A 60,948-nucleotide genomic window follows, 5' to 3' on the forward strand; every position below is an offset into this window, starting at 1 on the left:
ATCTTGTCTGGTGGGCATATGCTGTATATAGATTTTTCCACAATAGCGATCACTCAAGACCATTAGGCCTAAAAGCATGCAGACTGTGGTGGGATACATGGCACATGATCATCCAGATGCCAACTCTAAAAGAGATAACTTGCAGAGAGGACTTGAAAGAGAGGGCTTAGGAAAAACTCTGGATGATCTCATGAAAGCTTTGCCTATGCAAAAGCAAAAAAATATATTGTATACTAATGACTGCTTGCAAATCACAGAATCGGACAAAAATGCCCCCACACGTTTGTGTGGAATATTGAAGATAGACACATAGATGGACAACCATTTACTCTGGCTAAAGAAACAATATATCCAAATTGATTAAATCTTCAGAGGCCTATAAAATGCATTTTAAATGACGGTCAAAACATCCTTCACAAAAGACAAACAAGCTTATCAAAAGTTGAAGTGAACAGTGAAGAATACCTTGATGTATCTGTCGTGAGGGACGTACTGTAGTACGATAGGCTCCATGGTGAGAACGTTGGCAAACTGCACCTCGGGAATATAGAGTGCACAAACCACATGGGCCCAGCCTGGAGCGAGAACAGCTCACATTAGTACAGACACACACACACACACACATACACACACAAGCACGCCCTGACGTGCATACACACACATTAACACAAACACATCATATATTTGTAAGACAAGGGAAACGTGGAAGATGGCGGGATTGATGGAAAGTGGAGGATGAAGAATAAAGGAAAGAAAATCTGTGTCCAGTAGATTACCTCCACTGTCTGTCCTCTTGAGGGCGCCATCTTTGTGAGGGCACAGCTCACATCTCTGATGAGAAATGAGAGTACACCTCACAATAACCAACTACGCACAGTAGCTTCGATAGCATGCTGTACTACCAGTGTTATTACTGCAACAGGCAGGGATATCCTGTACATTGATAGACATGCAGTACATGAGTATACGGATAATATATTGATATACTGGACATATATACTCACCACTCTGGCAGCTCTCTCCTGAGACTCACATTTTCGACAGAACCATGGTCCAGTGGGCACCTGGACGATGCCATAGCACGCTGTGACACACACACACACACACACACACACATAAATAGAGACACAAATACAGACATCTTTAGTCTACCACTCAAATGAATGAAACACAAACAAAGGGACACAAAACAGTTACCTAACTTATTAGTTATGTAACTAAATAACTTCTTGGTATACCTTCAACTTTTAATTTGTATTTATTTATTTTTTACTGTTGAGAGCAAGCATAGAGTAAGTAAGTAGCCTTGGCTTGTGCGAGACCCGGAACGACACATAGGAGAAAGAGCCCATCTCCTGTTTCTGTAGCGTGAAGCAGCTTGATGTACAAGTTCACTCCCTGGACAGGATGCTAGTCTATCACAGGGCTTTACCCCCAATCTATCTCCTTAATGCTGAGTGCCAAGCAGAGATGCAGCAGGTCCCATTTTTACAGTCTTTGGTATGACTCGGCTGGGAATCAAATTCCCAACCTTTTCGGGACAAACATTCTTACCACAAGGCCACTGAATTGAGAGAAGGCATATAGTCAGGGCATGAAGTTAAGTGTGACAATGATTTATAGATTTGTTGTCATAAATATTCTGAGATTATACAAATATTGATAGGCTATTGATGTACGTCACCTTTTTCAAAGAGTGGTGGTGTTTTGAACGCAGCCATATTGGTTTTACTTGGCAAGACAGGCTGATTTATAATAATCTGACATTAATAACGGTTTATAAACTCAGATCGTATTGTGTGTCAGCTACATACGATATTGTTATTGATGTTTCCTACAAAACACAATAAATAAAAGCCACGGGGGGATATACTGTGAAGGTGTGTACAACTGTTATAGCCTTACAACTGTAAATATATACACATTAAATCATAATTAGTGGCTCTTATTCAAATCAAAACTCATGGACATATTGAGTGGATACGTTGTTGCATTGCTGAGATACAAAGATGTCAACAAAGAAGATTAATATATCGTTGTGGAAACAATTCATCCGCAAGGCCCGATAGGCCAGCTCGTCTGCTGCTCCAGTAGTAACAAATGCTTCCTAACGGTGCGTAACTTTGGATCGAATAAAAGCCATTCTACAAAAACCGCATTAGTCGACGCCATAAGGGCTTGATGTCATTTTATATGTCTCCTCTCGCGGTCGCACCACGTCAACGCGTGCAGAAGGAAAACACCCCCTCCCACATAAATACAGACAGACCCACACGCACGTAGGCACGCACCACCCCATCCTTCCCCCAATAGCGTAATTACATTGTAAAATAGCAAGCTAGTTACCCTGGTGAACAGCGACGCTGCATCCGTGCCCATCACAGTATACAAGAGGATTTTCAGCCCAGCCTCGCTCATCGGAACACACGCAGCAACCTCCAACCATTTCCCGCATACTGTTCCCATACGGTATTGTATACGGTTTTGCGGCGACTTAAATCGCCAGGGTGTCAAGTAGTCCCTGACTTCAACGGTGTCTCAAACATGGTAGTCGGTAGTCGTGCTACACTGCAATCAAGAATGAATTTCAGCGTGGGGTTCGGGTACAGAGAGTTTTTCCGTGATGTCTTCCCGTCCCCCGTAGAACCGATGCAGTGCGCATGCCCACATCTGCAGAATAGTCTCACTGTGTGAAGAGGACAATATTTCCATCCCTTGAAGTTGTATGTCCTCAGTTGTCCATGCTCAATGGCAATATATATGCTCCATTTCCACATTAATAATGACAAAACGGCCCCGATCTCCTGCTGTCGAAAAGCAATAATGACAAGTGTAGACTAAAGCGTGCCTCTTCTCTTTGAACGGTAGATAAAAAGCACTTTAAATGCATAGCGCCATCTTTAGGGATCAGAGAAAACACAAATGTCTAGGCCTACTGACCGAAATTGAATATCCAGACATAGTTTGAGGAAACTGTTAATATCATTCAGCAATATGTAGTCCAGGTCAACTACTTTGCCGATTTATTTAGAAACTTTCTAACAACTATATCCAATATGTAGGCATATTAAAAAGTATTATCATAATAATAGTCCATAAACAGAATCAGATAACTATGTTGTACTAGAGGCATTATAAAGTCTCATAATGATGGGTGCTTAATCAGAGGTCAATAAAATACAATTGTAGGTTTATAATGCGTTTTATTAGGCACTTGTGTGATGTGTAATGTAAAGCATTGTTGTAAAACCTTAGACTGCAAAGCCTTACATTACTTATTACATGATGATGATCTTTATCAGAAAGTGAAGTTAACTATAATGTTAGAAATGAATGCATGAACATGTGCAAAAAACAATACAATATAATAATGTCTGTAATATCCTACAGATTACAACTATTGTTTATGAACATAAAATTCAATTGTAATCCAAAGATTTAATAGGAGTTTATGGCAGAACTCAAAAACAGAAGATGTGATTCTATTTCCTTGGAATGACAGACTGCCAGTCAGCCTGTGAGACTTTAATAGCCATGCTTTTTGAAATATTAAGCTCTGGCCACAACATAATTGGAATAGTCAAGCCTTTTTCAAGGACAGCTTTTTTCCCATCTATGTAACATTGCAAAAATCTGAAACTTTCTGTCCAAAAATTATGCAGAAAAATGAATCCATGCTTTTGTCACTTCTAGGTTAGACTACTGCAATGCTCTACTTTCCGGCCACCCGGATAAAGCACTAAATTAACTTCAGTTAGTGCTAAACACGGCTGCTAGAATCTTGACTAGAACCAAAAAATGTGATCATATTACTCCAGTGCTAGCCTCTCTACACTGGCTTCCTGTTAAGACTAGGGCTGATTTCAAGGTTTTACTGCTAACCTACAAAGCATTAGAAGGGCTTGCTCCTACCTATCTCTCTGATTTGGTCCTGCCGTACAATACTACACGTACGCTACGGTCACAAGACCCAGGCCTCCTTATTGTCCCAAGAATGTCTAAGCAAACAGCTGGAGGCAGGGCTTTCTCCTATAGAGAACCATTTTTATGGAATGGTCTGCCTACCCATGTGAGAGACGCAGACTCGGTCTCAACCTTTAAGTCTTTATTGAAGACTCATCTCTTCAGTTGGTCCTATGATTGAGTGTATTCTGGCCCAGGAGTGTGAAAGTGAACGGAAAGGCACTGGAGCAACGAACCGCCCTTGCTGTCTCTGCCTGTCTGGTTCCCCTCTTTCCACTGGGATTCTCTGCCTCTAACCCTATTACAGTCACTGGCTTACTGGTGCTCTTCCATGCCGTCCCTAGGAGGGGTGCGTCACTTGATGGGTTGAGTCACTAACGTGATCTTCCTGTCTGGGTTGGCACCCCCCCTTGGGGGTTGTGCCGTGGCGTAGATCTTTGTGGGCTATACTCGGCCTTGTCTCAAGTTGGTGGTTGAAGGTATCCCTCTAGTGGTGTGGAGGCTGTGCTTTGGCAAAGTGGGTGAGGTTATATCCTGCCTGTTTGGCCCTGTCCGGGGGTATCGTTGGATGGGGCCACAGTGTCTCCTGACCCCTCCTGTCTCAGCCTCCAGTATTTATGCTGCTATAGTTTATGTGTCAGGGGGCTAGGGTCAGTCTGTTATATCTGGTGTACTGTGTGAATTTAAGTATCTCTCTCTCTCTCTCTCTCTCTCTCTCTCTCTCTCTCTCTCTCTCTCTCTCTCTCTCTCTCGTCTAGAGACAGCAGGAGCCAACTGACATTTACTCCTGAGGTGCTGACCTAGGTTTCTTCTTAGGTTCTGGCCTTTCTAGGGAGTTTTTCCTAGCCACCGTGCTTCTACACCTGCATTGCTTGCTGTTTGGGATTTTAGGCTGGGTTTCTGTACAGCACTTTGAGATATCAGCTGATGCAAAAGGGCTCTATACATTAATTTGATTTGAATAGTCCCCTCCAGTGGTTTTAGCGTCCACCTCCTCATATGAGGAGATGCTGCCAGGCCCCATATTGTAGTCTGCCAACGCCCCTGAAAAACATAAACACAATAGGTTAGTAGTTGCATACAGTACTACAACATGTATGATTCATCAACTCAATCCAGAAGTGGGTCAGTAAATACCTTTCAGCTTCTGCTCTTTGGTCCAGTGAGGATATTTTTTCTCAACATCTGAATAGGAGCCACAATTTGTGCGTCTTGTTCGATATGCTCCTGACTGTCCCATGCCCCCTGTGGACGGTGGCAGTGCTTGTCAACCTAGAAAAACCTAGACATGACCTCTTGGGAAGCAGTTGCACAGTGGGTAAAAAAAAAGAAACGTTTGAAATTCAACAGCCAGATTACAATAATGGGTGTACAAATGACGTCTCTACAACCTGCATACAATCGTGATTGTAATGATGTTATTTCAACCCCTGATCCAGAGTCTCACATTCATTCTCACGCAAATGTTTATATTACCTGCATTAGCCCATGGACATTTCCATTGTCCCCTGAGCCATTGACCAGTCCTGTCCCACCCCTGGACTCTAGAGATGATACCACCGAGGACAGCTGGGTCCACTCCATACCTTTGCCCTGCGTTGGTGATGCGGCCCTTGTACTTGTCCACGTAGGGGCGATTATTCCCGAACACGTGGGGGTTTGCTCTTAGTGGGACTATCATTTGTTTTTCAACAGGACAATAACCCAAAACACACCTCCAGGCTGTGTAAGGGCTATTTGACCAAGGAGAGTGCTGCCTCAGATTATTATATATACTTTTTAAATTCAACCTTTATTTAACTAGGCAAGTTAGTTAAGAACAAATTTCTTATTTACAATGATGGCCTACAACCCAGACGACACTGGGATAAGTGTGTCACAGCCAGTTGTGATACAATCACAGCCAGTTGTGATACAGCCTGGATTCGAACCAGGGTGTCTGTACTGACGCCTCTAGCACTGAGATGCAGTGCCTTAGACCACTGCACAACTCAGGAGATTACCTTGCCTCCACAATCACACGACCTCAATCCAATTGAAATGGTTTGGGATGAGTTGGACAGTAGAGTGAAGGAAAAGCAGCCAACAAGTGCTCAGCATTTGTGGAAACTCCTTCCAGACTGTTGGAAAAGCATTCCTCATGATGTTGGTTGAGAGAATGCCAAGAGTGTGCAAAGCTGTCACCAATAAAAAGAGTGGCTACTTTGGAGAATATCAAATATAAAATATATTTTGATTTGTTTAACACTTTCTTTGTGTTATTTCATAGTTTTGATGTCTTCGCTATTATTCTACAATGTAGAAAATAGTAAAAATAAAGAAAAACTCTTGAATGGGTGTCCAGACTTTTGACTGGTATTGTATATATAACAGTTGTCAGAAACCACATACGACTGGAACTTTTCCCGTCAGCATTTGCTGTTGCCCATGAGGCACCGTTAGTGTCAACTTTGCTAATGTCGCCGTAACGATTTGCTAAAATAAAGACAATTATTTATTATTTGAGTGCATACTAACTCATACCACAACATAATCATTGATGGTTATTTTTCAATAAGCCCTGCTGTGGGCTTATATTCCAGACATAATGTTTAGAGAGTTCTACTACACACACAGGCAATTCACATCCTACAAATACAGAAAGATATGACAGGATCTTTTAACTGGTTTTAGTAAATTACAATTACAATATTATGCAGAATTCATGATAGAGCTGAATAAAGCTCACCCATGTTGATGTTTTCTCTTAAAATTCTTGAAACTGGAAGATCCTCAAAATGATACAGCGTGGCTGTTTCACTGAGAACTGACCTCGTTGAGAAAGTTCAGATTGTACATCTTCGTGGACGCAGTGGGATTTCCCTTTATATAGGCAGATCTTGATGAACCATCTGACTTCATAGAAATCATGTCTGAGTCCAGAAACAACCCAATCCTCCCTACTAGGTCAAACTGAAACTGAAAACAATGATTTGAGTGGACATAGTAGGAAATGCGTGCTTGAAATCTAAATTGAGCAAGGTGCCTAATTTTAACAGAACAATAGCCTCCAGCCAATAAAATGGACCACAGGGGTATTAAAGGAATAGTTCACCCAAATGACAAAATTACACATTTGTTTCCTTACCTTGAAAACTATTTATGAAAATAATTACTTTTGTGGTTTTTGTGAACTATCAATATTCTCAAACTCTTTATTTGTGTAATTATCAACCGAAGCAATTTCTTGTACGAAAATAAGTTAGACCTTGATTCAGTCAGTAGATGTCACTGTGAGCCCTATTCCATTGTGCATCGTATGTTCTCCATGGTCAATTTATTACTTCGGTCTCTCACTGGAGGCTGTTGGCACCTTAATTGGAGAGGACGGGCTTGTGGTAATGGCTGGAGCGGAATCAGTGGAATGGAATCAAATACATCAAACACATGGTTTCCGGGTGTTTAATGCCATCCCATTTGCTCTGTTCCGGACAATATTATGAGCAGTTCTCCTCTCAGCAGCCTCCACTGCTGTCTGTGTAAGTAAATTGCTGTTGGGTAACTTGTTTTAAGCTTGTAGAAGAGAGGGAGACAGGGAACTTTACAGGGACACTTGGGCAGATAGAGAAAGTTAGACAAAGGACTGGGTCATCAAACGAGGGAAGTAACAACTAGATGTATGCTTTTCTACCATTGACACCCACTCTACCTCTCTACCCTTCTATACTCTCCTTTCAACCTAGGAGTCAGTTATGTTGTTTCTATTACAGTTTACATTGAAAAATATATATTTAGCATCGTTGTTTTTAATGCAGAGACATACAAACCTGTCATCTTTACAATAAACATCCTGATAAGCATATCTGGGCGTATTCATTGAGAGCACAGCCTGCTTTATAAGTATCAAGTTTCTTCACTCAACTCTGCATTGAGAGAGAGAGAGAGAGAGAGAAAGAAAGAAAGAAAGAAAGGGGAAATGAGTGCTGATGAAAAGGACAGATAGAGATGTCAGCAGCTGGATGAGATGAGACTCACACCTGTTCTGGTGGTCTGACGCCGGTCCGAGCAGTGAGTCGTGACTGACTGTGTCCCTGGTCTGTCTGACATGTGGCTGGCTCGTCAACTTATTGCCTGCTTACTGTTACTGATACGACTAGGGAGTCTGATTAGTCTAGCTATATATATGTACATATCTACCTCAATGACCTCGTTCTTACCTCTGCACAATGACTCTGTACTGGTACCCCGTGTAAATAGCCAAGTTATCATTACTCATTGTGTATTTATTCCTTGTGTTATTATTTTTGTATTTTTCTATCATTTCAGTTTTTTTCTCTATGTGTTGTTGGGAAAGCCTGTAAGTAAGCATTTCACTGTTAGTCTACACCTGTTGTTATGTGAGTTACTGGTGTGACTGACTGATACTCAGGTGAAAGTGGACATAAGCAGTTTCGATTGGTTTGAGTATTTCTTATCTGGATTGGGGTAGGCAAGTTCTTTCCTAAGGAACCTTCTGCCCTTTGGGAATTGCTTACTGTGTGCCAGACTTCTAGTTTCATATTGAGTTGAACTGAAGATGTATAGCGTAGCAGGAGAGCAAGACTATTGACTGGGTGATGAACCACAGTTGTGACCTGCTTTAGCCACAAAAGCAGAATGAAATCCATCAGTGAATCGCACCAGCCTCTGGATTGGACAATGAATCTCAAAATCCCATAATGTGATTGGAACATTCCCCCCAAATCAAATCAATTGTGTTTCTACATTTTGTTCCCTCCTGCCATATCTTTAGCCAACTTTTACATGCAAGCACCGTTCCCCATTAAAGTCACATTGTATGTACAGTGTGAAACATTGGTATTAATGAAAAATAATCAAGCAGCAATAAATTATAATTCCTACTATCAATCCTACATGCTCTTTATAAATGACTGTCTACTTGTGCAATAAGCAGAGCCACAGAACATGTCTACAAAGCAGTCTCTCACAGCACGTGTTCAGAGCACATCTCCTTAACTTCTGGGAGCGCTAGATAAATACTGTAAGTTGAAATCCAGGACAGAGAAACAGTTTGACTTTGAGGAGTTGTGAAGAGGGGAGTGTATTGTGAAGTGCTGTCTTTCTTTGAAGCTGTGAACTTCTCAAACCACAGCCTAAAACGAGACACATGACCTTTGAGATCATAAGGATAGTTTTTTTTTGCACATAGACTATTAAGAAGACGTATTTTTCTGTAGTGATACTTGCTACTTCTTTCACAAGGTACAGTCCACACATTAGCTTTAATTCTCTTTTTTTATTTTCGAACCTCAGCACAGTTAACAGGAAAACAAATGTACAGCAGAGTCTGTCAGTCAGCTTACAGTGAACGTAAAATGTACTCAGTACTATGTCCTACTACTACTGCTGTACATACAGAGGACATTTGGACACACTGTAGTATATCCCAACCTAAAAGCAGCAGGCATGGCAAAGGTAATGCCAAATATTGACTGCCTATTACCACTTCTATTGACACTATTGACACTTCTGTTGAATAGTAATCAAAAATAAAATAAACAATATATATATTTAAGTTATTCCGTGGCTTAGTGAAGCAGAATAAAATGTAGTCCCACATAAAACATACATTTCCATCATTTTAGATGGAAAAATAAACTCTATAAAACATTTTAAATGCTACTTTACTGAAATGCTACATTTCTTTGTGTTTGTGTATGGTAATACTGGTGCTAATTAAAAACAGAAAGGAAAGTCCCTGAGATACTTTTTGTGTGTATGTAATGTAAATACACAATTCGTGTGTGTAAGTGTATAAATGTGTATGCATTATTCCATTTAGGAGTCTGACTACATGTATGGGTGTATGTGTGTGTGTGTTCACGTGCACATGTGTGTCTACACTACTTCAACTCCAGGCGGTGCTCGCCGCGTGCAATGTGTGAGGAGAACTCGTAGCGGTCCCGGCTGCGATGGCCACATACATTGCACTCCAGTGGGTCACGGAAGCCATGGCAGCCCATGTGGATGGTGAACATGACGTAATCCAGAAACCACACCCTGCAGTGACCGCAGGGGTACACCGCCCCCGCTCCTGTACCTACCCCAACCCCTACTTCCCCCTCGCTCCTTACCACCCTCAGAGCCTCTAGGGGTGGCATGGGGAGCGCGTGGGCCGGGGTATGGGGGTGTGAGAGGCTGTTGTGGGGACTGGGCCCCAGCAAGTGCCCCAGATTGTAGATGAGAGGCTGGGAGAGCTGGGCCCGATCGGTGTGGAGTGAGTCCATGCTAGAGTGGCCCTGGCTGGGCCGGGGCAGGTAGGCAAGACCGGTGCTCTGCTGCTCCAGCTTGTGACCATTGGTGAGGGCCAGGGGGCTCATGTCAGCGCGGCTCAGGGGGATGGGGTAGGCCCTGTGGGGGGAGGCAGAGTCAGGGTCATGGCCTGTGTAGAGGGGCTGGTGGATGTGGTGGTTCTCGGATCCTGGGGAGGTGAGGGGAGGGTCCATGACGTCAGAGCGGTGGATCAGCTCCCTGTTGAAGCTCAGGTCCAGACACATGCCGTTGTCCCCTGGATCACCCACACAGAGAGAGACACCTCAGCACTCACTCACTCAGCACTGTGCAGGTGGGGCAACTAACCCAGAGACAAAAATACATCAACTGTATATCTCTCTATATATATATATATACACATATGGCCATATATATACACATATCTCTATATAAATGGCTCTGCAGTAACCATTTCGCAGACAGAAAAGAGCCAGAGACGTGCATTGGAGAGGGAGCCACAAGATAGCCAACTCCACTAACTATAAGGAGCTTCAGCAGCAAAAGAGCAAGCTCGGTCACACTTGAAGAAAAAAAGCACATTCTGTACAATTGAAATCTTGATAGCTTGTACAATAGAGAACTAGCAGGCAGACGCTGACCCTGTAGATAAACGAGCTTCTTACCACAGAACGAACACTAAGAGGGCGTGACAGGACAGAGAAGCTGTGTCCCAAACGTCACCATGTTCTCTATATGGTGCATTATGGAATAGGGTGCCATTTGGTGAACTATAGGGAATAGGGTGCCATTTAGGACTCAGCCACAGAGACGAGGAGGAGACGAAGAGGCCTCTCAGTCTCCACTGCTGCAGCTGCTGTTCCACCACAAGAGGAGACGGAGGCATCTGCTCACGTTTCGCGCTCTCGCCTGTTTTCAACCCTGTGGTCGAACACACCACCTCTCTTTTCCTCCTGTGGTCGTTATATTGCAAGATTTCAGTTCATTTGTCAGGGTGATGGGTGATAGGAGGATCTCTTTAGGCCAGACGCTTGCTGTTTCTTTGCAGTGACTCGAATTCTGAAACTAAACAGTTTATGATAAGCGGAGACGCTTGACAAGAAAGTGTGACCTGGGTATAGGAAATGGATACAACGCCTTAGGGTTTGGGAAGTCAACATGATGACAAATCACTCATTTACTGAAACTGATGGTTTTCAAACACTCAGCAGTAGTAGTAGTGTAGAAGTTTCAATGAAGCACTACAACTTGGATGTTTATACTTGTCAGTTTCTGTGTGAGAGAGTTCCAGTGTGCAAAAGGCACATCTCCCACGATTGCTTCATGTTATTGGCATTCTATTCCTATGCGTGGTTAACCATACCCACCTAACATATACATCAGGCAGGGAAATTAGGGCAGTGGTCTACCACCCTATGGCGCGGTGCAGCAGATGAGGCTGCCGTTCTGGCCAAAATTCCTGCTTGGCAAGCAAAGCAAGGGGGGACAGGAGAACTGCATAGATAGAGAGACAAATAGACAGATAGAGAGAGAGACAGCGAAAGAGACAGACAGACAGACATGTAGCTTAGACAGACAACGATATGATACACTTAAAACTTACATTTGTTTAAATTAAATGCAACTGACAGTAAACACTAATAAAATAATAGCAGCAGCAGCAGCAGCAACAATTAATCAAATTGCTATTGAATTACCAAATTAACAATTTCTCAAAAGAGTAAGCAACCATCTAGTCACAAAGTCTAGTCACAAAGTAATCATAATTTTGTTTGAATGAACGCCCACACTCGCCCATGCCTAGTTAACCCTACCAAGGTGACAACCTGCGAGACAGTTGAACTGTAAGTGAGGAATGAGTCAGACTGGTCTTACCAGTAAACTTCTGTGGCATAGAGCTCTTGCGTTTGGCTACGTTGCTCGCCAACCTGTCCAGTAGCAGAGCGCGCTCCGTGCCCATGTGAGTAGTCCTGGACACGTGGGTGTCCTCACCGGCTGAGAGATACACAGAGAGAGAGAGAGAGAGGTCTCTTAGCAGTACAGAGGTACAGTAAAGACAGAGTGTGTGCTTTCTGTCCCCTGTGCTGCAACTGTCCACTGCCTCGAGCATTTGAGGTTGTGAAATTCTCTTTTTCTTTTACAGGGCTAACAAACAAAATTACTTTAAAATGAAACTCACCCTCGGAGAAACCAATGAAAATTTGATCGCAGCCAATATAACAAAACCCGTGACCTCACTTCCTGGTGTTTTGCCTCATCGACTAGTGAGGCCTGCAGGAGGAAGACCGCAGGTCGAGGATGTGCTTCCTCACCACACGCTATCTATCTGCCGTACTTACGACATTCAACTGACCACAAAACAACAGAGTATTGTTTGTGTCGCAACCGTCTTGGCTGTCCACCATGGCAGGCAAACAGACTTCTGGGGGGTGTGCAGTCAGATCACGACACTGAGACATTTGTCCTACATCTCTTCTGACTGACTTCCCCTCTGGTGTCTTTACATCACAACGTCTCCCACAGCAACAGCCACAACCTATTTAATGGTGGGCTAACTTACGACCATGAACTCAATGGAATGAAGCTACACAACTCTGCAGACAGCAAATTTGTATGTATGTATGTGTGTGTGCACAAATGTGTGAGTAGATAACAGAATGTGCACACATCTGAGTGTAAGTGAGTGCCTGTGAATGTGTGTGTGTGTGTGTGTGTGTGTGTGTGTGTGTGTGTGTGTGTGTGTGATTGCATGAGTAAAGTGTGTATGTGTGTATGTCTAAAGTGTGTTTGTGTAAGTGTGTATGTGTGTGGTGTCTGAAGTGTGTGTGTGTAACAGAGGGTATGTAGGAGTGTCCCGGGGCCTCTCACCTCTCTCAGCGTTGCCTTTGTTCTGGATGTACACATGGCACCTCTCTCGGTGCTCTTCAAGGGAGCTGCGCTGCTTGTAACTGCGACCGCAGTGGTTGCACTTGTAGGGCTTCTCTACTGTGAGAAAAGAGTTTCAGTTAAAACTACAAACTCCCACTTCAAACCATCATACACTTTGCTTACTGAGGCTGTTGTTAAATAATGGGGCAACTACGATCTCTGCAAGAACCTCCAATATTTTTTGTTGTTTTATCTCACCCCCTTTTTCTCCCTATTTTTAAAAAATCTTGTCTCATCGCCTCAACTCCCCAACGGGCTAGGGAGGCGAAGGTGGAGTCATGCGTCCTCCGAAACATGACCCGCCAAACCGCGCTCCTTAACACCCGCCAGCTTAACCCGGAAGCCTGCCGCACCAATGTGTCAGAGGAAACACTGTTCAACTGGCAACCGGGGTCAGCCCGCAGGCACCCGGCCCTCCACAAGAAGTCGCTAGAGCGCGATGATCCAAGTAAAGCCCCACCGGCCAAACCCTCCCCTAACCCGGACAACGCTGGGCCAATTGTGCGCCGTCCTCACACCCTAAATTCCCAATCTGGCCCTCAAACCATCACGGTCACCTATTAATCCCCAGTTTACGATTGGCTCATTCACCCCCCTCCTCTCCCCTGTAACTATTCCCCAGGTCGTTGCTGTAAATGAGGACGTGTTCTCAGTCAACTTACCTGGTAAAATAATGGTAAAATAAATAAATATATAAATATGGGACTCCCGGCTACGGCCGGTTGTGGCACAGCCCGGGAAATGAACCTGGGTCTGTGCCATTCGGGAGGCCTCAAGAACCTCTTTAAATGAGCGTCACTGACAGCCCCAACGTGAAGTGGTATATCTAAATAACTGTGTGCAGACAGGTTATAAGTACCTATGTGTGTGTGTGTTTGCATGTGTACACATATATTTTGTGTAGTACGTGTGTGAGTAAGTGCGAACAGGTGGAAAATACCTGAGTTTGTGTTATTATAATATGCATGTGTGGTCATACATATGTAAACGCAGGTGGCACACAGATGGTGGATAGGTACTTGAGTGAGTGCGCAGGTGTCCGCTGAGGGCGTCTCGTCTGCGGCAGGCATAGCTGCACATAGGGCACTTGAAGGGCTTCTCCCCGGAGTGCAGTTTGATGTGGCGAAGCAGGTTTCCCTTCTGGGTGAAGGAGGCACCACACTGGCTGCAGTGGAATGGACGTTCACCTAGGTGTAGGAAAAAACAGAGGGATCCTATGTCATGGAGAAACTCTGTCAACACTGCCAAGACTTACTGATACAGTAGTTATGTGGCAAATAGTTGAGCTACTGTGGTATGTTTACTGGTATGTATTACTCAGTAGTACTGTGACTAAATAGAAGTAACACTTGGTTTGTTCCACATGTCTAATAAAGCAGACCATTGAGTGAAGTGTGATTACTGTGTTATAGCAGATGTTGAAATGGCATTTTATCAGTACTAGGGCAAGAAATGTAGAGTACATGTAAAGTCAAATGTGTCCATTCAAAGTGTAACGCATGAGTCACTGTACATATTGAAATGCAAATATTTTAAATCAAACACCTTGATCTACTAAGTTTATCAAAGCCACAATGCCACAGTGTTATATAACAAAAAACACCATTATTTAAGGCCAGGGTTGGTTTGGCTGTGTTACTCTGCTCACCGGTGTGGCTTCGCTTGTGCACGAGCAGCACATTGATGCTGACACAGGACAGGCCACAGATGTCACAGTTGAGCTTGCCTGCTGCCTGGCTGCGGGGTACTGCTGCGTACAACGAGGAGTTGTTGAGGGCGTCCTGCGGGCCTGTGCTCTCATACTTTACATAATCTGCCAGAGACAGGTCCTGTGGTTCGTTAAGGGTTTCTCCTTCTTCCTCCCCTTCCCCCTCTTCTTCTCCTTCGTCTTCCTCATCCCTTTCCTTCTCATCTTCTTCCTCTTCTTCATAAAGGTAATTGTCTCGTTCACCTTCTTCTTCACTCTTGGGGTACTGATCGTCATTGTCGTCATACTCTTCCCTCTCAGTTTTCACGGGAGCCCCATCTAGGAAGGAGGGGAAAGAGAGGGTTAAATATATTTCCCTCCTTGGTTATTTGACTTCATGAGCACCTGGAGCTAATTGCATAAAACTAGTTGTGACTGGTCTATGGTGGTAAAAAAACATAAAAAAATATATATTTTGGGGACTAGTCTTATTTCAGCTGACCGGTTTCATAAACAGACTGACTTTAAAGGGGCAATCAGCAGTTGCTACATTCATTTTTGGACTTATAAATTAATTATATGTGCACATTGATTCTTGAAGAATATAACTTGCAAATGCCTCATGAGCTTAGTTCAACTGTCGTAGCCCATCAAAACCCCAAATATAAGCTTGTTTAACTCCAATGTTTGTAAACAAAGAACATGTAACAAACACTGTATAGCCTCAAAACATGGTTAAATCATTTTGATATCATGGATGGTCAATTCTTGCATCCATAGCTCTGCCTACGAATTTGAGAGTGGTTACATTTCTCCAGCCCCATCCCTCTGCTTTTTACAGAACCAGGGGTGGGGAGCTGGCTTTGTTATTGTTTCTACTGCTGATTACTAATTTAAACCTCAAAAGTTATTATTTTGTCCACTGCCAGTGTGCGAAGAGTAAAATGCCGGTCTATGTTGTAAAACCTATCTAATGATTCTACATGCAATTTTCTGCAAATATGGACATAAAAAAAGCTTCCCAGCTAACACACAGCATTCTGAGAACCAGAGGTTTCATAGAGCTTGGTGAGAGCATGGTCTGTCCTATGGTTATTTTACACACAACCTTCCCACAACTTTCTGGGAATGGTGCAGGATAGTTGCTTGGCTTTGGAACATTCTCAGCACATTTAAGAAACTTGACAAAAAAATCATAATAATACAATTCTTGGTGTTTCATTTCCTTAACAGAATGTTTCCTAAAAGTTCAAACATGGTTACATTTTATTTCAATGTTTGTAATGTTCTAGGAACCTTCTCCAAATGGTTTGTCTTTGGGAATGTTCTTAAATTGTTGAGAGAATGTTAAGAAACAACTTTCTGGCAACCAAGGTTGCCAGGTGCACGGTGTTTCCTCCAACACATTGGTGCGGCTGGCTTCCGGGTTGGATGCGCGCTGTGTTAAAAAGCAGTGCGGCTTGGTTGGGTTGTGTATTGGAGGACGCATGACTTTCAACCTTTGTCTCTCCCAAGCCCGTACGGAAGTTGTAGCGATGAGACAAGATAGTAGCTACTAACAATTGGATACCACGAAATTGGGGAGGAAAAGGGGTAAAATGTTTTTGTTTTTTTAAAGAAAGAAAAAAGAAACAACTTTCTTCTTCAGGAATTTCATTACTTCAATATAACGTTTCCTACATGGTTCCATTTAACATTTTTCTCCTGCTGTGTTCCGGTCGAATTGGACCGATTTATAGGTTTTCTCTCTGAAAATTGTAGTTCATTTAATCTAATTGTCATAAGGTTCCATGACTTTGTCCACACAGGGCATCTGAACACAATTTTTTTTATATATATTTTTTTTTATATAACATTTTGGCTGTTTTATTTAACTTTTGTACACCTGTGGTGTTCTTGGCCAAAAATGACCAGTCATTACAAATGAATGGGTGAGACTACAATTAGTGTATAAAATTGAGTTCAGGCACATGCCCATTCATCAAATGGACACACTTCCTCTCCCAGACCCCCACATGCATGTGTGTTTAACACACACACACACACACACACACACACACACACACACACACACACACACACACACACACACACACACACACACACACACACACCCCACTCCCCTTCTTGGCTTCCATGGCAATCCCCATGGGAACCTTTCCCCAATATAATCTTCCCCCACGGGAACCACACCTGTTGGCATTCTCACAAACAATCGAAACATTGTTTCAATAATATATAGAACTTTTCTCACAACTCTGGTATATAAAGCTTTTTTGAGGCCTTGCTCACAATTCATTCCGTGGCAGCACAATGACCAAACGATATACTGTATGTGAGGCTCTGGATCATATCTTTGATCATGACACTGGTGAGGAGAGAGGCCAGGAAACTGACAATGAAGATGCATTAGAGGAGGAAGTGTCAGAAGTTGAAGACACCACAGAATATGCTCCAGACAAAGAGACAACCAGTGGTGAGAAAGAGGGCCCTGCTGAGGTTGTTGTTACATTCCAGTCAAAGAATCTTCCTCCCCACCTGAGAGGAGAGGTCGGCTGTCGGCTGAACATGTTATCAGAATGACCCCAGGGCCAACGAGATACGCCAAATTTTATGTTGATGACATAAAATCCTGTCACTATTTAAAAATGTGAAATGGTTTCAAATCAAATGTCCTTGTTAAACTTTGACACAAAGTAGTCTGTGATAAATAGCACAATATGTTTAATCTGAGTATTTGCTATAGTCAAAATAATCCATACATTATGCTTTTTTTAAACTAAAAAACGAGTTGTATGAGCTCAAGTCAAGTAGGTCTACAGGCCATAAATAGCAAATAGAAGTTCAAAACTTATAATGTTCACAAGAACTTAAGTTGATAAAAAGATCTAACACAACATTAGGTGATAATATATGTATTATTGTGAATTTATAATCAGCTATAATGGGGTGGTCATTTTGGACCGGGAACACAAAATTAATTAACATGAAACGAACACAACAGGAAGGTTAAAGTAATGTTCTCAAATTGTTCCAAGAATATTAAGAAACAATGTTCTTCTGTGGGAATTTCAGTACTTCAGCAATTATGTTTCCTACAGGTTTCCTCATGGTTCTATTTAAAAACATGTTCTCAAATTGTTCCCGAGAACCAAAATATTGTAACGTTCAGAGAACGTTCTAAGAATGTTATTTAAAAACATACATTCTGTTTTCAGAACGTGGAGAAAACGTTCCATAAAAAACACAAGAACACTTTCGTAACGTTCAGAGATTTACATTTACATTTCGTCCTCAGCATCCACAAAACTCTCTCTATCCTCTATCTTGTTAATGGTGTTCAGGTGTGTTGGCCTTGCCCACTAATTGGCCACACCTGATCTTAATGAGTGCCTGCATGACATGCTAGCTCCATCCTGGTGGTGCAGTGGACTAGTTCCATGGATAGAGAACAGAAGATTATAGGTTCAAATCTCACTCATGGTGTGTCACAATCAAAAATAAATGTATTTGCATAATTATTGATAAGGAAATTGATTTTAATGTGTCCTATCTGTGCTTGGATTTCAAAAAAGTTAACCCACAATAAGCTAGCAGTGTTAATGAAACATTTTGTGAAATGTTTAAGGAAGTTATTAAAACACCTACAAATAACCTATCATTTCCATTCTCAGAGCTTTAATAAAAGATCCCATGAAAACTTTCAAGGAACCAGAGTAAAACATTCTCATAAACTCAGTGCAACTTAAAAATAAAACATTCTCATAACGTTAAAAAAACGTTCAGTTTTACCGGTCAGGAAACATATGGCTTTGTTCCCACAACCAATGTGAAACCAAACATATACAGTAACAGTTAAAAGTTTGGACACACCTACTCATTCAGTGATTTTAAAAAAATGTTTTTTACTTTTACTATTTTCTACATTGTAGAATAATAGTGAAGAAATCAAAACTATGAAATAACACATGAAATCATGTAGTAACCAAAAATGTGTTCAACAAATCAAAATATATTTTACATTCTTCAAATTAGCCATGCCAACTTTGCACACTCTTGGCATTCTCTCAACCAGCTTCACCTGGGATGCTTATAAAACAGTCTTGAAGGAATTCCCACATATACTGAGCACTTGTTGGCTGCTTTTCCTTCTCTCATGCAGTCCAACTCCTCCCAAACAATCTCAATTGGGTTGAGTCCGGGTGATTGTGGAGGCCAGGTTATCTGATTCAGTACTCCATCATTCTCCTTTATGGTCAAATAGCCTTTACACAGCCTGGAGGTGTGTTTTGGGTCATTGTTCTGTTGAAAAACAAATGATAGTCCCACTAAGCGCCAACAAGATAGGATGGCGTATCACTGCAGAATGTTGAGGTAGCCATGCTGGTTAAGTGTGCCTTGAATTATAAATAAATCACCAACAGTGTCACCATCACACCACCTTCTCCATGCTTCACGGTGGGAATCACACATCATCCGTTCACCTACTCCGCGTCTCACAAAGACAAGGCGGTTGGAACCAAAAATCTCAAATTTGTACTCATCAGACCAAAGGACAGATTTCCACCGGTCTAATATCTATTGATCGTGTTTCTTGGCCCAAGCATGTCTCTTCTTCTTATTGGTGTCCTTTAGTAGTTGTTTCTTGGCAGCAATTCGACCATTAAGGCCTGAATCACGCAGTCTCCTCTGAACAGTTGATGTTGAGATGTGTCTGTTACTTGAATTTTTTGGGGGGCTGCTGTTAACTCTAAAGAACGCATCCTCTGCCGCATAGGTAACTCTGGGTGTTCCTTTCCTGTGGCGGTCTTCATGAGAGCCAGTTTCATCATAGCACTTGATGGTTATTGTGACTGCACTTGAAGAAACTTTCAAAGTTTGTGAAATGTTCCGCATTGACTGACCTTCATGTATTAAAGTAATGATGGACTGTTTGCTTATTTGAGCTGTTCTTGCCATAATATGGACTTGGTCTTTACCACCCATACCTTGTCAAAGCCCAACTGATTTGCTCAAACACATTAAGATGGAAAGAGATTCCACAAATTAACTTTGAACAAGGCACACCTGTTAATTGAAATGCATTCCAGGTGACTACATCATAAAGCTGGTTGAGAGAATGCCAAGAGTGTGCAATGCTGTCATCAAGGCAAAGGGTGGCTACTTTGAATATTTTTTTAACACTTTTTTGGCTACTACATGATTCCATATGTGTTAGCTCATAGTTTTGATGTCTTCACTATTATTCTACAATGTAGAAAATAGTAAAAATTAAGAAAAACCCTTAAATGAGTAGGTGTGTCCAAACTTTTTACTGGTACTGTACATTCCCACAACTTCCAAGGCACCAAATGTGCTAGCTTGGTTAGCAGAGCTCCACGGGGCCAATCATCAGACAGAAACTTATACAAGGCTTTGTGATAAATGCCACATCTCCACTTCTACATTTGTAGAATATTTTAATATATTGATACTAGCACATCTCCTAGTGTGGTTAGGCTAATTTAGGACAAGGCAGAGTGTCAGAGAAATATTTAGGAGATGTTTTCTGAGATAACAGCAAGGCATTTCCTTTCGATGCTCAGAAACCAGAACCAGGGCAGAACAAAGCGGCATAGAGAAACCTCTCAGTCAACGTTGAAGAAAAGAAAACAACAACCACGCTTCATCTTCTTCTGAACATATAGATTGAGAGCATAGCCCTCCCCAAAAGTGTAGCATTGCCTTTCAAGTTAGAAGTGTTTACCCCAAACCACGCAAGTGTGCACCCCAAGTCCTAAAAGTGCAAAACTCAAGCCCAGCAAATGTACAACAATATAGGGCTGGGAAATATATTGTGAACACCCACATACCGGTAAGGATTTTTACAATAACATATTTAAAGATATTTTTTATACAGTGCTAAATAACTTAAAAGTTCAACATATTGGACTACTTCACTGTCAGTTTTGTCCTAGTTTGATCGCGAATAAAAGCGATCAGAATTTGTTGTCATTCTAGGGTCATGCACTACTCCTAAAACATATTTGGAACTTGTATTACTCAGAAACATAAAATACTGTCAAATGCCGCCAATCATCAAAAATGAGAAAAATATAGTGAAATTATATTTTGGCTGTATTGCCCAGCCCCACACCAATAAGCCCAGCAAGAGTAAGCCTACACCCCAAGCATTGCAAGTTTAAGACCCAAACCCTGCAAGTGTGCACCTCATACCATACAAGTACATCTCAAGACCTGCAGAGTATAGGCTATCCCCCAAGTCCTACAGTCTATATATCCTACAACTGCAACTGTGTATACCTCAAGTCCTGGGCTCTGGCCTGCAATGACTGCCCCTGCTGAGAGTCAAGTTATATTCCATCCAGAAACCATACTGTGGTCTCAGCGGTGGCTGATGTGCTGAAAAGCTGTGCTTCGTTGTCATGCAAAGCGCTCAGAGGTGCGATGGAAACTTCGCACAGTGAGAGAGGCCCCATATAGAGTCCAGGACCTGAGAGCAGTGAACCTCGGGGCACGCTTCAGTAGAAATTCAGAGCTACATGGTTACACCCGGACCGTGTAGCTGTGGCAAAAGACTAAAATAAGGAAGAACAAGGCCTCCAGTAGTAGCTCCAGTAGACAACAAATCGGTAACACTTTATTTAAGGGGCCATAATAAACCATTTTATAAGGCATTTAAAAACAGTTTTACTCACCATTTCATTTATCATTGCTCCCACATCTGTAAATGTTAGTAAGTGAGTTATTCACACATGTATATATATATTTCCTTACACATCCTGTGTTGTGTACCTATTATTTTACCAGGTACTGCAGGAATGTCCACCAATTGCATGCCCGTCTTTTTGTGAGATATTACACTGCTCACTCAAAACATTTATAAAGTACACATAAAGTATTAATTGCGCTCACTTTAGATTAGGGACGGCAAAAAAAACAATGTATACTTATGATTACCAATTATTAATAAATGGTTTATAAATGTGGAAGTAATGATTAATAATGCCTTATTACCAGCAACTCCTCTAACTTGTAAAATGGAGTCAATGACTGGTTAACACTTTGGTGGTCTTGGGCGTCTGACCCCCTTTGTTCGCAGCCTCTGTTAAGCCCAATGACTTGTTGCATATCATACCATAGGTCGGTTGAGTATTGAACGCAAGTGGGTACTAGTCAACTAGTCAATACAGCATGGTTTTGGGACAATGTTCTCATCAACATGTGTTTCGTACCTGTCATTCCCTCGTTTCCTGTGGGTTCTGAGCACTCCATTCCACTCTCTGAGGTCTTCTCTGGGGCCTCCTCCCCCTCTCCCTGCCTCTCCACTGCCTCTTCTCCTCCCTCCGCCTCCTCTGTCTGTGACCTCTCATCTGTCACAGCGGTGCTAACGTCTGTGAAGAGACCATCACCATCTTAGTCTTTAATACGGAGCCTAACACACATCTCAAACCGTATACGTTATTTGGGCCACCATTGTTTTTGTAAGTCAACTTATGACCATTACACTGCGCACAACATTGTTTTTGGAATATAAGTCTTATAGTGAAGGTTCTTACCCATCGTTTCACATTGTGATGACTTGAGCTCTTGTTTTACCTCTGTGTTCATCTTCAATGATTCTCTGTGGAAATAAAACACAAAGGAAGCAGTTTGTCAATCAACCCATTACTGCAAAAGTTAACATTTACCTCAGAAAGTTCTAAATCAGTTATTATATGCAAAATAATAGTCATTTAATTTGGCATATTCCCGTGGAATTAGTGACGTTTCATGCAAGAAGCATGAGTAGTAGCATAAGTAGGGCATACTTAATGCAATATGTATATAAATTCCATTTTTTTAAATGAAAATAACCGTGAAAACTACAAAACAAAATGTGTGGTAAATTGTTCGTGCATGGTCCATTGCTCAACCCTAGCAGTTCATTCAAATAAAGAAGAAAAAATATGAGCTCACTGAACATGCATTTCCTGCCAAATTGACGCAAATAGAAAACTGTGAAAGAGACGTCCAACTTCTACGGTAATGTAGCCATACTATTCTCCAGAATATTATTTTATTTTCAACAGAAAAAACACCTTGCCATTGAAGTAGTTAATATATTTGACAAAGTTAAGCCCTGTTTCTTACAGCACACCTACATCTGTTTTTGAGGATACATTAAAGCTAATAGTTGATGCTTAAAATAATATAAAACTCTCATTATCATAAGACTTTTAGAATTATAGCTAAATGCACCTATTTTAATGTGAACTATTCCGTTTTTTATACAGTAGTCTTATCTTCCTATTCCCATTTCCAGTTCCTATTAAAAATATGTTTAATTCAAGGAAGACAACAGCAGTTTTTCTCATCTCTTTTTAAAATGTCCTACCTGTAACGTATGTATATTCCTCCTGATACTGAAGCGCTCACGTCCAGTTTTAAATTCACCTGTCTCTCCCGCCGTTCAGATTCCCTTCTCCGCCACTGGATCGGCTCGCGGTATGGATATGCCAATGTTGACGTCATACGCTAAACTTTGGAGACCGTCTTAAAGGAACAGGCGGCTGATTTTTGACAAAACGAAGCGATGGAAATACTTTGTAATTGTATAGGAAGACTAGACTGAAGACATTTTAAGAATGGAGGTGAAGTGAAACTGTTGAAGTGGTGAATATGCGTTATACATGTATGCATGGATTTATCATTATGATATGAATGATTACGATTGATCAAAACAGGATATTACAATATATGTTCAACGACGGGCTCTATATAATATACAAGTAATCCACCTTGTGGCCAAAGACTGCTACTACCTCCTCTTTCCATTTAAAGTGTTTTTGTGCACATATCCCTGCCAATTATTTAATAATTTGCCAGTAAGTCTATCCAGTGATTGTATGAATAGACCATGACCAAGCATGGTAATGCTGTCAGAAGAAAATTTTGTTTGGGTAAAGGATATTGATGCATTTATGTGAAGTGTTGTTGTCTACTGGTTCAAACAGCCTTTTGTTCTGTCTACCACAGGTAACCTTTTGTTCTGTCTACCACAGGTGACCTTTTGTTCTGTCTACCACAGGTAACCTTTTGTTCTGTCTACCACAGGTAACCTTTTGTTCTGTCTACCACAGGTTACCTTTTGTTCTGTCTACCACAGGTAACCTTTTGTTCTGTCTACCACAGGTAACCTTTTGTTCTGTCTACCACAGGTAACCTTTTGTTCTGTCTACCACAGGTGACCTTTTGTTCTGTCTACCACAGGTGACCTTTTGTTCTGTCTACCACAGGTGACCTTTTGTTCTGTCTACCACAGGTAACCTTTTCTTCTGTCTACCACAGGTAACCTTTTGTTCTGTCTACCACAGGTGACCTTTTGTTCTGTCTACCACAGGTAACCTTTTGTTCTGTCTACCACAGGTGACCTTTTGTTCTGTCTACCACAGGTAACCTTTTGTTCTGTCTACCACAGGTGACCTTTTGTTCTGTCTACCACAGGTGACCTTTTGTTCTGTCTACCACAGGTAACCTTTTGTTCTGTCTACCAAAGGTGACCTTTTGTTCTGTCTACCACAGGTAGCCTTTTGTTCTGTCTACCACAGGTAACCTTTTGTTCTGTCTACCACAGGTAACCTTTTGTTCTGTCTACCACAGGTAACCTTTTGTTCTGTCTACCACAGGTAACCTTTTGTTCTGTCTACCACAGGTAACCTTTTGTTCTGTCTACCACAGGTAACCTTTTGTTCTGTCTACCACAGGAAGCCTTTTGGTTATAGTGGGATCATCGCTTTCTATAGCCTATACTGTGTGTGTGAATATGTGCTCATTAGAGCTGTGGCATTGGACATTTCGGACTAATACAGAGCAGCAAAGCAATCAAGTGTGGACAAGCAATCAAGTGTGTGTGTATTGTATGACACTGACTAACAGAATCACAATTGTATCTGGAAATTTGCTCTGAGGGCTGAAGCAGACCGCACATCACCGACTCACCCCCTTTCCCGGCCTCATTGCTAACTATCCACCAACTGACCCAGGCAGCACCTAATGCTGTATCCCTGTCTCTCTCTCTCTCTCTCTCACACACACACACACACACACACACACACACACACACACACACACACACACACACACACACACACACACACACACACACACACACACACACACACACACACACACACACACACACACACACACTCACTACAGTTGGCCTTATTATTTCATGAGAGATGGGAGACCAATAAACACCTCCACTGATGACACCTGTGGATTTCTCTACCACTGTTACAGTACAGGCTTATTCACTTAATCCAGTTATGTCTTGAACAAGATATTTGACATGCCAAAAGCAAACAGTTGAAGAAAGGTTTTATTGTACTACTTACAGCATGTGTTCCAATATTGTAATAGTTTGTTATTCATTACTTAATGGCCCCTATACCAATAGACATGGATATAAATTACAAAAGGTATTACCAAAAAGCAATAATGGTTCATGTGGGGATTTGTACTGAATATAAATGAGGCCCACTACATCAGCAAAGAGGACTACTGATGTAGTCCAAAATGAAAAATACTTACATTCACTGTGCCAGATTAGACTTTGATATCTTTCAGAACGCTGAGACATTTGTTGCATACCCCTGTCGTTTTCTGCTCTTTTATCAAGAGTGGAAGGAAGGAATCACATCACTAACAACACATACCACCCACCTGAGTGGTACAACACTGCCTAGTGAGGTTTGGCCCATGGCCCATGCCCCAGCCTATGGCAGCAGGCCACCAGTCTGAAGAATGAAAAAAAGAGGGAAGGAAAAGACACAAAGGCATTACAATACATGCTGGGTTACCATGGTAAAACACAAGCAGAGGAACATAAAAGAGAATTGGCGTCATCCCAGCTCTGTAAGCTTTGGAACCAAATAGTTGAGAATGAGAAAGAGCCTGGACACACACATATACACAAAATACACAGACACTAACACACACGTAGGCAGCCTACTCATTTACATTCTCTAATTTGCAAACACACACCCACAATTAAAAACCTCCCAGCTAGCGATGTAGTTCAAAGTTCCCTCTGTTGGAAAGGGGAGGCTTTTTAAAGACCTGCGGGGGCAGGGCTACCGCGTGGACGGCACTGTCAATTTGCCTTTTATAGCTGCCCCGCACAGCTAGTTGGAGAGAGAGAGAGATAGAGTGAGTTTATTTCACTTTTGTTTATTATCTATTTCACTTGCTTTGGCAATGTAAACACATGTTTCCCATGCCAATAAAGCCCCTTGAATTGAATTGAATGGAGAGAGAGAGAGAGAGAGAGTAAAGGGCAGATGCAGAGGGAGGAAAAGAAGGATGCTGGTGCCTAATGGACTCGTCTTCTCACACAACACACACACTGGCCACGCTAACCACGGCCATGTGCAGGAAAGGGACATGAGGTTGCCCAAGCTTTGTTATTTCAACAATGCTTTGTCATTAGCTGGAGGTGTATGTGTGTGTGTTTGTGAAAGAGAGTTTAAGATGGCATGGAAGTGGTTTTCTTTATCCCCTTTGTGTGTATATGAATGCCTTTTACTGCGAGTGAGAATAATAGCTTTCCAGATACGTTGTTCTCTGTGTGTGGGTCTGTGTGTCAGTGTGCAAGTGCACATTCAGGCTAGTGTGTATTTAGAGAGAGAATGAGAGGGGGGTGAGAGAGGGGGAGTAGGGGTTAGTGGTTCAAGGCAAGCTATTGTAATGATGCGAGTTAGAAATGTGTGTACACAGTCGCTGTGAAGGTGCTGCCAGCTCTTGAGTCTGAATGTGAGAGAGGAGAAGGCTTTAGTTACATATTTTGTCCCTGTGATTCTGTGTTATAAAGGGACAAAAAGTGAGATACTCATTGTGTCAATATTCAACATAGAGAAAGAGAGAGTGAGAGTGGGTAGAGAGAGTGTGTGTGTGTGTGTGTGTGTGTGTGTGTGTGTGTGTGTGTGTGTGTGTGTGTGTGTGTGTGTGTGTGGAGGGTGGTTCAGCCCAGTATTTCTTCCCTGCAATTCTGTGTGAGCATTCAAGATTGAGAGAGAAAAAGTGAGGGAGAGAGTATGTGTGTGTGTTTCTGTGTGAGAGCATGAGTGAGAGACAGCAAGAGAAAAAGAGAGAGTGAGGGAGAGAGAGAGAGAAAGAGCGAGAGCGCTTTAGCCTGGCATTTCTTCCCTGTGCCTTTCAGCTCCTCTCCCCCTGAAGAAGGAGGCGTGTCCATTGGCCAGCAGTATAAATTCCAAGAGGAACCACTCGTGTAGAGCCATTCTCAGGAGCAACCCATTGCCCTGCACCCCATATGGAAGACGAAATTGCTACTCGACTTGAAAAACTTGATGCCCCTTCCCCTACACCTGGACATTGGCAAACCACAGACTTTTCTCTTTGCACTATAAGAGGCTTCATGGGCTCTGTGTGAATTCTACTTGAAGGGACAAAGACTCACCTAAATAGACCAGTGGACATTTGTTCTACTTCCCAACAAATAACCACTTTGTGCGACTCAAAGACGTAAAGACTTTCGTCGCATGGGAGAGCAAGGACTAGATATTTAGCATTCTTTGATCTACCTGCATTCTTTTTCTAACCTCCCAAACATCCTATAGGGCTAGGAAATCGAGCCTAAGAAACGGCGAGGTAAAACAGCGGGGACATTGTGTTCCAACTCCTGCCAAAACCCCTGCCATCCGAAACACCAAGCAGCAGGCAACATCAAAGACCAAACCCTCCAACCGCCTCCCTCCTCCTTACCCTCCAAAACTAAAGCAGAGACCAAACAGTTGTGGGTGAGAGAGCAGAGAAACAGAAGGAATACTAACAAACGAACTGCGGGAAAGTGCAAGAGAAATCGAGGGCAAAGATTTGAGATCACGCCTTCGGGACTGCCATGGTGCGAGGTCGCGGTGCGGCTATAGCGCCGCCCTGCTGGGGCCTGTGGGCAGTGGGTGCCCTTTCGCTGGCGACCTTGTGTCTGACGGAGGAGGCCATCCGCTGCCCCGTGTGCTCTGAGGAGCGGCTGGCCAGCTGCCAGCTGCCTGATGGCAGCTGCGAAGAGACGGTGAGGGAGGCGGGCTGCGGCTGCTGCCCCACCTGCGCCCTGGCCAAGGGGGTGCACTGCGGCGTCTACTCGCCCCGCTGCGGCACGGGGCTCCGCTGCTACCCACCGCGGAACGTGGAGAGGCCTCTCCACTCGCTCATGCATGGCCAGGGAGTGTGCAACGACGAGAGGGATGTGGAAGAGAACTCAGGTGAGACAATAGGGAAGGTGTGGGTTGCGGGATACCGGTATCTTTAACGCTTGTTCACTGATGTGGCTGTATGTGCAGGTGGCATCACTGGTGGTCACCCTTTGTTAAAAATGGGTGATGCATTATGTTATCCCACCTTCGTTTCTTCAGTTGTGGTCCGACTCTCCATATTGTATTTTAGGCTACTGTGCGCAACACTCTTAGTGGCGCACTGGCACGCCTACCCAGAATTAGGACACCTCAACAATAGCCTCAGTCGTTTTCCAGGTTAGTACTGTATATAATATGATGTAACTGTAAATCAAGCCTGGTGGACTGGTTGGTATCTCTCTCACACCCTCTCTTCCTCTCTCTCCCTCTCTCATGTTGGATCATAGCTGGTCCGGTTGGACCATAGGCACTTAAGAGGGCCAGGGTGCCGGGGCTGGGCCAGAGTGTTCTCTCCCTGCTCCCTGCTCTTACCTGAGCTGGGGAGGGTGTGGCAATGTGCTGCTTGTTTGCTCTAATCTCCGCTAAGCCTCGGCCCAGAGCACACACACCAGCTCTTCACGCATGGCCTGACCCGAGAGCAGACAGTCCCCCCCCGCTGTTTTGCGCCCGGCCGTACACAGTAAAAGGACACCTTCTGCCTTAGACAGAGCAGAAAAGCTATCGGTCAGAGAGAGAAGCACTGTGGGGATAGTATGGCTGGCCGTGTGTGTGTATGGAAATATCAAATCAAATGTCATTTGTCACATGCGCAGAATACAACAGGTGTAGACCCTACAGTAAAATGGTTACTTACAAGCCCTAACCAACAATGCAGTTTTAAAAAAGTAACAAATAATTAAAAAGCAGCATTAAAATAACATTAGCGAGGCCATATACAAGGGGTACAGGTACAGACAGAGTCAGTGTGCGCGGGCTCCGGTTAGTTGAGGTGCATGCAAGTGGAGTTATTAAAGTGACTATGCATAGATAATAACAGAGAGTAGCAGTAGTGTAAAAGGGGGGCAAAGCAAATAGTCTGGGTAGCCATTTGATTAGATGTTCAGGAGTCTTATGGCTTGGGGGTAGAAGCTTTTTAGAAGCTTCTTGGACCTAGACTTGGTGCTCCAGTACAGCTTGCCATCCTAGTCAGTCTATGTCTAGGGTGGCTGGAGTAAAAATTTGACAATTTTTAGGGCCTTCCTCTAACACTGCCTGGTATAGAGATCTGGATGTCAGGAAGCTTGGCCACAGTGTTGTATTGGTCCGTACGCACTACCCTCTGTAGTGCCTTGTGGTCGGAGGCCAAGCAGTTGCCGTACCAGGCAGTGATGCAACCATGTTCTCAATGATGCAGCTGTAGAACCTTTTGAGGATCTGAGGACCCATGCCAAATATTTTCAGTTTCCTGAGGGGAAATAGGTTTTGTTGTGTCCTCTTGATGACTGTCTTGGTGTGCTTGGACCATGTTAGTTTGTTGGTGATGTGGACACCAAGGAACTTGAAGCTCTCAACCTGCTCCACCATAGCCCCTTTGATGAGAATGGGGGTGTGCTCGGTTCTCCTTTTCCTGTAGTCCACAATCATCTCCTTTGTCTTGATCACGTTGAGGGAGAGGTTGTTGTCCTGTCACCACATGGCCAGATCTCTGACCTCCTCCCTATAGGCTTTCTCGTCGGTGTCGGTGATCAGGCCTACCACTGTTGTGTCATCGGCAAACTTAATGATGGTGTTGGAGTCGTGCCTGGCCATGCAGTCATGAGTGAACAGGGAGTACAGGAGAGGACTGAGCATGCACCCCTGAGGGTCCCCCTCGTTGAGGATCAGCATGGCGGATGTGTTGTAACCTACCCTTACCACCTGGGGGCGGCCCGTCAGGAAGTCCAGGATCCAGTTGCAGAGGAAGGTGTTTAGTCCCAGGGTCCTTAGCTTAGTGATGAGCTTTGAGGGCACTATGGTGTTGAATACTGGGCTGTAGTCAATGAATAGCATTCTCATATAGGTGTACCTTTTGTCCAGGTGGGAAAGGGCAGTGTGGAGCGCAATAGAGATTGTAATGGTGTTGATGTGAGCCATGAAAAGCCTTTCAAAGCACTTCATGGCTACAGACGAGTGCTACGGGTCGGTAGTCATTTAGGCAGGTTACCTTAGTGTTCTTGGACGCAGGGACTATGGTGGTCTGCTTGAAACATGTTGGTATTACAGACTCAGACAGGGAGAGGTTGAAAATGTCAGTGAAGACACTTGCCAGTTGGTCAGCGCATGCTCTGAGTACACATCGTGGTAATCCGTCTGGCCCTGCGGCCTTGTGAATGTTGACCTGTTTAAAGGTCTTACTGGAAAGCGTGATCACATTTCCGTGCTCTGTGTGTGGGTTTGTATATGTATGCATGTGTTTTTGCGTGTGTGTTCAGTGTATGTGTGTGTGTGTGTGTGTGTGTGTGTGTGTGTGTGTGTGTGTGTACGTACACTATATATACAAAAGTATGTCACCCCTTCAAATTAGTGGATTTGGCTATTTCAGCCACACCCGTTGATGACAGGTGTATAAAATCAAGCTCACAGCCATGCAATCTCCATAGACAAACATTAGCAGTAGAATGGCTTTACTGAAGAGCTCAGTGACTTTCAACAGGGCATGTCATAAGATGCCACATTTCCAACAAGTCAGTTCGTCAAATTTCTGGCCTGCCTAGAGCTGCCCTGGTCAACTGTAAGTGCTGTTATTGTGAAGTGGGAATGTCTAGGAGCAACAACGGCTCAGCCGCGTTGTTGCACAAAGTGAGGTCCAGAGAGAAATTATTTGTTGAGATCGGTGTGTAAGAACTTGAATGGCCTGCACTGAGCCCTGACCTCAACCCCATTGACCACCTTTGGGATGAATTGGAACGCTGACTGCGAGCCAGGCCTAATCGCCCAACATCAGTGCCCGACCTCACTAATGCTCTTGTGGCTGTATGGAAGCAAGTCCCTGCAGCAATGTTCCAACATCTAGTGGAAAGTCTTCCCAGAAGAATGGATGCTGTTATAGCAGCAAAGGGGGGACCAACTCCATATTAATGCCCATGATTTTGGAATGAGTTTTCAAACGAGCAGGTGTCCACATACTTGTGGTCATGTAGTGTCTGTGTCAGTGTGAACTGAATGTGAATGTGTGAGAATGCATTATAAGTGTATTTGTATAAATTTGTGAGTGCATGCATTTGTGTATTGATGTAGCTGCAGTATATGTGGGCGTATGCACCATATGTGTGAATGTATGTCCATCTCTGTGTGTATCCTGTTATCGATCTCAGCATGTTAATACGTGGTCATGCGTGTGTGTGTTGTATTGCAGGGAACTGTATGTGCGTGCGTGTGTGTGCGTGCGTGTGTGTGTGGGTGGGTGTGTGTGTTTAACAAGAGGAGGTAATAAAAGCTGCCTGTCTGCCTGTATGAAATTACTCTGTAATGGAGTGCTGCCAGTCTCAGGCTATTAGAGCTCTCTGCAATCAGTAATTCATTCTCACTCTCTTCATGGCCCCATTCCTTCTCCTCTTCGCTGGCACTGCAAGATGTCTGACTGACTGACTCCTCTTTTACTGGAGATGTCTTGTTCATTTCCCTCTGCAGACATCTTGATACAACTCCTGTCTTTCCCCTCTCTCACGGTAGTCACATTCTTCTTCCTACTGCAGCAGCAGAGGTCTGGTTCCACTTTAACATCTAATACTGCATGGCTTATCTGCTATTCCTGTTCCATCATATTCTTCAGATTGCAGCAGATGATACTGTTCCTGCTTTTTAATTCTTCCTCTCTCCCCTTCCAAAGCAGGGGGAACTCGTAGGCCGTTTTTCATGGTGGCGATTTCCATTATGCCAAAGAAGTTTAGTAGCGATCGTAAAAACGTACCGCGAACGAAGCTATTCACTCGTTTGTTCCAGATCTCATCCACACTGATTGTTCCAACATCGCTTCTTCTACCAGCACCGCCGCTGCCGGGACCTCCAAAGGGTATCGGTAATGAAGGTGAACTATCTCCCAGTTCCAAGCAGCACAGCAAGGCAAGACTTTGGACAGACTTGAACAACCCTCAACTTCCAGGCTTCGTCTGACATGGCACTCTATTCTCAGGGCTCTGGTCAAAAGTAGTGCTCTGCTTTAGGGAGAATATGGTGCCATTTTGGATGCACTTCCAGAGACCCAAGTCTCCAGTCGTCTCCAGCACTACTGCATCAGTTTCCCCCTGGGCCTGGGTGACTTGCTGCTCCCCCCCTGCCCTGGAGCGCATCGCCCACCGTCCAGCTCTGCTGCATCAGTTTCCTCCTGGGCCTGGGTGACTTTCTGCTCCTCTCCCCCTGCCCTGGAGCGCATCGCCCACCGTCCAGCTCTGCTGCATCAGTTTCCCCCTGGGCCTGGGTGACTTGCTGCTCCTCCCCCCCCCTGCCCTGGAGCGCATCGCCCACCGTCCAGCTCTGCTAGGATGAGCTCATCGGCACGCTTGCTGCCAGAGCAGAAATGAGAGCCTTCTGCTCTGTGCGAGGCCAGCCTAGGTTAGGCCAGCACATAGCGTGACTAAACGGAATCAGAGACAGGGGGAAAGCTGTTTAGTGCATGATAAAAGGTTGACTGTCTTGGTTTTGGTTCTGCATGGCTCAATCTGGCTGAACGTTTTTCCCTAAACATTGTTTACTGACTGACTTCCCCATCCCCACCATTGTGTTGTCTGTTTGAGGTGAGCAGCGCTGAAGCAGAAGTGGGCTAAAGTGTGAATGTTCAGCGGTTTGGGAGTTCTAGTAAACTCTCTCGACAAGATAGGGGGTGTCAGAGATTGATGAAATGCTAAATGGTGTCGAAATGTTTGGATGTTTTGTTCTCAGTGTTCTGGAATCCCACTATCCCAGTGTTGAGCTTTGGTTGACCCCCTGGGTCCTGTCATGAAGGAAAGTACCCCCCCCAACGTAGCCCTACTCAATAAGTCTTACATCAACACTTCGGTGCAGCGCCTTTGAAACCTCATGCGCCAGAGAGACAGGAAGAAAAGGGAAAGAGAGAGAGAGAGAACAGAGAGAGGGAGGAAGAGAGAGGGAGGAAGAGAAAAACCCAAGCCACAAGTATATGAGTTCCTTTGTGGCACATTTGCCGGGTTTATCCATTATTAAACCGAGGGGTACATCTCCTTGAGACGCTTCCCACACTGCCCCAGACCTAGCAACAGTGAACATGTCTGATAAAAATAGAATCGTTTTTTTTTTTTTTTTTTAATGGAACAGATTCCCAAAGAAAAGGACACCGTAGGGGGAAGGTGTATGACTGATCCTGAATTGACAGTAGGTGTACAGATGACTTGCTACCATCAAGCAGCAGTCCCAGAGACTGAGATGTTGCCTCATATCCCGATGAAACGGTCAATACTCAGAATATAACATTTTCATATGTTTTGTCAATAAACATTTCCCAAAGCTAGCCTGCCATTTCCATGGACCGACGCACAGACCATTTAAATCTGAGGAATACATGTCCAGATTCAATCTACTGTGCGCATTCTGTTACTTTCCTTCAAGTTCAAAGCTACAGTATTTCGGAAACTCAATTTCCATAGCAACTGCAAGCACTGGAGTACATTCTGCATCTTATCATGTCCTGCACGTCTAATGCAGTTCCTTAATAACTGATTCTTAGAAACGCTCTCTCAATCCTAATTCTTAGAAATCATTATGAGGGCTTGGAATCCATTCCAGCATTCCGACTGGGTCTCCTTTGGTGTCATATTCAAATGCTTCACGAACCTTTTAAACTCGGACATGTAATAGTATTCACAAGCAGATACAGATGTCAATGGAAATGTCATTACTGGAATGAGGTGTTGCGAATGCCGTTCACGCGGGTGGTAAGCTGAAAGGAGCCACATGTGTCTGATGCACAGTATGAATCTGCATTTTAGGCAGGCCCGATCAGTGGCACTTCTAGTCAGCCATCTGTTCTTGTCAACCATCCCACAACTCCTGTTCTTCTTACGATGTGAGGAAAACACTTGTCTGTGTGCTCACTGGAATGATGAAACTGATTCAATCATTTCTCTGTGTTGGGGAAACAAATTGCAGATGTCCCTGATGGCATGTTTTGGTCCTTATTATTTGCTTACTTTGGGTATTTATCCCATTTGTACAGCTGGGCTTTCTGCAGCAGAACTCAGTAAATGTGATTCGCTAATTGATCCCTCCATGGAACCATGGATTTAGGACCCCCTCCTGGTGTTGGAGCTGTGGAGACAGAGATACACAAACAAACCAACTGGCGCTGAGTAACAACACAGAGCGACGATGAGCTAGCTGGCCGTCAAATTCAAATACGCCTAATCCTCGGAGCCCAGTGAAATAAAAGTCCCTCGTAAACTGTGTGAGTTCATGTGTGAACGTATTAAACAGCAACCGCTCCCATCATGCTTTGTTTGGAAACATCCCATGTAAACACTTAAATCACAAACATCTGGCAGGGGAACATCTGGCAGGGGAACATCTGGCAGGGGACTCAGCCCATGGTGCATTGTTTGAACAGTCGCTCATTAATTTTGAATTAAGCCTGTTGTCTGTATTTACGCGCGGTTTGCACACTAGAGACTCAAATATACTGCAATCAAAATGTGCTTAATCACTGCGAGCAGTGTTACTATTGGCATGAGTCGTGTGTTGCTGTAATGTTTTATGTTGTATTTTGGTGCATGATCCTGTTTTGTGGGATATTCTTACTGTACACGAGCAAAAACAACCCAAACCAACCAGTAATTATGGTTCAGTTCTTATTTCATGGATAATTCATTTTGGCCTACTTTTGTGGGGTACCTACCTCTATTTATGGCTGCTCTATGGTTTAAGCAGAGAAGTAAAATGGACGTTTAAGAAAAAAAAGGGGAAGGGTAGTTGAGCACAACCCTTTTTATTGTAATAATGTCCACATGTATTATTATACAGTATAGAAATATGCCACACAAAGCACTATGGACCAATAAACTTAAAATACACCCCAAAAGTGGAGGGTAACACTTTAGTTAAACAGATTGTACACATTCTTGCTAATGCCAGCTTACATATAGAACAAAGAGTTGACATAGGCTATGCAGTGGGAGACAACTTGTGTCAAACGTGCACTATCTACATTCAAGCGTGCCAAACGCCCACTGTCTCCTCACCCAGATTTCCACTGATGCAATGGCGGCTGACGATAAGCATCTCGCTAGCTGACATACTATAATGCTATATAGTGTAACAAAGTCCAGCCTACGGAGCCAGACATGTCCCCCAGGACAGTGTTGAGACTAGTACACATGCTCCATCCAGACTCCCAGTGACAGCTGCAACTGGAACAGTGGAGTTCCATGCCACCCTCTGAACCTCTGTGGGCTGGGAGTGGGAACACACCACCAACATTCCCTAGCAAACACCTCACTGGAGGACGGTTAAGTCAGAGGAAATGACTGAAAAATGGTTTGCAACTCGGTCGGTTGTAGACTAGTCTGCACTAATTCAATGATATGACGGAAGATGACGATGGTTTGAGGGATCCTGCAGCTCTTGAACACACATTAACTTTACGCGAACCTCCCGGGTTGACATGTTCATGGCCTTTGGTTTTTAAACGTTGTCAAAACAGAGGGAAATGTTAGAGCCTTCATCAGAACAGTCTTAAAATCGAGTCTTTCTTTATCTTGGCTATGCACCTGTGGCTGGGGTTGGATCCGAGTGCATACTGCACACTGTCCGTACTTGTGTTCTTCGTCATAACTCTTGACAAAGGAATCTAGCTGAAATGGTTTTGGCCCTGGGTTTTTTTTCTTCTGTTTGTTTAACATGATACTTTTTCTTATTAAAAGAAGATTATACTTGGATTTTTTTTCCTGGAGTGCATCCCACCCTTTTTATTCCTCATCACAGCAGCCTGCCTTGTGCCTTAGCCTGCCTGTGTTTGAAACTGAGATGTTGATACAATCCTCCTGAAACCACACAACGAAGCAGCAGCTTCCTCCCCGGAGAACAGGAGGTGGCAGCAAACAGGACATGGCACCCCTGACCCACTTTTAAATAACTTTGGGCTTGTATGAAATGGCACTCCAAAAGTGCATGGATTCGGCAAACCGCTAAATGGCAAAAGAGGGAAAGAACAACTTATGGGGAGACGGGAAAACAGCTGAAGTCGTACTGGGTCTGGAAAAAAGTGCCGATGAGTAAGGCCAACGGAAATATACAAACCCCCGGTCAGCAGAGCACAGCTTGTCAATCAACTTCAGAGCAACTCCCTCACCTCAACCTCACGTACAGAGGTGTGGTATAGAAATGTAAACCTCTCGTCTCATTACTAAAATATGACTAGAAAAGCTAATGGCAAAGCCCTTTACCCCAAGTCTGAAACAGACAAAGGTCACCTTACCTCATGAGTAGGCTTGTCTATCCGTTGTTCAATAGCAAAAATAACTTCACAACAAAACCTGTTGAAAGCTAATTGCTATTTAATCCTAATTACAGAGTGAATTACCTTGGAAAACGTGGAAAGGTCAGAGAGGGCAATGCAGAAGATCGGACTATGAGAGAAAGTAGGTTCCCAGAAGCAACTGGTATTACGCCACACTGATGTGAGACACCATTCGTGCTTTGATCTTTCCAGTGATCTGGCAGAAAAAGCTCAAGGCAGCACTTAAACCCAGGCTCTGGGTGCTATGGTTGCAGTGCCAATCCATGAAAGGTCACAGGTCACAAGCAAAACAGCAAAGAACAGTTGGTGGGGGAAAACGTTGTTTGGGTTTTGCCAACCAACCCTGCAAAGGCCACAGGTGAACAGTCAAGCCAGAACAAAACAGCTGTAAATCTCTCCACACTCCATACCTTTGCCCACCGGCACCTTTTGACACTGCAAAATACCCTCTTCCAATCTCCATCTGGCACAGTGAGGGTTTCTTTTGCTGTAGGGGAGGTGGAGGGGTGGAGGGGGGCAGTTTCCTTAGGAAACAGCTGGCTGCCTGCAGGGCCAAAGAACTGGAGGATTGTTGCAAGGTAAATGTGGCACAGGCCACAATGGGTAGGCAGGCAGTGAGGAGAGAGGGGGTGGTCATTTCAAATGCATCAATAGCTCTCCTTGGCAGAAGTGTGGTGCCAGTGGTTAAAGGAAGACCAAGAGAGCTGAAGTCCAAATTGAGATTACTGTACTTTACCCCCCTGAGTGGGAACATCACTGTTTGTCCTTGATGCTAAGCCCGGTTGTTAGCCTACAATTCCCCATTGTGTTTTCATCAAATCAAATGTTATTGGTCCCATACACATATTAATGGAAAGGTAGCTCTGTGTCGGTATGACAACGTTTGCTTTGGGTCAGATCAGTAATATGCTGTAAATTTGGTACATTAAATTATATATTTTCATGCAATCAACAAATTGCGTAAAGCCTCTGAGAGGCAGTATAATTTACAGAGAAGCCTGTCAAAAATGGCATGGTCTATTGTTTTAACTCTTGTGTTGTGACACGTATGATTTGCGACTTTGTACGGGTTGGGATTGCGAGTCTTTCATGTGTTGTGTAGGTTGTAGCTCCAGAGGTTTCCCTTGTAAAAGAGGTCTCTTGACATTGATAGGACTTACTGGATAAATAAAGGTTTAAATAAAAAGTCTGTGACTTGTAGTGCTGTGACTCAATGGTAACTCTTGTGTCCCCACAGCGATGGACAGACAGGATGAGATCATCCCTGATCACCCAAATAACAGTAACATCCGCTGCAGTCCCCAGGACAAACGCTGCATTCAGAAGACCCTGGCCCGCCACCCCGCCAAATCCACCAATCAGAGAAGCAATAACGCCAGGGAGGACCCAAAGGCTGCCCTGGTGAGCGCACCAACCACCGTTCACCTCCGTATAAGAAAAGATTACACATAAAGATTACGTATAGGAAAACATTACATATGCACATTTAAAGTATTTGAGCAGGTGCTGGATGTAAAAAATAATGTCACCCCATAACCTTCAACTAGAGTCTAATGGAGTCTAGTTACTAGACCGACGCAGGTCTAACAGGTGTTTTCAATTACTATTTTACAGATCAAAATCCATGAGTTTAGCAGTTAGATTACAAACGACATGTAACCTATTCGTTATTTGCAGCCATCAACATTTCATGGTCATGTCATGAAACGTAACCCAGGTGTTCACTGAAATCAACAACAAAGGGTAGTATAAAACTGTTTACCATTTCCAGATACCTACATGGACGTATATGACCATACATGGGCGTACATTTCCAAACATCTACATGGGCCGCACTAGCCTGAGTACCAGTCTGTTTAGCTAACGTTCCACTCCTTATTCTCCGTTTCATTTGCCAAAGATTGGCATGACAGGAGTGGCAAGGAGCGGAATGATAGCTGAACAGATTTACAACTAATTCCACTGGTCGTCCTCAGGCTCCATGTCGTGCTGAGCTGCAGAGAGCGCTGGACCGACTGGTGTCTAACACTCGCACTCACGAGGATCTCTACAGCATCCCCATACCCAACTGTGACAAGAACGGAGACTTCCATGCCAAGCAGGTTTGTCGACTGACAAGTAGTCATTATCCCACTGTTATCTATATTATGCACTATTCAGGAAGTACTCCTTGACATACTCCAAAACGGCACCTTATTTATTCCTTATATAGTGCACTACTTTTAACCAGAGCCATATTGAGCACTACCAAAAAAGTAGACCACTATAAGGAATATCGTGACATTTTGGATGCAGACATTTATCCAGGTAGTCTGTGGAGAAGGTCTTTAGCAAGCGAGATCCGATCACCTATCATTCACTCGGTCTGGCATCAGACAGGCACATGCGAACACACTACGCAAACAATCCCCTCTAACTTCGACACTGCTCTATTAGCCAAAACACAACATGTCTGTGTAACAGCATTGTTTTACGTGAGCATTTTCTCCTGCCAAGCCTCTACATCTACAGACAAGCAGTGATTTATCAAAGAAAATCCAAGCTGAACCGTCTACATACAACACAGTGGTTAACCTGAAATGGTTGACAGTAATCGCTTCATTGCTGGGATAGATGTCATTAGCTTTTCGAAGCAATTATTTCTTGTTATGTCTGAAATGGGCGACTTTGTAGATAAGACCGGGACGAATCTGAGAACACGGAGCTAGATATGGCTCGTTGCTCTGTGGAGCTGAATACGCTACGAAGCAACAGGCGTAGCAGAGTCAGTCAGTGGTAAAAGTCTTACCCTGCCAAGGGCATCAGAGTCTGGGGTCAGGCTTGATTGTGTAACACAGTTAAAGTACCCTTGTCTGCTCGGTATAGTGTGTAAAAGGCATCTGTTTACTGTTTATCTATAATTGCATTGTGGTAGAGCTTTTACGGCACCCCTTGTGAGCATAACTAAGGTTATGAGAGGTCATCAGGCATCTTTTCATTGCACAGGAGGAATCTCAATAGGAAAGTTGAGCCAAGCTGATGGGGTGTTTCAAAACCACCCAAGGTTAAGTACAGAAATGTATCACTCAGTGGTTATGATTCATACAACTTTGAGTTTCTATTCAATTGCTTCATATTCACACTGGTGAGAATGAGGGGCTTGAGAGAAAGTTATTCACTAAGGGAACAATGTCAAATATAACAGTGGTTTGATTTTTCAGGTACCTCAGGTTTGACATTTAAGGTACCTTAAAGATGGAATCCGCAGTAGGGGGTAAACATTGCCACTGGCCGCCCTACCACCGTTGTTATTGTTTTGGTTTCCGAGCTGAGGAGAGTCGTGCAGCATGGTGAAAAAAAAATGATTGCAGTACATATTGCTCTCTTCTATCGTGCGCGCAATGATGTCCGAGGATGACAAAAAGTGTTTGGTGTTTGCAGTAACTTCTTCGTTGTTGTAATATCCCAAACGGACGTGGCTCTTTCACCACGAAGTAATCCAGCTTTAAGGGACCTAAGTGCTATTAAGAAACTGCAATACCTTATGTCAGAGTTCCTGTGGTTTTCTGAGCCAAGTTTTCTGAGCCAAACGTATATATTTCGTTGTTGGACATAAAATACTATAGAATGCATACATAGAGAGGTGATCGTATCATAATGTAATCAAGGTTTGAAATGATTCTGTTTTTGTCAAATAGTATATCTGTTTGAGATTCTTGCGGCCAATTTGCAGTGTACAAAATATTTATAACTATTTTCCAGCCTCCGACGATCCTTTCAAAGAAAAATCGGCACACGGCTGAATGCATTTAGGCACCATACCTGATGCCATGTATCTGTATCATATGCTTATCATGCAATAAGTGCCATTTGGCTTGTGACTGATACCTGTCTGGTTTCTTGTGTCTAACAGGTGTTTTCAATTACTATTTTACAGATCAAAATCCATGAGCTTAGCAGTTAGATTACAAACGACATGTAACCTATTCGTTATTTGCAGCCATCAACATTTAATGGTCATGTCATAAAACGTAACCCAGGTGTTCACTGAAATCAACAACAAAGGGTAGTATAAAACTGTTTACCATTTCCAGATACCTACATGGACGTATATGACCATACATGGGCGTACATTTCCAAACATCTAAAGTTGAAGTCGGAAGTTTACATACAACTTAGGTTGGAGTCATAAACTCGTTATTCAACCACTCCACAAATTTCTTGTTAACAAACTATAGTTTTGGCAAGTCGGTTAGGACATCTACTTTGTGCATGACAAGTAATTTTTCCAACAATTGTTTACAGACAGATTATTTCACTTATAATTCACTGTATCACAATTCCAGAAGGTCAGAAGTTTACATACACCAAGTTTACTGTGCCTTTAAACAGCATGGAAAATTCCAGACATTGATGTCATGGCTTTAGAAGCTTCTGATAAGGCAATTGACATCATTTGATTCAATTGGAGGTGCACCTGTGGATGTATTTCAAGACCTACCTTCAAACTCAGTGCCTCTTTGCTTGACATCATGGGAAAATCAAAAGAAATCAGCCAAGACCTCAGAAAAACATTTGTAGACCCCCACAAGTCTGGTTCATCCATGGGAGCATCCATGGGGGGATGGGGGGATGAATGTGGGGGGATGAATGTGGTACCTGAAGGTACCACATTCATCTGTACAAACAAGTAGAAACACCATGGGACCACGGAGCCATCATGCCGCTCAGAAAGGAGACACGTTCTGTCTTCTAGAGATGGTGCGAAAAGTGCATATCAATCCCAGAACAACAGCAAAGGACCTTGTGAAGATGCTGTAGGAAACAGGTACAAAAGTATCTATAGCCACAGTAAAACGAGTTCTATAACGACATAACCTGAAAGGCCGCTCAGCAAGGAAGAAACCACTGAGAAATGTCCTCTGGTCTGATGAAACAAAAATGTAACTTTTTGGCCATATTCTATCCTTATGTTTGGAGGAAAAAGGGGGAGGCTTGTAAGCCAAAGAACACCATCCCAACCGTGAAGCACGGGGGTGGCAGCATCATGTTGTGGGTGTGCTTTGCTGCAGGAGGGACTGGTGCACCTCACAAAGTAGATGCCATCCTGAATGAGGAAAATGATGTGGATATATTGAAGCAACATCTCAAGACATCAGTCAGGAAGTTAAAGCTTGGTCGCAAATGAGTCTTCCAATTGGACAATGACCCCAAGCATACTTCCAAAGTTGTGGCAAAATGGCTTAAGGATAACAAAGTCAAGGTATTGGAGTGGCCATCACAAAGCCCTGACCTCAATCCCATAGAAAATGAGTGGGCAGAACTGAAAAAGTGAGTTCGAGCAAGAAGGCCTACAAACCTGAAGCTTGTGGAAGGCTACCTGAAACGTTTGACCCAAGTAAAACAATTTAAAGGCAATGCTACCAAATACTAATTGAGTGTATGTAAACTTATGACCCACTGGGAATGTGATGAAAGAAATAAAAGCTGAAATAAATTATTCTCTACTATTATTCTGACATTTTACATTTTTTAAATAAAGAGGTGATCCTAACTGTCCTAAGACACCTAAGAATTTTTAGTAGGATTAAATGTCAGGAATTGTGAAAAACTGAGTTTAAATGTATTTGGCTAAGGTGTATGTAAACTTCTGACTTCAACTGTACATGGGCCAAACTAGCCTGGGTACCAGTTTGTTTAGCTAACGTTCCACTCCTTGCCAAAGATTAGTATGACAGGAGTGGCAAGGAGCGGAATGATCGCTGAACAGATTTACAACTAATTCCACTGGTCTTCCTCAAGCTCCATGTTGTGCTGAATTTTTCAGCGACAAAAATATATATTTCGTTGTTGGACATAAAATACTATAGAATCACCAGGAAATCAGCTCAAAATGATTCAATTTAGGAAATCTGTTCCCAAGTATTCCCATGCATACATAGAAAGGCGTATGTGATCGTATCACAATGTAATCAAGGTTTGAAATTATTCTGTTTTTGTCAAATAGTATGAACTAGTATATCATTTGGCTTGTGACTGATACCTGTCTTGTTTCCTGTGTCTACAGTGCCAGCCAGCACGTGACGGGCAGCGGGGAAAGTGCTGGTGTGTAGACCAGAAGACGGGCATGAGGCTGCCGGGGCCCCTGGAGCTGCGGGGGGAACTGGACTGCCACCAGCTAATGACTGCAACCATGAGAGAGTGAGGAGGGGACCGGCAGGGCCCCGGGGGGCCAGGGCTAGGGCTTAGGGCCAGCCAAATTCTACTGGTGCTGTTTAGTTACAACTATGGAAGGAAAGGACTTAACCCTAAAGCCCCACTTCACGTGAGGCTAACGGTACTTGCTTGATAAGAAAAAGATAAAAAGGAAACCATAGAATTTTGTTATTTTATTATTGTTTGTTTCCGTGTGTGAGTGTATGTCTGTATGCATCTTTTTGAGCACATGTGTGTATTTTACGATTCTGTGAAGTTGGGAAGATGCTCTTGCTTTAAATAACAGGTGGCAAACAACAGGCCCCCAAATAAAAGTGTTGTAATCATTCTTCTCAAAACAGGACGTTGGTTTTGTATAGTTCAGTTGAACTCTGATTTCCATCTCTTAGCATCTTTGAAAAAAAAAAACATAAAACCTTATCGCATGAGTTAAGTGTCCTAACATTGCTCAACATCGACCATTCAGCAGCAGCTGTAGAAAATAATGAATATTGGGAGTGTGTGTGAGAGAGAGAGAGAATTACCAATTGATAATAAGCCGCAGCTTTTCACAACATTTGGAGACCTAGTGAAAAGAGAGATTACTTTTGAAAGAATAAACTGTACCTCTGAGAGGAGCCCAGAATAGATGTGCTTTACCGCTACCCCCCCCCCTTCGTTCCCTCCTCTCCGCTTCCCCCCATTCTCTTTGACTGGGAGCTCTCTCTCTGGCTTATTTGTCCAGGGGGACTGGCATCATAGCTGGGCTCGGGACTCTGTACACTGCTGATAGGATAATCTTGTTTCTCCAGCTGGGGCTAAAGTGCTAAGACGCCAGTGCTGCTGCTCTCATGTTTGTATGAATATGCTTCTATATACAGGATTTCTTTCCAACCAAGAGACTGCTTGTTGGCAGTATTGTGTCGTTTATAGTGGTGCTATACACTCATTGTGCCAAAAATGTTTTTTTTTTCTTCCCCCTGTGCTTTTTGAGGGGGATTGTTTCTTCAGAAGGAGACAGAGATACAAACTCCCAGATTTGGGGGACAATCTTAGAATAGCCTAAATGTGTGACTGACCACAAATACTGTCTAGCTGTCACACAAATATCTCCAAGTTTTTATACTACATTGATGAAATAAAACATACAACTAAATACACAGATATCAGTGGGAGCATTACTATAGTTAACCGCCTGACTGTTTCATGGACTAATGTAGTGACTTTGCATGATTGTAGCATGTGTGGCTAGTGAAAACTCCGTAAGAGAAGAGGACTTAATGACTGCATGATGAAAAAACACACTCTAGACATCCTTTGTAATTGCTAGCTAGTTGAAATGTTTGGAGAAACATCAGATGTCTATATAATAACATTAGCAACCTCACAGAGAGATAGCATCATGGTCATACATGGACTCCCTCCAGTATAAATAAGTGAACATCCTTGACTTGTACTCTGGCAGAGCCAGTTATCAGGTTTGACATCATCGATGAAGCAGTATATGAGCAAAGGAATCATTGATTTGTATTATTATGTTGACAAACTTACTGGTGCATCATACTTTACATACCTTCCACATATACTACGTGGACAAGACTGTTAACATCCCTACAGCGATTTGATTGTACTGTATTGCAAATGGGTGGAAAAGATCATGATTGGTTCCTTCGGAATATGATCTATGATGTGATTGGTTGATTGACTGACTCAGGCTAAACCTGTGGACCACAGGGAGTACAGGAGAGAAGACGACCCTTGAATACAGGACAGTCTGATCAGTGAGTTCAGTGAGGTCGGTCGTTTGTCATTTCTAGAAACGGATGGTGCACTTAATCCTCCCCTGAGAGAGTTGGGTTACTAATTGACTCCAGGAAGGATTCATCTCGCCTGGACATTCATTATTGGTGTTAACAGTACACTGGCACAGTTAGCTTCATGTAGAGGCGAGGGGACAGTGCCGAGGGGGTAAACCAGACGGACGTGGGCAGCAGTTGTCCTGATTCCTCTTTCAAGAACTGAAAGAAGAGTGCAGAACAGGTTGTCTGAAAACTGACTCCTACAAATGATAGGCAGCTCTTTTTGTCAGCAGAGATGTGAGTAGATAGACTAGAGGGAGAGGGAATAGAGACCGTGTGAGTGATAGAGCGCTAGAGAGTCCAAGCTACATTGGGATTGCACTGATTTGCTCTCACAAAGCCACATTGTGTCTGTAAGGCACACAACTTTTACCATTCACTCTTTCTCTCACATACCCCTCTGGTTTGACAGAGGAGCCTAGAAGTCATTCAAGGCCTTTCCTCTGGCTGTTATCCAGAGCAGCAGAACACATACTGTAGCATGTCCAACTAAGCCCAACATAGCAACGCCCTTCATCACGGTTGTGCTGTCATTGCTACCTACCATGGGTAGTAAATGTTGGGACAGAAACATCTTATTTCATTAGGCAACATTGAACATTCACACCTCCCAGCCTGAGGACAAAGTAGATAGAAAACCAGCTGTATTACATTGCCATTCAGAATCACAATATCAAAGACATTTGGGTCAATGTGTGACATGACCTGACATGAGCCGGGCCAAAGACAATTATTGCGGACTTAGCCAACTGTACTGTATCTGTAACTTGCTTCCTTGTAAAAAATATATATATATAATAAAAAAAACTGCCAAAGTTATCCAAAGGATCTATGGGATATTGTATGTTAATACTGTTGTAGTTTACCTAGCAGTCCCTCAATCGATGACTTATCTTCTGAACTTATTACTAACCTGTAGACATTTACTTAACCTACATATGGTAAACTTTGACCAAAACTGTGACCAAACAAACAAACATCCCCGGTGGGCTAGTTGAACCGACATCCAGTTTTGCCTGCTTCTGGGTCATTAACCGTGAAACGGAGCCTCTTGATGATCACTAATAGTTCATATTAGCTTTTTCTCCAATAGACAAGTCCCTAAAGTGTATTTTTGGCTCTCTGAGGCTATTCAATGAAACGGGATGCTCTTACTTTCCGCCACATTCCACCATGACATCCACTATTCCCCTAGACTACATAAGAGCAGTTCCACCCCAGCAGCCCCCAATGAAAAGTCCATCTTCAAAAAGCTGGTCATATTTTAATTGTCATTGTAAAAATTCCTTATTCTTAACTGTTATCACACATCATTTCAACAAAGCTACTGATGTCATTCCCAACTAGAAAGACATAGGAAATGGTATTAAGGAAGGAGGATATACTGTAGCTGATGAGTTGATTGTATTCCAAACACAATGAAGTGACATAAACAATGAAAGGCATCCCCAAAGATGTTATGAGCGAAGGTATTTTGAGGCATGAAACCACAAAAACTATAGGAGTGCTTTGTGTACATTACATTGTATTCCCTTGTCATGTACTGAAGAACACTATACATAAGTCTAAGGCCTTATCTTTACAAGCAGGCTGTCATTGTAAATAAGAATTTGTTCTTAACTGACTTGCCTAGTTACAGTAAATAAAGGTTTAAAAAGTCACATGGGTCATACAGTAGAACATTCCATTTCTGTGCTACTGTAGATATTATCTCTAGGTAAAATAGTGCTATTTTTCAAGTCAATGGTCCTGGTTTTCCTTTTGGATCCAAGACCTTCGGTGTTTAATTTACATTAAACTGTGTATACTTACACTATATTACTTGATCTCTAACTTTTGCTCTACTGTCTTTGTATTTCTGAGGGATATTCCTGTTTGCCTTGGACTTTACCTGTTAATTCTACTGTAAAAAGATTCAAAATAACTTTTGCATGTGTAGCCTAGCTATATACTGGGTTTAAACATGTCAAGATCTTGTATGTGTGGTCCAGAACAGGGCCATGCTTTACAAACATTGAAGAACACGCAGCAAGAATTTGTGCTTGTTATGGAATAATAATTTGGTTATTAGTAAAATGTTTACTCTATGAGAGAATTGTATACATTGTATTAGATCGAATGAAATCATAAACGTGTAGCATCTGATCTCTCGCCTGATTCTTTTCCTCTCTAAACGGCTGCATGGCATATAAAATATTCCACCACACAGGAGATACTGATGTGGCAGGTAGCCTAGTGGTTAGAGTGTTGGACTAGTAACTGAAAGGTTGCAAGCTCAAATCCCCAAGCTGACAAGGTAAAAATCTGTTGTTCTAAACCTGAACAAGGCAGTTAACCCATTGTTCCTAGGCCATCATTGAAAATAAGAATTTGTTCTTAACTGACTTGCCTAGTTAAATAAAATACTGAGTTCAGGGAAAGTGCATACTGTGTTAAGTGTAGGCCATACATTGCACAAGAACTGAGGGTGCACTTCTAAACGGGTTGTTTCTATCATTATGTCTGGACCATCAAAGGCTAAGAAAAACATAATCTCATTACTGTTTTCCAGGTCCACCACACAATCATAGCTCCAGGTCAACCAACCGAGTCAGAAAGGCTCAAGTTTCTGTCAACTGAAAATCTCAAGAATGTATTTTGCAGGATGTAACTTTTGAAGACTTGTTAACAGAAATATATTTTCTAACTCCACTTAAATATACACGTCGTTAACAGTAATACTCAAGGCATGTCCAACGAATACCTTAGGAATGATACAGCATAATAGTGTGACTGCCACCGCTTCTAAAAATACCTGCATGGTCCACCACCAGAGTCAACTTTCAAGGCTGCTTAGTTCCACTGCCTGAGACTATTGGTGAGCCCTACAGGCGTAAGAAGAACTGAGCCTGAATCAGAATACCCCAGAACTTTCAGAAAAAAATCATGTGCCTAATCCAAAAATGGGAAGTCAATAGGGATTTACGTGGAATCCTCTGCTTGATTTAAAATGGGATTGGACTTTCCCAGCCTGCAGGCATCCAGAATCCTAGGACTGTGGCCAAGGAGGCCTGGGGGTGTGTCAGTTAAGCCCTTACATCTGGCATTTAATCTAGGGGTCATCCATCTTTGCACACATTTCCCCAGTACATGAACAATAGGCTATATGAAATACTTACGAAATATAATGGAGTACTGCATAACAGGTGCCACACATCAAGTAAGTGATGCAGTGATGGAGGTCAACGTACGCAACCTGGCCTATCCATAGATATCGAACAGTACTATCTAAATAACTGTCGCAGAGAAAATGACGTTTTTTTCTGTATTCAAGGTATTTGAACTGTATTCAAGGTCGTGTTGGAAGACAATACAAATAGAGGGTCACACCATGATCAATTGCCTGACAAATCAAACAACAAGTGGATTATGGCGGAGCCATAAAGAAAAAATGACAAATTTCAATCCAGGTCAGAAGAGGCTTACTGTGTTATTATAAAGATGGCAACAAGCAAATAAAGCATTACTGTTGACATTGTACAGATTGCAAAGAATGTGAGCAAGAATGCAAAGTATTTGAGTTCTAACAATCAGTGACGATTTTAGCATGTAAATCTTGGTGGGGCAAAAAACAAAATGAAACAGTTGGATGCATACCATGAAAGCCGCTACACAACACAACAGTAAACAATACATGAATTGCACTATAACGGTGACAAACGGTGCCCACAAACTGTTAAGGCCTCCATAAAGCTGTCCCAACAGCAGTCCCAACATTTTACCACTGCTACACCTGGCTGTCAGCGGAGCCTTTGCTGGCAGAGAAACAGTTAATTCAGCCTCATTTACTGCCTTTTAAAAAAACATAACTGATATGGCTGACCTGCTAAAAACAAATGTGGTTCCTAATGACAATTGAGATGTACAAACTATGGAATAAGGTGACGACAAGCAGATAAGAGGCAATCTGTAATTTCGATAATGACATTAATGAGCAAGCTAGGATGGACGTAATCAATATAACTATTTTTTTAGCACTTTTGAAATGTACAGCGACCAAATTCAGAACATGGGCCGTTCTTACAGTGTTCTCCCTGTACACCAAGTCAGAACCGTAGGATAAATAAAGGGAGCATATAAGCAGACAATGGAAGCTCTTACAAAATTTGATGATTACATTTCTCTAAAACAGGTTATGGACTACATGTGCACCACCAAGTCAGAACAGTAGGCACAATGAAGAGGGGTAAATAGACAAAATTATAGGCTGAGGCACATGGGCTACTAACAGCTTACTACACAACATACACTTAGTATTACTTTCTTAGCAACAGTATATATACAGTTAAAGTCAGAAGTTTTCATACACCTTAGCCAAATACATTTAAACTCAGTTTTTCACAATACCTGACATTTAATCCCACTAAAAATTCCCTGTCTTAGGTCAGTTAGGATCACCACTTTATTTTAAGAATGTGAAATGTCAGAATAATAGTAGAGAGAATAATTTATTCCAGCTTTTATTTCTTTCATCACATTCCCAGTGGGTCATACGTTTACATACACTCAATTAGCATTTGGTAGCATTGCCTTTAAATTGTTTAGCTTGGGTTAAACATTTCGGGTAGCCTCCCACAAGCTTTCCTCAATAATTTGGGTGTATTTTGGCCCATTCCTCCTGACAGAGCTGATGTAACTGAGTCAGGTTTGTCGGCCTCCTTGCTCGCACACACTTTTTCAGTTCTGCCCACAAATGTTCTATAGGATTGAGGTCAGGGCTTTGTGATGGCCACTCCAATACCTTGACTTTGTTATCCTTAAGCCATTTTGCCACAACTTTGGAAGTATGCTTGGGGTCATTGTCCATTTGAAAGACCCATCTGCAACCAAACTTTAACTTCCTGACTGATGTCTTGAGATGTTGCTTCAATCTATCCACATAATTTTCCTCCCTCGTGATGTCATCTATTTTGTGAAGTGCACCAGTCCCTCCTGCAGCAAAGCACCCCCACAACATGATGCTGCCACCCCCTGTGCTTCACATTTGGGATGGTGTTCTTCGGCTTACAAGCCTCCCCCTTTATCCACCAAACATAACGATGGTCATTATGGCCAAACAGTTCTATTTTTGTTTCATCAGACCAGAGGACATTTCTCCAAAAACGTACGATCTTTGTTCCTATGTGCAGTTGCAAACTGTAGTCTGCCTTTTTTTATGGCGGTTTTGGAGCAGTGGTTTCTTCCTTGCTGAGCGGCCTTTCAGATTATGTCGTTATAGGACTCGTTTTACTGTGGATATAGATACTTTTGTACCTGTTTCCTCCAGCATCTTCACAAAGCTTTGCTGTTGTTCTGGGATTGATTTGCACTTCTCGCACCAAAGTACGTTCATCTCTAGAAGACAGAACGCTTCTCCTTCAGTGTGACGGCTGCGTGGTCCCATGGTGTTTATACTTGCGTACTATTGTTTGTACAGATGAACGTGGTACCTTCAGGTGTATGTAAATTGCTCCCAAGGATGAACCAGACTTGTGGAAGTCTACAATCTTGGCTGATTTCTTTTGATTTTCCCATGATGTCAAGCAAAGAGGCACTGAGTTTGAAGGTAGGCCTTGAAATACATCCACAGGGACACCTCCAATTGACTCAAATTATGTCAATTAGCCCATCAGAAGCTTCTAAAGCCATGACATAATTTTCTGGAATTTTCCAAGCTGTTTAAAGGCACAGTCAACTTAGTGTATGTAAACTTCTGACCCACTGGAATTGTGATACAGTGAATTATACGTGAAATAATCTGTCGGTAAACAATTGTTGGAAAAATTACTTGTGTCATGCACAAAGTAGATGTCCTAACCGACTTGCCAAAACTATAGTTTGTTACCATGAAATTTGTGGAGTGGTTGAAAAATTAGTTTTAATGACTCCAACATAAGTGTAGGTAAACTTCCGACTTCAACTGTATCTCCCTGGCATATTACATAATTTATGCAACAGCATACAAAACATTTTTGGACTCTGTGCTCACTTGAACAGGAAGGTAGTACGGCTGTCCTTCATAGGAAAATGTTGTCTTCAAAGTCTGGCATTCTTTGGATTTATGGTGCTTTCAAGACAACTGGGAACTTGGGAAAACAAACAAGGTTGAATCATGATGACATCATTGATCTCCGGTCATAGCTCTAGAAAAATGCCAGAGTTCCCGACTTACAATTCCGAGTTGGATAACCGTTCAAAACATACTTCTCATTAGTTTTTTTCCGGAATTCCCAGTTGTCTTGAACTCACTGAAGTCGAGTTTTCGCTGTTCTGAGTTAATAGTTGTTTTGAGCGCAGCACCAATCATGCTTAATTGACAGCATGGCCAATGTTGAATGTTTACCATTTTAAACTTGGAAAAGAGACACTTAATCCCAGATTTGGGACCACACAGCCACTTCGCTGAATAGCAAGCTAGGGATTGCTTTGCAATGCTTTCAGTTAGCCACTGTCACTGATTCCTTCCCAACCACTCATTGTTGAATTTGCGATTTCCAACTTGTGTAATGTTTATGTCCAATGGCCGATGACCTTGAGCCTTCTTGGATCGACACTTCTAATGTAACTCTATGGCAGCACCCAAGGATCTTGAATTTTAGAGGTCAACCCTTAGACTTGGTGGTGACGTACTGTCCTCACGAGTGACAGAACACTGAACTAATCATGGTGCAACTAGAGAACATTACCAACACCTATGCTCTGTATTTTCTGCTAGCACTCCCACCACAGAAAGCATTTAGCTAGGCTGAAACACCTGTATTTTGGAGCTGCCTTACTCAAGAAAGCAAAAAAGGGACTGTGTTTGTATGCAACTTTATTGACTAAATAATAATTATTTTTATGTCTTACATTGTCTGCAAACTGATATGTCACACGTATTAATGCCAAAATAACATGCAAAAAAGGTAAGCCCCACCTGCCCTGAATGACAGGTCACCACTGCTAACAATATAGAAGATACAAATGACCAGCCTTGGCTTTTCTCAAAACCCTTTTTTTGTCAGTGATGCAGAATGAATGCAGCTAAATGTCATGCTTGGGTGAGATAATAAAAAAAATGGTGCATTTTTATCATATGGAATTTGAAGCTAAGGATAATAGCTCTTTGCAAGCAATGGAATATGAAAATGTATGGTCAGAATGAATTAGCAAGATGCATTCTTCTGCCATAAGCAGCAGCAGCTCAACCTTGGATCAGTGCACCGATGACAAGACCTGTCATCATGTAACTGCAGCAGCATAGTTCAATTAGTGCAGTTTATATGGGTTATGTATAAATTATAAATTGTCAATGAATTCTTGCAATGTCCTCCTTATTGTATGTTCATGTTCATCACTGATTCATTCATAGTTCACTATGTTGAACCCGTGTATATTCAGAATATTTAATTCCAAATCAGTAATTGGTTAATTATGAATTTGATAGTCTCAAATTCAGTATTATAATGCAAAATCATCACAAATGTGTATTCATTACGTAGCAATTATTTTAGTAATAGATTGATTGAAAAATGTTAGCAATTAAATTAGATGATTCAATTTAGAGTAGGCTAGCCTTGGGGTGTAATGCAAACATGATGCCCTTAACAGAGGCGAAAGGAATAGTTCTGGAAAATTCGACTGAAATCTGTGTGAACCCCATATCATTTATTTATTTCATTTTGAGAACTGTTTCTGCTAGCTAGCTAACTAAACCTGATTCTAGCCACACACACACTGGTGGGGGACAAAGGATTTTGGGGTGAGTTTGCTGGCCATTACTTTGCTTGCTTGCTATGTGAACAAACCAAAATATGAAAAGCAATAATATTCATTAATTGATTTATGTTGAATCGTCTTTCAATTGTATGTCAAGAATTTATGTAAAATGCCACTTTTGTTTGAATAACAGATTTACAGATTCATGCAAGGTGATGATGTGACTATTGTGACAGCTCTAGCTAGAAAATAGCGCTTATTCATATATAGCGTATGAGGTAGTGGCTCAAGCTAGCATGGTGCTTGCTAAATTCTCTGATCCAAGGTTTTCCACTGCTAAATCCACATCCAAAACGGTTCGGGTATAGTCACTGTTAATCTGCTGTTTTACCGCCTCAAATCAAAATCAAATTGTTTCAGTGACAGCTAGATAGCTAACGTTAGATTGCTTTAATCTGAATGCTTAGTGGCTAGCTAATGCGAGCTACCTGACAACGTATGCGGAGTATCAAATACAATATTCTGTATTTTTAGCTATGGTTAAATAATTTAAACTGCAGATTATTCGCCTTCTCCACAAGTTAGCAAGCTAACTGATTGTGTTGTCTACGTTTACATACTCATCATCTATTGATCAGATGGTCCAAGTTAGCCAGCTGGCTAGCTATAGCTAGTAGCTGCATACTACTAATGAAGTAGTTAGCTCAACGTTACTAGCCTCGCTAGCTAGCACAGCTGGGTGTCAGCCAACTACGCAAGATGACAGCGCCTTATTTTTCTGCAAATGCATTTCCATTTATCTGATTTATTTGCGTATGTGCAATTATAAGCAAATGCCATTCCAAATAGTGTAAGCGATGTTTTTGGACGCGAACAGCTTGCTAGTAGTCACATCAAACCTCTGTCATGTTCATGCCTGTCCACTGACACTGTTGTGATGTTGCACATACATCGCCTGACATCATTTTGGCACCAACATCTCTTTTGTTCTCCCTCTCAAGCTATTAACTTTATTTTCTATTCAATTGTAGAAGTACTGTAATAACAGATGAAGTTAAATGAAACACCTAAATGCTTTCCCCCATTATAATGTGTTTCTTACAGACCCAAATGACTGGAATAAACTGATACAATTCTTCCTCTCTGCCAAGATGTCAAGTAAGAAATTGTTTGTAATTATACAAGTTTAGCCATCAGATAATGAAAATATGAGTACTTCTGTTAGGTCTCTGACAAAGCTGGGCAACTATGGCTACAAAAGTTATCACAATAAAATAAATGTAGTTTCTGCATGAAATATTAGTTTCTGGTAGGATATATGATTTCCTTGTATTATAATTGATAGGTTAATAATTATCTGTCATGTATTTGCTGAGAGAGAAATAGAAAAATCACAAAATTCAGATCTACCTTGAAAGGATTGATTTAATCAACATTGAGAGATGTAAAAGGGTCCTTTTGCCTTGATTTTAACATCTGACCTTTTCTTTCAAAACAGAAAGAGAAAGAGAAAGGCCATATGCCCCTCCTCCTCCCCCAGCCCCTACAACAGTAAGTATTTCTGATGGCACATGGGAAGCCTTTTGGAAAGGGATGTCCAGTAATAACATTCATGCCATCTATTATCTTTCAATGTTAACTTGCTACTGTCCATTTTGAGAGGCACACATTTTTGGGGGCTAACTTGTTTTTAAAAGTGGAATCCATTTGGCCAATTAATACGGTATACCCTGCAGATAGTCCCTGTTACCGCAGTAGAATTAGTCAATGCAATAAGCTTTGCAGTCTCAGATAATAAGCTCCACTCCCTAAGATGTGAGGTACCATATACAACATACTGTAGACTACACATTATTTTCCTTACAAACAACACTAATGTATAGATAACATTGCTGTCTTGATTATCCATTATCCTTCTTGTTGGTTTAGCATGAGTGCAAGTCTTTTTCAGTAGATTTTTGTTACAGCTTTTCAACATTCATGTTTTCGCCAGTTTTTTCATTGATTTTGTCATGCTTTACCCCATTATTTTATGTCATTTCTCATCTGTGTTTCCGTCTCATTTGTTTCCATCAGCAATTGCCCAACACCCCTGGGTTTGTGGGGTACAACCCCTACAGCCATCTGGCTTACAACAACTACAGGCTGGGAGGGACAACAAGCAACAACAGTCGGGCAACGGTAGGAATAACGACGTAGAGAAAACACCGGGATGAAAACGCCAGACACAGAAGGAAACTAACATCAATATTTAAAATAACCATCTAGTTGGATTGAAACAGCCTAATCTAGCTTGCTTAGTGAAACTCAGTAATAACGTATATGCAGATATAAGCTATAACAGCTCTTGACAACTTTGCTCTTTGGCTTTGTTTAGAAATAGTACTTTTTCCAGGGCTTATAAGGGCAGACATTCTTGAACAGACAGACACGATGATTCGTCTAACCCATTCCATTAGCAAGGCTTTCTGAGATGTATGCCATCCCAACGCTTCTCTTGCTGCCTTCATCATACTAGTGCAGACTGGCCAAGTGTCCATCTGTGTGTATTCAAAATTGCTCGATCCTGCCCTTCAAAGTCTGCATTGCTGACAGCCATGCTAAGTAACCCATGCCATCAGTGTTGCCATGGCATTATAGACCCAATGCTTGGCATGGGTTTCGGGCTGCTACGGGAATAATACAGTCGCTGCATGTAAGCTGTGGTTGGCACTCGGATTCTAATAATGGCATCATGTCACGCAGTGTGCAAATCTCAGCTTTAGGGAGATTTTGTATTTTCTTCAATCAGTGTTACTCAATCATAGTCTCCGTGTGACTTCTGTGCACTGGCTGGGCTCAAACAGGCTTTAATTAAATGAAGGTTGGACTGAGGGTGTTGTAGTTTGATTTTTACATATACTTTGTTGAAGGTTGGATGATTAACTATGCGGATGCATATTTTCCTGCAGGGTGGTTCTCAGTCGAGACTTTGCATAGTGTCAAATTGTATGACTAGACATTTTTAGCACCTGTTGGTGTCCTAACTTTGACTTTGAATCTAATAAGTGCCTTTTTATTTCCCAGAATTCTTCAGGAATAAACATTCCAAAGCCACCCAAGCCACCAGACAAGCCGTTGATGCCATACATGCGATATAGTCGCAAGGTAAGTTCTCTCCACGTAACATTACCTAAACCCAAACTGCTCCATCGTGCACACCATTGCAAGACATATTAAAATACTGTCCTATACCCTTACAACACGCAACACTTTAGCCAGGGTTAGGGACGAGCACTCTTAATGTACACTGCACATCATCTGCCTGTCCATGGAGGTAGGTGTGAACTGTGAAACTAGACATACAGCAGCCTAGCCATTAAGAGCACTACAGACAGACTATGGGATATCTCCCTGGAGATGGAGTTTAAACACGGCCTCCATAGGTTTATGACCTATCTGCTTAGAGATAATGAGCCCCTGTCCGGTTCTCATCACCAGGTTTGGGATCAAGTAAAAGCCTCCAATCCTGATCTGAAGCTATGGGAAATTGGGAAGATAATCGGTGGCATGTGGAGGGACCTCACTGATGAGGAGAAACAGGATTACTTGAATGATTACGAAGCAGAGAAGGTTGGTTTGTTTTACCGGGGTGTTTATTTACGGGGTTGTTACGGGTGACCAGTAACAAGTGTCTCCAGCAGTTGTAAGAAGGGTCCCTCCAGTCATCATTCCTTCCTTTGTAAAAAAATAAATACTGAGTAACTTTTCTTCAATGTTGAATAGTTTGTTTTGCATTGAAGGGGCACATGTCACATCTTTGTCTCTCCTCTACAGATTGAGTACAATGAGAGCATGAAGGCCTACCACAACTCTCCAGCCTACCTGGCTTACGTCAACGCTAAGAGCCGCGCCGAAGCCGCTCTGGAGGAGGAAAGCCGACAGCGCCAGTCTCGTCTCGACAAGGGTGAACCGTACATGAGTATCCAGCCAGCAGATGACCCAGATGGTAAGACGCTCTCAGCACTACTAGTATTACCATGTCAGTCACACTCTGGTTCCCACACCATGGTTCAGCAACATGTGACATCACCTTGGTGTCAATTTCTATCCCTACACTACCTCTTCGTGTTTGTCACACTTGCTACTTCACCTTATAGGCCACACTCCATTTCAGTTCTGTAGTATAAGTCTGGGCCCTGTATTTGAGATCAATGGCTTCACTGAGTTCCAGTAAGAAGCAAGGCAATGCACATCACATAGAAACATCAAAACTGGACTTCTGAATTACACCCTATAGGAAATGATGCTTGTCTCGTATCGAGCTGGATAATGGTATACAGAAAATGCATAAAAAATCTTGTGGTAATTGGAAACACCCAAGATATAAAAATGTGATAGTTAGTATCCCTATGGATTCATTTCTCAACAAGCTGTACATAGATTTGCCACATCAGTTGCTTCATAGATGCAGAGAATGGGGAGAGTCTGAACAAATTGTTCCGTTGGAGAAAAAGCACAAAAAAAAAAAATCATAAGTGAGGATCAACCGATGGAACAGGGCGTTGGATGAAGATGATCATTTTTCGAATGACGTCTTTCTCCACCATAAAATGTACGATGTTATTATGAAGCCAAAATTGTATTTCTTGCTCCCAAATGCACAGACAATCAAATGCACCATCTTACCCCCACTGCGATTTTCAAAGGGTAGCATCCTTCACAGACTTCAAATGAAAGAGGTGTTTGACTACTACAATAAATCACTTTATTTATTTACTCACTGCAGTTTGGGATTTTGTTTGTCAGTTGAATGACTTTTGGCCCAACGTGGAATGAATGAATTCTCCATGTGTTCAATAAGAAGTTGACCTTATTAAAAGAGACAATTTCTTCTCCTACATTTATGACTTACTTTGATGTTAGTGTTATAGAGGACAGCTTCATTTGACTCTGGATTTAAAAGAAAAGTGTCCTGCACTTAGAGCTTGGATGTTCCCTTAGTTTTCGCAATATCCTCTACTTTTTCTGGGAAATAATAAGAGCACGAGCGCCAATAAAAACCACTAAGACGTTTATGGAGTAAATGAGGAAGGTTTTTCAGAGTTCGAGAGAAAGATGTATCTTTAACTCTCTACCCACCCACACATGAATATCAATACCATTCACCACAACAATGTTCAAACCTCCTTTGCAAATGTGTATATTCAAGTATATTCATACAACAAACATGCAAACAGCCAAATATGCAGACATTTCCTACTGCTATAAATGATTTAACCAAACGTAGGTATGTCAATGTTAAGCTATGTCCGATTAAGATATGCAGATCAGATTTCTTTCCTGAGGCCGACCACATCTATACTTATTGGGTGGGATCTCTCCGCTCTTTCCCCATTGACAGTTGTGTTCATTGAGCTCTGATAGACACATAGCACCCGCCACATGCCTTTTCCCATTCCCCTTCCCAGATTACGACGATGGATTCTCCATGAAGCACTCGGCTGCCGCCCGTTTCCAGCGCAACCACCGCCTGATCAGCGAGATCCTGAGCGAGAGCGTGGTCCCCGACGTGCGCTCCGTCGTCACTACCGCCCGCATGCAGGTCTTAAAACGGCAGGTCCAGTCTCTTATGGTGCACCAGGTACGCTACGCTGGGTCTGTCAGTCTTCAGTCAGTCTTCCTACAGAAATACAGATGTTACTCTACTTAGCACTATTAAGTTGGATGTTCCCAGTCATGGTGTTATTGTCATGGTAACCTGGATTTCAAATCCTTTCTTCTTATTTGATAATTGAGGAATCATTCAAAACAGGTAATCAGTCCAGTAAATTGGCAGGTCTCTCTCTGTGTGTCTGGTCCACAGAGGAAGCTGGAGGCGGAGCTACTTCAGATTGAAGACCGCCACCAGGACAAGAAAAGGAAATTCATCGATGCCACAGAGTCTTTCACCAGCGAGCTGAAAAGGGTATGGAATCATCATCCAGGAACTTGTACGCAATCCATTGTGTTGCACATAGTAAATAGTACAGTGTTGACCTCAGACCAGTTCTGCATTGTAGAGATCCGCAGCTGCTAACTTTATCCATGTGTCCTGGCTAACATGCGGCGTCATCACTTAGAATTTGTAGACTGACTCGTTGCAGTTCTGAATCCAGATACTGCACTGGATAGTGAATGCACTGTGTAGTCCATACCCCAGGTGGCGCCATTTACTTAGAGTCCATCTACTTCCTCTATGCTTCACAATGGGCAATTCAATTAAATAAAATGATTGAAAGGGGAATATTTAGTAAGTTGTACAACTGAATGCGTTCAACTGAAATGTGACTTCCGCATTTAACCCAACCCCTCTGAATTAGAGAGGTGTGGAGGGCTGCCTTCATCGACATCCATGGCGCCCAGGGAACAGTGGGTTAATTGCCTTGCAATGTAGTATCATTGTAGAGGAAATAGGAACTGTGCCAAATCTGATCAAGGTGGCAACATTAATCACGGTGTACTCACTAATCACAGTCCATGTTACTAATCACAGTTGCACAGGTGTGAGATTGATTGTGAGATTAAGAGCATTAATCCCCAGAATGAATCCCCCGGTGGGGAGACTCAACATATTGCCACTCTGTGCCCAGCTGTGTTGTATGAAAGTGGAGGTAGACATGGAGAAGATATCTGCAGAGGTCGCTGCGGCAGAGGATGCATCCCGCAGGCGTATGTCGGAGCGGGAGAAGGAGGCGTCCACGTCCTCTTGCCTGGAGGAGGAGAAACCAGTTGGCCCGTCAAACGGCAGCAAGAGCCAGCAGGAGTCTTTCAGTGACAGCAGCAACAAGGAGAGAGAAGAGACTGAACCCAGCCCCATGGATACTGGTGGTGAGGCCCAACAGTATTAATCACTAAACCGTATGGTCTTTTAATGTATGGTTCTGGTCAGGTTCTGGTCAGGTCCCCTGAGTTAGGTATTCTCTCTTCGGGTAGATGCTTATTTTGGAAGATTGTCTGCTGAGCGCATTTTACAATGTTAATTTCACATTTTAAACTACATTGCTCCAAACGTGTTTGCTGTCTCCTAATATTTCCTGCTTTCTTGGTTACAGAGAAGTCAAAGGCCTCAGAGGAGTCGACGGCTCGTCCTGCCAGTGAGGTTGAGGAGGGGGCGCCGTCAGAGGACAAGGAGAGTGTTCCAGAAGGGGTGATGGAGGAGGGCACCAGTGACAGTAACACAGGGTCGGAAACCACCTCTGCCGTGACGGAGGACGCCCCGCCTAGCGAGCCAGCAGCCTCAGAGGGGCCAAGCAGGGCACGCCCTACCGCCCACTGAGGTTTCGACCTATGACCTTGGGCCGAGAAATGTCCATGATGCATCACTCCATCTCTACAGTCACACTCTGATGATAAACACATTGCACATTAGTATCTATGTGAACAAAAGCTGTGTTTAGATGGGTTTTTATTTCTGCTAGGAAGTTTTATGCAATTGGTTGAATCTTCAGAGCTCTGTTGGCAGGGTCAAAATAGACCTGCTGTCAATTTGCAAAGCGCTTCAAGTCCTCAAAGCAAAGCAATTATCCCAACTAAAGTGAATGACGTCTAAATTGAGTCACAATAAAGCCCACGTGAATTCACCGTAATTCCATCACAGACCGCAGTGCCAGTCGAAAGCAACCATCCATCACCTGTCACTATATCAAAACATATCTCCTGTCTTATTCTATGGTACTGTATCTGGCAGACACCAGATCTTACCAATTGAGGCTGGTTGTAAAAACTGTCACAAAAAATGAGTTGTTCAATGTTTAATTACTTGTTCTTTGGAGTGTAATGTTGCTTTCAATGTTATTTTTGCATGGTGTCGCAACTCCTCTAATGGGAGAGTTTGCTTTAGTAGCGGAGGGAGTGGGGCGACTCCTCTGCCCAATATTCTTTAATGTTTACTCTAAGTATCAGTATTAAGTGACAGTATTGTCTCAGGAGTTAATAGAAATAAGTAGTTGTTTTCATTATTTATTATTATTCTTGTGTATTGTGAGTCCTGGGCCCAGTCCATCCGTCCACCAACCTGTTGTAATGCCACGAGTTCATCCATTCTGTACAGTTTTACCAGTCAGTGTTCCAAAGTCTGCTAGCTCTCAATCAAATCAAAAGCGGTATGCTTAGAACAACCTTTCAGTGTTATGTTATTATGACCAGTAGTACAATGTTCAACCCAGAACAAACTCTGAAATGTTAATATGCAATGTAATAAGCAGTGTTGCAAGGTTTGCGTGAACGTGAGTGGTTTTCCATCTCATCCTAAAGCAACTTGAAGAGCAGAGTGAGTCATCAACATACTGTCTTAAAAATCGATTTTGTTTGACATATTTATACCAATAAACTTTTCTACCCTGACATGGAGTTGTTGATGATAGGTTTTTTTTCAATGTCTCACGCATTGTGTATAGAATGGTAATCATTTAAGGTGGCGTGTTTGTTCATATTAACAATTATTCCCACACTCAGGCTGAGGTGACAGAGGATAATTCTATGTTGGAATTAAAATCAAATCAAACGTATTTGTCACATACACGTGTTTAGCAGATGTTATTGCGGGTGTAGTGAAATGCTTGTGTTTATAGCTCCAACAGTGCAGTAATATCTAATGGTAAGATCTAGTCATTTCACAACAATACACACAAATCTAAAGGGATGGAATTAAGAATA

General features: G+C 42.6%; 4 protein-coding genes across 8 annotated transcripts in view; 2 read left to right on the forward strand and 2 right to left on the reverse strand.

The window, feature by feature from the left end:
* Nucleotides 1-2,826, reverse strand: part of LOC112264418 (protein AF-17-like) — a 35,575-nt gene extending 32,749 nt beyond the window's left edge. For both annotated transcript variants that reach the window (XR_006079488.1, XM_024441027.2), the window contains exons 1-4: nt 2,347-2,826; nt 1,005-1,084; nt 777-831; nt 466-575 (exon numbers count right to left, since the gene is read on the reverse strand). Coding sequence is in view for 1 of the 2 variants with exons in the window: in XM_024441027.2 (XP_024296795.1) it covers nt 466-575; nt 777-831; nt 1,005-1,084; nt 2,347-2,455 (354 nt within the window). In the remaining variant the exon portion in view is untranslated. The remainder of the gene's footprint in view (nt 1-465; nt 576-776; nt 832-1,004; nt 1,085-2,346) is intronic.
* Nucleotides 2,827-9,223: 6,397 nt separating this feature from the next.
* LOC112264413 (zinc finger protein Aiolos-like) lies at nt 9,224-23,492 on the reverse strand. 2 transcript variants are annotated; one of them, XM_024441008.2, is made up of 8 exons: nt 23,226-23,492; nt 22,408-22,472; nt 22,084-22,242; nt 14,810-15,187; nt 14,181-14,348; nt 13,102-13,218; nt 12,109-12,228; nt 9,224-10,510 (listed from the first exon to the last, which is right to left on the reverse strand). In XM_024441008.2, exons 1-8 carry the CDS (start codon nt 23,360-23,362, stop codon nt 9,846-9,848), a joined length of 1,809 nt encoding a protein of 602 aa, XP_024296776.1. In that variant the 5' UTR covers nt 23,363-23,492; the 3' UTR covers nt 9,224-9,845. The 2 variants fall into 2 exon arrangements, with proteins under 2 accessions (XP_024296776.1, XP_042158710.1); XM_042302776.1 differs by lacking the exon at nt 23,226-23,492 and adding an exon at nt 22,660-22,773.
* A 3,464-nt stretch (nt 23,493-26,956) lies between these two features.
* On the forward strand, nt 26,957-46,701 carry LOC112264405 (insulin-like growth factor-binding protein 4). Its single transcript, XM_024440996.2, has 4 exons — nt 26,957-28,110; nt 37,761-37,924; nt 38,500-38,625; nt 42,570-46,701. Exons 1-4 carry the CDS (start codon nt 27,750-27,752, stop codon nt 42,705-42,707), a joined length of 789 nt encoding a protein of 262 aa, XP_024296764.1. The 5' UTR covers nt 26,957-27,749; the 3' UTR covers nt 42,708-46,701.
* Nucleotides 46,702-52,141: 5,440 nt separating this feature from the next.
* LOC112264388 (SWI/SNF-related matrix-associated actin-dependent regulator of chromatin subfamily E member 1-like) lies at nt 52,142-60,636 on the forward strand. 3 transcript variants are annotated; one of them, XM_024440966.2, is made up of 11 exons: nt 52,142-52,315; nt 53,377-53,430; nt 53,771-53,823; nt 54,349-54,453; nt 55,339-55,419; nt 55,753-55,884; nt 56,089-56,260; nt 57,723-57,895; nt 58,118-58,219; nt 58,884-59,121; nt 59,346-60,636. In XM_024440966.2, exons 2-11 carry the CDS (start codon nt 53,424-53,426, stop codon nt 59,567-59,569), a joined length of 1,287 nt encoding a protein of 428 aa, XP_024296734.1. In that variant the 5' UTR covers nt 52,142-52,315; nt 53,377-53,423; the 3' UTR covers nt 59,570-60,636. The 3 variants fall into 3 exon arrangements, with proteins under 3 accessions (XP_024296734.1, XP_024296743.1, XP_024296752.1); XM_024440975.2 differs by lacking the exon at nt 52,142-52,315 and adding an exon at nt 52,524-52,628; XM_024440984.2 differs by lacking the exon at nt 52,142-52,315 and adding an exon at nt 52,527-52,634.
* The last annotated feature ends 312 nt before the right edge of the window (nt 60,637-60,948 follow it).

The sequence above is a fragment of the Oncorhynchus tshawytscha genome, linkage group LG02 (assembly GCF_018296145.1).
Source record: "Oncorhynchus tshawytscha isolate Ot180627B linkage group LG02, Otsh_v2.0, whole genome shotgun sequence".
NCBI lineage: Eukaryota > Metazoa > Chordata > Actinopteri > Salmoniformes > Salmonidae > Oncorhynchus > Oncorhynchus tshawytscha.

Coding starts and splice junctions, on each gene's coding strand:
- LOC112264405 (XM_024440996.2), top strand. CDS start 27,750: ATGGTGCGAGGTCGCGGTGCGGCTATAGCGCCGCCCTGCTGGGGCCTG. Junction 28,111..37,760: donor GGATGTGGAAGAGAACTCAG/GTGAGACAATAG, acceptor GTGTCCCCACAG/CGATGGACAGACAGGATGAG. Junction 38,626..42,569: donor GAGACTTCCATGCCAAGCAG/GTTTGTCGACTG, acceptor CTGTGTCTACAG/TGCCAGCCAGCACGTGACGG.
- LOC112264413 (XM_024441008.2), bottom strand. CDS start 23,362: ATGACGTCAACATTGGCATATCCATACCGCGAGCCGATCCAGTGGCGG. Junction 13,219..14,180: donor ACACCTGCGCACTCACTCAA/GTACCTATCCAC, acceptor CTTTTCTCACAG/TAGAGAAGCCCTACAAGTGC. Junction 10,511..12,108: donor TATGCCACAGAAGTTTACTG/GTAAGACCAGTC, acceptor TGGGTGATCCAG/GGGACAACGGCATGTGTCTG.
- LOC112264388 (XM_024440966.2), top strand. Junction 53,824..54,348: donor CTCCCCCAGCCCCTACAACA/GTAAGTATTTCT, acceptor TGTTTCCATCAG/CAATTGCCCAACACCCCTGG. Junction 55,885..56,088: donor ATGATTACGAAGCAGAGAAG/GTTGGTTTGTTT, acceptor TCTCCTCTACAG/ATTGAGTACAATGAGAGCAT.